This window comes from Bombina bombina, chromosome 2, assembly GCF_027579735.1.
Source record: "Bombina bombina isolate aBomBom1 chromosome 2, aBomBom1.pri, whole genome shotgun sequence".
Classification (NCBI taxonomy): domain Eukaryota; kingdom Metazoa; phylum Chordata; class Amphibia; order Anura; family Bombinatoridae; genus Bombina; species Bombina bombina.
The window spans coordinates 229522824-229594912 of record NC_069500.1 but is presented as its reverse complement, the minus strand read 5'-3'; the positions used below and the strand labels follow the sequence as shown (position 1 = coordinate 229594912).

At 39.0% G+C, this 72089-nt stretch overlaps 2 protein-coding genes across 2 annotated transcripts in view; one reads left to right on the top strand and one right to left on the bottom strand.

The window, feature by feature from the left end:
* The window catches only part of ADGRV1 (adhesion G protein-coupled receptor V1), a 1190013-nt gene extending 1188135 nt beyond the window's left edge, over positions 1-1878 (bottom strand). The window contains 2 exon segments of the mRNA XM_053699719.1: positions 1086-1215; positions 1583-1878. Coding sequence (XP_053555694.1) covers positions 1086-1134 — 49 coding nt within the window. The 5' untranslated portion in view covers positions 1135-1215; positions 1583-1878.
* A 32813-nt stretch (positions 1879-34691) lies between these two features.
* LYSMD3 (LysM domain containing 3) lies at positions 34692-69843 on the top strand. Its single transcript, XM_053701487.1, has 3 exons — positions 34692-34889; positions 59573-59853; positions 68343-69843. Exons 2-3 carry the CDS (start codon positions 59584-59586, stop codon positions 68832-68834), a joined length of 762 nt encoding a protein of 253 aa, XP_053557462.1. The 5' UTR covers positions 34692-34889; positions 59573-59583; the 3' UTR covers positions 68835-69843.
* Positions 69844-72089: the final 2246 nt, after the last annotated feature.

Here is a 72089-nt window from a genome sequence, read left to right as displayed (position 1 = left end):
TCACAAACTATAGGGTCTATTAGATTGGCAATGAAAACATATTATGGCTTCTTTTTAACAAAAACGCTTGGTGCTGGCTTCTTTCAGTACTAAAGTTTTTTTTTTTTATTTGTTAGTAAAAGTATCGCTAGGGACCTTAAGAACCCTGCTGGACCTCACTGCTGCTGATCCAAACACGACTCTGTGTTACTAGTGATTCTGCTTGGATCAGTGTGCTATGCAGGTCCAGAGCGGTACTTCTATCTGTTGAGCCCCTTTGTGGGTATTAAATACATAGAGATGCAGGGTCGTTACTCTTAAAATTACATGCTCTAACGAATTAGGGCATATCATTTGTCAACTATAATGGCTCTTTAAGATAACTTCCTGGTTAAAAAAAATAGAAATAAAATATAGGTCTCACCACACTAAGAATTCTACATACAACTAAAATACCATCATCAATATGTTTGTTTATGATTAAAGAAAATATTTTTCTATTGAAAGCTGCAGCACTACAAAGGGATCAAAAAGCTATAAAAAAAGAAGACAAAAAAAAAATCAACCAAACTTCAGTACTACCCTTTAGCATTGCTGTCAGCAGTATATTGGTGCAATATTGATTGTTACTGGCAAGCTGTGGTGCCATGTTTTATTGTATTGATAACACAATATGGCATAGCACAAGGTATCTGAGAAGTCTCTCACTGCAGAATAAGTACATTCTAGTCCACTTAGTGCTTGGTGTTAATTTACATAGTCTGATTTCTGTTTTTGTTTTAGTGTTGCAACTTGATTTATGATTTTATCCATAGTGTTAAATATTTGTCACTTGGATATGGCAGAAAACTGATTTGAAATATATTTCAGTATTATGCTTAATTTAAATATTTTATATGCTTTCCATTTTGATGCAATATTACAAAAACATGGCCCTAACACATGAATGCTCCTTCTTGCTGGATTTAAGGTTTAATTAGTTACTATTTTACAAGCTTTAATGTATTATTCATAGCACACATTGTTATACTCATTATTATTAATAAATAACTAAACACCATCAATATTTTAACAAGCACAAAGAGGAAAAAGTACAAAAAAGTCACCTGCACCAACTAGAAAGACCGGCTGCACGTCTCTGCTCATCTTTTTCATTCTTCTTGCAGTAGAAAGCTCTCAATGTCAGATGTGATATAAACCTTAAACTCTTCAATCAGCTGTCTACATTCTGTACCACTGAAATAAAAACAGACAAGCTGTGCATAATACCAAACTTTAATATAATAACTGATTATCATATTATTGCTATAATTACATTTTAAAGAATATTTTGCTTTATAAAATAGTAAAAGTGGCAAATAAACCCAAATGCATATAAATTATACTTAATATTTAATTATATGACTATTTGCACTGTAATTTTTTTTTATTAAAAGCCTTCAGCAGGAAACAGATTCTAGCCATCAGTTAAGGATTTTGACATAAAACTGATCTAGCTATCTCACTATTTGTCTATCCACACAAAGTAAAAGCAAACACATTTATCAGACATGCTCAGAAAAACTAGTCATATATTACCAAACAGAACATACATAATTCTTACCTTATGTAGGAGCTAATTTTTTATGTAACAGTATGACAGACGTGTCTTAAAAACGCTCTACTTGTTACTTTCTCTCAGTTCCCCTTCTGGATCCAATGACACATTCAATGGTGGCTGTAGCTTTATATCTGTGCATGACAAAATGTATATATCCACCAAAAGATAATGCGTGCACCAATATCCTTCTCTTCGCTCCCTTTCAAATAGTTGTAATATAAATCAAAAAGGGTCTCTGTGTGAAATAATGCTTCCTTCAGACGAGCCAGCTTGATCTTTTAAAGTTGCTCTGGGATGATGCTCACCATGTGTGGCAGGGTCTCCTGTGGTTTGTTATTTTACTTTAGAGGAGGGGGAGGATTCCAACAAAGCGCAGTGACCACACTGCATATCCAAATGTAACCATGGAAGCAATTGTCCACTTTTCTGAGCCTTAACAAAATCATGCAGACATTCACTATGTTTAATTGATGTTGACGATTTTAAGATTGGAATTTAACTCTTTTAGTAGATTCACATGTATAATTATCCAATGTTTCATTGAAATCTTTATTTATGTTACCTTTTCTCGTTATGTTTTATTCTGATTAAATGTAGTAATAGTAACACATTTACTGTAGTATAGAATCACTATTAAGGGGGTCTTCACTCATACACCTTTTTTGGCACATATTTACTAAGCTTTGTAGCGATATATCAGACTTCAGTAAATTTGCTCTCTCCAATAACATAGAAAATGGATAATGGGGCAGCTTTGCTAGAAGTTTGATACAGTCTCTACAACGTTTGACCAAGTGTCTTAATGCTGAGCCCTCAAATAAAGCAATGATGTATATATATATTTAAATGGCATGAAATGCCATGCCTTTTCTTTAACACTTAAAGGGATATGTTCTTTTATGATTCAGACAGGGCATACCGCTTTTAAGTTTCCAATTTACTTCTATTATCAATTTTGCTTTGTTCCATGGAAGAAAACAGTGCTGCCATCTAGTGCTCTTGCAAATGGATAACATTCTTGCAAAACTGCTGCCATATAGTGCTCCAGACATGTGCATGCTCATTGCTTTTCAACAAAACATACAGAAAGAACAAAGAAAACTTGATCATAGAAGTAAATTAGAAAGTTGTTTAAAATTGCATGCTCTATATAAATCATTTAAGAAAAAAATTGGGTTTCACATCCCTTTAAAGGGACAGGCTAGTCCAAAATAAACTATAATGATTCAGATAGGGCATATAATTTTAAACAACTTTCCAATTTACTTTTATCACCAATTTCCTTTGTTCTCTTGGTATTCTTAGTTGAAAGCTAAATTTAGGAGGTTCATATGCAGATTTCTTAGATCTTAGAAGGCCGTCTTTTATATGAAAGCATATTGACAGTTTTCACCACTAGAGGGTGTTAGTTCATGTGTGTCATGTAGATAACACTGTGCTCACAAACGTGGAGTTACCTGGTAGTCAGCACTGATTGGCTAAAGTGCAAGTCTGTCAAAAGAACTGAAATAAAGGGGCAGTTTGCAGAGGTTTAGATACAAGGTAATTACAGAGGTAAACCATGTATTATTATAACTGTGTTGGTTATGCAAAACTAGGGAATGGGTAATAAAGGGATTATCTATCTTTTAAAACAATAACAATTCTGGTGTAGACTGTCCCTTTAATGCATGAAAATCTGTGTTTCTCAGTGATTGTCACATTTCAGCAGTATGTTAATGGACATTTAACTCCGATTGGAGAATTATTTAATGAAAGTACTGCAAACATTGCCTGTAACAGTCACAGGAGAGTATTCTTCTAGATAAGTCAGCAAAAAATGGTAGTTACGCTTCAGTGGACTTCAGCTTCAATGAGCGGGAAATATACTACAAAATATAATCTCAAGTATACGTTTCTGTAGGCTTTCAAGGGATGTTTATAAGGACAATGGGGTAGATTTATCATACCCCGGGCGGACATGATACACTATAGCGAATCATGTCCGCCCTGCATCGCTGAATGCCGACAGCAATGCCGCCCTCAGCAGATTTGAGGCCAATCGGCCGCTAGCAGGGGCTTTCAATCAACCCGATCATATGAGATCGGGCGGATTGATGTCCACAGCCTCAGAGGTGGTGGAAGAGTTAAGGAGCAGCAGTCTTAAGACCGCTGCTTCTACCGCTGCTTCTTAACTCCTGTTTCTGGGGAGCCTCAAGGCTCGCGCGGAAAAAGCTGCATATAGCAGCATCTGGGGGTTAGTTAAACAGGCCCAATGTATCAAGAATCAGAAAGCCTGGTGAGTGAGAAATGAAGTACTCTAGATAGTCTTAAAGTGACAGTAAAGTCAAAAATATACTATTATGATTTAAGATTTAAATTGGTTGAACTCGAAAGACTTCTGTCTTTTTTCAACCTCATCATTTACTATGTATGATTAAGATGGGCTTGGAATGTTAAACAATGTCTCAATTTACTTATAGTATCCAATTTGCTGTTTTCTTGGTATCAATTGTTGAAAACCAGACCTATGCTCAGGAGCACCAGTGCACTACTGTGCGGTAGCTGGTAATTGGTGGCTGCACACATATGCCTCTTGTCATTGTCTCACCAGATGTGTTCAGCTAGGTCACAGTAATGCATTACAGCTGCTTCAACAAAAGGTACATAGAGAATGAAGCAACTTTGATGATACAAATAAATTGGCAAGTTATTTAAAATTGTATGCTTTATCTGAAGCTCAAACTATTGACATGTTAAACATACATGTTTTTATGAGTATGATGTATTATCATCCAAGCAACGTGTGTGTGGGGGGGGGGAATAAAATAAAAAAAATAAAAAAACAGAGCACTCTGAAGAAATGACAAATATGGCTGCAGGTCAGTCTGAGGAAGATTACACCACAATGTCATCAAGGAACATAGAACCATTGCCTGCAGAAAAAATAATATACAAAGTCAAAACAGGTGAATGACATACTTTCTCATATGTAAGTCAGAGGCCTCCCAATTTAATTTTGAATATGACCTTCCTGTATATTACAATTCACAGAAGTCTGCCACATAAGAAAACACTGGCAAACAAAGGCATATGTGACATTGAAGGAAATATAGTTATCATTAGAACCATGTAATGAAGTACTAAAAAATAATAGCACCCTTTTAAACAGGGTAGCCAGGAGATAGTTTTGGATTTACAGAGTGTAGGAAAATGTGGGTTACCTGTGTTGCACTGAATTATAACAGAAAAAAGAGTGCATATAATTAACTTGCAATAGACATGTGGGAGAAATGAGAGGATACAGCAGAAAATTATGCATAGGAATAATAATCTGGCCAATCCTGCTAGACTGTGCTCAGGATCTTTGTCATAGCTAAGTGCAAAGCAAGACAAAAACTCCTGATTGATTGTCACGTTTATTTGGAACACTCCCTAAAAATGTGGAAATAAAAGGTACAAATAAAACTGTGAAAATTGTAAGGCTAGAAACGAGCTAGGCCATATACTTAAAGGGACAGTCTAGTCAAAATTAAACTTTTATGATTCAGATAGGGAATGCAATTTTAAACAACTTTCCAATTCACTTTTATCATCAAATTTAATTTGTTCTCTTGGTATTCTTTATTGAAAGCTAACCCTAGGTAGGCTCATATGCTAATTTCTAAGCCCTTGAGGCCGCCCCTTATTTTAATGCATTTGGCAGTATTTCACAGCTAGAGGGCGTTATTTCATGTGTGCCATAAAGATAACATTGTGACCACATCTGTGGAGTTACAAATGAGAGGTCACTGATTGGCTAAATAGAAGTTTGTCAAAAGAACTGAAATAAGAGGGCAGTCTGCAAAGGCTTAGATACAAGGTAATCACAGAGGTTAAAAGTATATTAATATAACTGTGTTGTTTATGCAAAACTGGGAAATTGGTAAAAAATCTATCTTTTAAAACAAAAAACATTATGGTGTAGACTGTCCCTTTAATACCAGCCGTGCTTTCAAACAGATGTACAAGGAATTTAGTTTCTGACTGTATGTTTGTAAAGACCCAATGTTAATTGAAACTACAGAATGTCCTAAAGTGTGAAAACTGATATAACCCTCTTGGTCATAGCACAAAAGCCTATGAAGTACAGACTGTTGTGTGTTCACTAATTAAAAAATAACACATTTTTTTATCACCAGCATTGGCACAAACAATCACACTTAGGGCCTGGTCTGGCAAGATGATCGAAGACAGTCAAAGTCCCTCAAACAATTTTTTAAAGGCAACTTTTATCTTGACAGCTGTGTATCTTACTATGCAGGGATCTGAAGGAGAGACACATACATTATAATATAATGCTTAAAAAAGCCCCCAAAGATTTTGTGAGATTTCTCTCCAGAGATCATTGGGAAAGAATTATGAACAAATAATTACTGTAACACGTTCATTTACCCAATAATCAACCTTGAATGAACTTATCTGCCTCCTTCAAAGAAGGGAATTGTGACAGAGGATATATGATTCATGAGTACTTCCCGGGAATGCTGCATAAACACTTATTATGAACATGGAATTGCAGCATTCCATAAGGGGTGGATCACAATCCTTTGGAAAAACGTATCAAATTATTTATCTACAAAAAAACCCATAAACTATAATGGTATTTTCCTGTTGAAAAACATTAGATACATCGTTCTGAAGGATTGTGATCAATCCCTTAATGAGCCTGGGGTGCCCTAAATGCCACATGGGTGCAATTTATGGTTACCAGGACATTGAGCATTCATCCCTGTGAATAAATGGGAACTAAGAAGAAACATGAAATTTTACACAATATGTGGACGTAAAACATCAAGATTACCAAAGTTTATATTTCATTAATGTAACCATGAATAATTTAAAATCTATTACCTTAGGCCTCATCTGAGGGACTCCCCCGAGTATATAAAGATACTCTGGTCATGGGCCACTGATATAAAGATGATCAAATGGATATATGAACAAAGTCTGTTATGTGATATTCCAAAATCTTCGATATTGAAGAGATTGATCTTGGAAAAAAGAATTTCAAATACTGTATAGTGAAGTATTGTTTGTGATGTCAAACTAAGAAAAATAATAAACTGCGTACTCACACTAAATAGAGCTATCGAAAGCTCAAGTTATACACGGTCCTGAGTTCACAAAGCTTTTTAAAACATACGTTGGGTTTTTGCGGCTATCAGTGATGTCACAGTGAGGGGGCGGACTTTGGTAACTTTCTGGCATTAAGATATGAGGTTTATTTACATGTTTCAATCCAACAACATCCTGATGATGGTATCACACTATCTGCCTTCTTTTTGAGCCTATAATGCTCGATGGTTGCTTTATCGAGGAGAGAGCTGTACCTGACAGCTTTGTGAACCCAGGACCGCTTATAACTTGAGCTTTCAATAGCTTTATTTAGTGTGAGTACACACTTTATTAATTTTCTTACTTTGGAATCAAAAACAATTCATCACTATATTTGAAATTCTTTTTGCCAAGAACAATTTCTTCAATATCGAAGATTTTGAAATATCACATAACAGACTTTGTTCATATATCCTTTTGATCACATTTATTTCACGTTTATTATTATTTTTTGTGATTTTTCTGTGTTATTTATTACTATTCACTGATATAAAGACCCATGAATTTCTTTGGAGGGAGAGCAAGAAAATGCATGGTGTTGGTTAAACAATTGACAATAAATGCCATAAAAGTGCTTACTACCTGTATCAAAAACCTTCAGTCATCATTATTGTAGTGTAACTTCCTCCACAGTTGCCCTCCATGCTGATGAGGTTAAAACTAACAGCATGCCTCCTGACTGTCCTGCAAACCTAAATTACGACACTACTATGGAAAGGGGCATTCTTTCTTAAAGGGACATAGTACTCATATGCTAAATCACTTGAAACTGATGCAGTATAACTGTAAAAAGCTGACAGGAAAATATCACCTGAGCATCTCTATGTAAAAAAGGAAGATATTTTACCTTACAATTTCCTCAGCTCAGCAGAGTAAGTTCCATGTAAAAAAGTTATACTCAGCTGCTCCCAACTGCAGGTAAAAATAAAAAAATGAAGAAATGAACAGCAGCCAATCAGCATCAGCAGTGCTGAGGTCATGAACTCTTTTACTGTGATCTCATGAGATTTGACTTAACTCTCATGAGATTTCATATTAAACGTCCTTACACTAAATAGGGAAATAACATGAGAGTTCACAAGGCTCAATCCCTTAGCTGTCCGGGGACACACATACTGATTTGCTGCTTAGAAGTCCTTTACAATGGGATGTGGCTACTTAGGGACTTTTGAGGTAAAATATCTTTCTTTTTTACATAGAAATGTTCAGGTGATATTTTCTAGTCAGCTTTTTACAGCTATGCTGCATCACTTTCAAGTGTTTAAACATTTGGGAATTATGGCCCTTTAAATGTTATGTTATTGTAAACAAAATACCTTTATTTAGTATGTGGACAAGGCACATCAGTAATCCTCCCGTGCACAGTACATTGCACCTCCATAAAGGTGAGCTAATCAGAAGCAGCATACTTATTTGTCCATAATGAACCAGCCTTGTCCTGCTCAGAATTAGGTTTGCAGGGGTTAAACACGCAGTGTAAGAAATAGAGCATGTTATTGCATTTAACGTGTAAAAGGAAAAATAATGTTTAAGAAAAAGACACTGTTTATCAAGTGGGGCCTGCTAATGTATTACAGACAAATCATTTCACTTGCTGGAAGACTCAAATTAAAGGGACTAGTATTTACATTTTTTCTATCATGTATATGAAAAAGCAGCAGTTATGCATGTTAACATCTTAATGTGGATGTTTAGCCTTTAAGGACGGTGGTGTCCTGGGTAGAGATGGGAAGGCCTGGAAATGACCCCCAGAAAAATGTAAAGTCTCAAATCATTGCAAGTTCTCTCAGCTGAAGACAATCGAATCTTGGAATACAATTCAAGAACACCGTACTTCTCAATGCAATTCTCAAATAAGAGAAATATGCATTTCTGCCTCTAGGGGCACTGCAGAGGAAAGGCTTCAGTTTAGTTTGCTTGTGGGCTCCATCTTGTACCTCCTACAGTGGGTGATTGTTGGTGTATGATAGTTTGTCCTGACAGGTAAGAGGTTAAATTGTCTGACCAATTAGTTTATCTTTATAACCTTTATCTAAATGATTTATATTAATGTTTTCCCCCATCACAGCATAATGTTTACCTATAGTCTTGCCAGTAAATTGTTTGTTTTTCCTCCTCTCAGTAAAATGGTGAAACCAACATCTAAAGTTTGGAAACAATTCCACAGTGCAATTTCTGCTGAGAGCAAAGCTGCAATTTGCAAATACTGTGAGAAGAAATATTGTTTTCCAAATGCTACAAGAATGACAAAACACATCCTTGCATGCCAGAGGTGTCCTAACGACATTAAAAAATACTTTATGGATTAAAATGATGAGGGTCATAATGAAAGTTCAAGTAGCTTTTCACTCCAAAGTTCTCATTCCAGAAACACTCTTTGTTCTGCTTCTGTATCATCACAAAGTGTTAATTCTCCTGCAGCATTTTTAAGTAAGGAAGTTGTTGCAAACCACTGCCTCACAAAAATACACAATACCTTCATGTATAGATAAAATGACACCTGTAAATCTGATCAAGCTCTTAATAAAATCTTTTACTTTACTTTCGTCAGCAGTTATAAACTTGTTTCGATCCATGCTAACCTTACGTTTTTAGAAGTCCATGAGAAAAATGACAAATATGAAGAGGAAGAAGAAACGGAAAATGATAGCAGTAGTTCAGAAAATGAGATAAATTAAATTGCATGTGTATGTTGTGCCTTTGTTTCCTTTTCTCAATTTATTTTTTAAAGCACCACTCCAATGTTAAACCTCGCTATGGAGCTTAAATATTGAGGCGATCCTTACACCCCCCAATGTCCATATCCTACTGGCACAATTAATGCCAGTTACCTTTTTATTTGCAATTGGTGCTAAGGGGCAAATCTGATTTTATATTAAGTTGACGGTTTCTTTCTTTTTTGTTGCCTTTGAGGGAAAGAGGGTGGTCCTGTGCTCATGTATAGTTGAAATGTTCTTAAAGTAAAGGTCAATTTCGATTAAGCGGTGCCCGGTTTTTAATAATCCTATTAAAAACAAGGGCACTTTAATTCATCAAAATTGACATTTCACTGTTATCATCAAATACTTACCTTTTAATCTTCACAGCTGCTCCAGCGATTCCCCCGGCCATCGGAAGCTTCTTCATACGTCAGAAATGACGAATCCGGCTTCCTCCAATCACGGCTTCCCCCCAAGGGAATCATGACCTGAGGCAACGTTGTGATCGGAGGAAGCTGGATTCGTCATTTTGGACCTGCGAAGAGGGCTTGCGACGGGCGGAGGAAACGCTGCAGTGGCTGTCAGGATTAAAAGGTATTTGAAGAAAACGAGTGAAATGTCAATTTTGATTAATTAAAGTGCCCTTGTTTTTAATAGGATTATTAAAAAACGGCCACCGATTCATCTAAATTGACCTTCACTTTAACATATACAGACCTTGTTATTATTCCATTTGTAACAAAAAGTAAAGTTTTAAAAAGCAAGTTTAGTTTATTTACTGACTAAGCTGTACTTTTATTTGAAGCATAATACTTTTACATACACTGCATTTCATGTTCCCAGTGTAATGAAATGACTTTCAATTTGCAAAACTACTCCACGCTGTATTTTTTTAAATTTTTCAGAAAATGTCAATTTTTTCCAGAAAAAACAGGGAAAAAATTGTATTTTCCATGACTTCAAAATTACCGGAACTTTTACATCTCTAGACCTGGGCTGTTAGCGTGCCTGTCCGTACTACTGCACTATTTCTGCACGCATAAACAAGGTGTCACTGTGACCCCAATCACCCCAGGAATGTCAGTGAGTTGCCTGCACATATGAGATACACGCTGTGATCATGCTGTTGGAAGCCTGCATGTGAGGCTAGCCAGCAGCAGTGCAGTAACAGTATTGCCCTTTAATTAAGTGTTTTTATATATATTTTTTAATACATTTTATTTTAATTAAAGGGACAGTCAACACCAGAATTTCTGTTGCTTTTAAATATAGATAATCCCTTTATTACCCATTCCCCAGTTTTGCATAACCAACACAGATATAATAATACACGTTTTACCTCTGTAATTACCTTGTATCTAAGCCTCTGCAGACTGCCCCCTTATTTCTTTTGACAGACTAGCATTTTAGCCAATCAGTGCTCACTCCTCTGTAAATTCACGTGCATGAGCTCAATGTTATCTATATGAAACACATGAACTAACGCCCTGTAGTGGTGAAAAACTGTCAAAATGCATTTAGATTAGATGAGAACAAAGCAAAATTGGTGATAAAAGTAAATTGGAAAGTTGTTTAAAATTACATGCCCTATTTGAATCATGAAAGTTTTTGGACTAGACTGTCCCTTTAAGTTTATTTTTTTAGAATTGTATTTTAATAGTTTTTTAACACTAGATTTTATTTTCTGCTCTTGTTGACAAAAGGGTTAAAAATAATGTGTCAAAACACCTCTAGATAAATACCTTGGGGTGTCTAAATTCTACAAATATACGGCTAGATTACGAGTTTTGCGTTAGAGGCTCTGGCCTCTATTTATCAAGCTGTCTACTTACCTGCATTCGACGGCCCCAATACGCTCGCTTAAAGGGACACTGTACCCAAAAAATTTATTTCATGATTCAGATTGAGCATGACATTTTAAGCAACTTTCTAATTTACTCCTATTATCAAATTTTCTTCATTCTCTTGGTATCTTTATTTAAAATGCAAGAATGTAAGTTTAGATGCCGGCCCATTTTTGGTGAACAACCTGGGTTGTCCTTGCTGATTGGTGGATAAATTCATCCACCAATAAAAAATTGCTGTCCAGGGTACTAAAAGCAAAAAAGCATAGATGCCTTCTTTTTCAAATAAAGATAGCAAGAGAACAAAGAAAAATTGATAAAAGGAGTAAATTAGAAAGTTGCTTAAAATTGCATGCTATTTCTGAATTACAAAACAAAATTTTTGGGTTCAGTGTCCCATTAAGCTCGCCTAACATCGCCGCCGCGGACCTGAATACGTTCGTCAAATTTATCAAGAAAGCTGTCAAAAAGCCGCGCACCAAGTACGGTGCGATGAGCAGCGGACTGTTATTAACTAACAGTCATCGATCTCGCTGCTCATCGGTTTATTCGCAGCTTTCTTGCTACACTGTCACTAAGCACCCACACTATACTATACAGTTTTACCCCCTATACCGCCGTTCAGGGAGTCCCCCGCACCTAAAAAAAGTTATTAACCCCTGAACCGCCGCTCCCGGACTCTGCCACAACTATAATAAATATATTATCCCCTAAACCGCCGCTCCCGGACCCTGCCGCCACCTACATTATACATATTAACCCCTAATCTGCCGCCCCCTATACCGCCGCCACCTACATAAAGTTATTAACCCCTATCCTGCCGATCCCGGACCTCGCCGCAACTAAATACATTTTTTAACCCCTAAATCGCCGCTCCCGGAGTCCACTGCCACCTACATTATGCATATTAAACCCTATCCTGCCCCTCCTACACCGCCGCCACTATAATAAAGTAATTAACCCCTAAACCTAAAGTCTAACCCTAACACCCCCTAACTTAAATATAATTAAAATAAATCTAAATAAATATTACTATTATTAACTAAATAATTCCTATTTAAAACGAAATACTTACCTATAAAATAAACCCAAAGATAGCTACAATATAATTAATAATTACATTGTAGCTATTTTAGGATTTACAGGCAACTTTGTATTTATTTTAACTAAGTACAATAGTTATTAAATAGTTATTAACTATTTAATAACTACATAGCTAAAATAAAGACAAAATTACCTGTAAAATAAAACCTAACCTAAGTTACAATTACACCTAACACTACACTATCATTAAATTAATTACATAAATTAAATACAATTAAATAAAACTAATTACAATTAACTAAAATGAATAAAGTACAAAAAAAAACACTAAATTACAAAGAATAAAAAAAAATTGCAAGAATTTTAAACTAATTACACCTAATCTAAGCCCCCTTATAAAATAAAAATCCTCCCAAATTAATAAAATTCCCTACCCTATACTAAATTACAAATAGCCCTTAAAAGGGCCTTTTGTGGGGCATTGCCCCAAAGTAATCAGCTCTTTTACCTGTAAAAAAAAAAAAGAAATACAACCCCCCCAACATTAAAATCCACCACCCACACACCCAACCCTACTCTAAAACCCACCTAAACCCCCCTTAAAAAAACCTAACACTAACCCCCTGAAGATCACCCTACCTTGAGATGTCTTCACCCAGCCGGGTACAAGTGGACCTCCAGACCGGAAGAAGTCTTTATCCTATCCGGGCAGAAGAGGACATCCAGAACGGCAGAAGGCTTCATCCAGGCGGCATCTTCTATCTTCTTCCATCCGACGAGGAGCGGCTCCATCTTAAAGACATCCGACGCGGAGCATCCATTGATCCCGACGACTAAACAACGAATGACGGTTCCTTTAAATGACGTCATCCAAGATGGCGTCCCTTGAATTCCGATTGGCTGATAGAAATCTATCAGCCAATCAGAATTAAGGTAGAAAGATCCAATCAGCCAATAGGATTGACCTTGCATTCTATTGGCTGATCGGAACAGCCAATATAATGCAAGGTTAATCCTATTGGCTGATTTGATCAGCCAATCGGATTGAACTTCAATCCAATTGGCTGATTGCATCAGCCAATAGGATTTTTCCTACCTTAATTCCAATTGGCTGATAGAATTCTATCAGCCAATCGAAATTCAAGGGACGCCATCTTGGATGACGTCATTTAAAAGGAACCGTCATTCGTTGTTTAGTCGTCGGGATCGATGGATGCTCCACGTTGGATGTCTTCAAGATGGAGCCGCTCCTCGTCGGATGGAAGAAGATAGAAGATGCCACCTGGATGAAGCCTTCTGCCGGTCTGGATGTCCTCTTCTGCCCGGATAGGATGAAGACTTCTGCTGGTCTGGAGGTCCACATGTGCCCGGCTGGGTGAAGACGTCTCAAGGTAGGGTGATCTTCAGGGGGTTAGTGTTAGGTTTTTTTAAGGGGGGTTTGGGTGGGTTTTAGAGTAGGGTTGGGTGTGTGGGTGGTGGGTGGGTTTTAATGTTGGGGGGTTGTATTTCTTTTTTTTTACAGGTAAAAGAGCTGATTACTTTGGGGCAATGCCACGCAAAAAGCCCTTTTAAGGGCTATTTGTAATTTAGTATAGGGTAGGGAATTTTATTATTTTGGGGGGATTTTTTATTTTATTATGGGGCTTAGATTAGGTGTAATTAGTTTAAAATTCTTGTAATTTTTTTTCCCTGTAATTTAGTGTGTTTTTTTTGTACTTTAGTTAATTTTAGTTAATTTTATTTAATTGTAGGTAATTGTATTTAATTTATTTAATTGTAGTATAGTGTTAGGTGTAATTGTAACTTAGGTTAGGATTTATTTTACAGGTAAATTTGTCTTTATTTTAGCTAGGTAGCTATTAAATAGTTAATAACAAAGTTGCCTGTAAATTAAAAATAAACCCTAAAATAGCTACAATGTAATTATTAGTTATATTGTAGCTATCTTAGAGTTTATTTTACAGGTAAGTATTTAGTTTTAAATAGGAATAAATTAGTTAATAATAGTAATTTTATTTAGATTAATTTAAATAATATTTAAGTTAGGGGGGTGTTAGGGTTAGACAGGTTTAGGGGTTAACAACTTTAATATAGTGGTGGCAGTGTAGGGGGGCAGGATAGGGGTTAATAACTTTAATGGAGGTGGCGGCGGTGTAGGGGGGGCAGGATAGGGGTTTATAAGTTTAATGTAAGGGGCGGCGGGGTCCGGGAGCGGCGGTTTAGGGGTTAATACGCATAATGTAGGTGGCGGAGGTGTCAGGGCGGCGGTTTAGTGTTTAATAAGTATAATGTAGGTGGCGGCGGTGTAGGGGGCAGATTAGGGGTTTTTAGACTCGGGGTACATGTTAGGGTGTTAGGTGCAGACACTTCCCATAGGAATCAATGTGATATCGGGCAGTAGCGAACATGAGCTTTCGCTGCTGTCAGACTCCCATTGATTCCTATGGGATCCGCCGCCTCCAGGGATTGAAAACCAGGTACGCTGGGCCGGAATAGTGGCGAGTGTACCTGGTTGTTCTTTGATAACTAGCAAAAGTAGTCAGATTGTGCCGAACTTGCGTTCGGAACATCTGGAGTGACGTAAGCATCGATCTGTGTCGGACTGAGTCCGGCGGATCGTATGTTACGTCACTAAATTCTACTTTTGCCGGTCTGTAGGGCTTGATAACTATGGCGAATCAGCTTCGCCACAAATACGCTGCAGAATTCCAGCGTATTTGCGGTTGACGGCTTGATAAATAGAGGCCTAAGCGTTAAAAGACAAGAAGTGAGCTTTGAGCTAAATTTTGCTCATTACCGCACTCCAATACCAGCGCTGCTTAAGTCAGCGGTGAGCTGGTGTAATGTGTTCGTGCACGATTTCCCCATAGGAATCAACGGGGAGAGCCGGCTGAAAAAAAGTCTAACACCTGTAAAAAAGCAGCGTTTAGCTCCTAACGCAGCCTCATTGATTCCTATGGGGAAATAAAATTTATGTCTACACCAAACACCCTAACATGAACCCCGAGTCTAAACACCACTAATCTTACACTTATTAACCCCTAATCTGCCGTTCCCAACATCGCCGCCACCTACATTATATTTATTAAACCCTAATCTGCCGCCCCCAAATGTCGAAGCAACCTACCTACACTTATTAACCCCTAATCTGCTGCCCCCAACGTCACCCCCACTATAATAAACATATTAACCCCTAAACCTAAGTCTAACCCTAACCCCCCTAAATTAAATATAATTTAAATAAATCTAAATAAAATTACTATAATTAACAATCGCCTAGATTTAGAGTTTTGCGTTAGAAGGGGTGCGTTAGCTACGCGTGTTTTTTTCCCCCCGCACCTTTTAAACAACGCTGGTATTTAGAGTTCTCTGAAGGGCTGCGTTAGGCTCCAAAAAGGGAGCGTAGAGCATATTTACCGCCACTGCAACTCTCAATACCAGCGTTGCTTACGGACACGGCCAGCTTAAAAAATGTGCTTGTGCACGATTTCCCCATAGGAAACAATGGGACAGTTTGAGCTGAAAAAAAACCTAACACTTGCAAAAAAGCAGCGTTCAGCTCCTAACGCAGCCCCATTGTTTCCTATGGGGAAACACTTCCTAAATCTGCACCTAACACTCTAACATGTACCCCGAGTCTAAACACCCCTAACCTTACACTTATTAACCCCTAATCTGCCGACCCCGCTATCGCGGACCCCTGCATTTTATTATTAACCCCTAATCTGCCGCTCCGTACACCGCCGCCACCTACATTATACCTATGTACCCCTAATCTGCTGCCCCTAACAACGCCGACCACTATATTATATTTATTAACCCCTAATCTGCCCCCCCCAACGTCGCCGCTACCTACCTACACTTATTAGGATGAAGACTTCGGAGCCTCTTCTGGACGGATCAGTGATACCCGGCGTGGTGAAGACAAGGTAGGAAGATCTTCAGGGGCTTAGTGTTAGGTTTTTTAAGGGGAGTTTGGGTTAGATTAGGGGTATGTGGGTGGTGGGTTGTAATGTTGGGGGGGTATTGTATGTTTTTTTACAGGCAAAAGAGCTGTTTTCTTTGGGGCATGCCCCGCAAAAGGCCCTTTTAAGGGCTGGTAAGGTAAAAGAGCTGTAAACTTTTTATTTTAGATTAGGGTAGGGCATTTTTTTATTTTGGGGGGCTTTGTTATTTTATTAGGGGGCTTAGAGTAGGTGTAATTAGTTTAAAATTCTTGCAATTTTTTTATTTTTTGTAATTTAGTGGGTTTTTTTTGTAATTTAGTGTTTATTTTTTTTGTAATTTAGTTTAGTTGATTTAATTGTAGATAATTGTAGATAATTGTAGGTAATTTATTTAATTAATTTATTGATAGTGTAGTGTTAAGTTTAATTGTAACTTAGGTTAGGATTTATTTTACAGGTAATTTTGTAATTATTTTAACTAGGTAGCTATTAAATAGTTATTAACTATTTAATAGCTATTGTACCTAGTTAAAATAAATACAAAGTTGCCTGTAAAATAAATATAAATCCTAAAATAGCTACAATATAATTATTTGTTATATTGTAGCTATATTAGGGTTTATTTTACAGGTAAGTATTTAGCTTTAAATAGGAATAATTTATTTAATAAGATTTATTTTATTTCGTTAGATTTAAATTATATTTAATTTAGGGGGGTGTTAGGGTGTAATGTTAAAGATACTATGTTGTAGTATGAAAAAAAATATAAATGAATCACAACTGCTGAGTTAATAGGAATTGTAGCAAGGTTTAGACTAGATAATAACATGGATTACTAAAAGAAGTAATGTCAGAATCCGAGTGTAAACTTTGCAATTTTGTTATATGGATAAATAGCATTAGATATTTCTATAGCTGTATCGAGTAAATGATTACTGGAGGAACAACAGAAAAACCATGACTATAACCAAAGGAAAAAATGAAACAGTGTTAACACAAAAAATAGCTACTGTGAAAGTATATAGCTTTACCACAATATATCAGGAATTATGGGCTAGTATGCGTAGCAGTTATTGCAAAAAAAATAATAGCCTGAAAAATAAGTAAGAGGTTACAGACTGTACCTTGAGGGTAAACAAAGTATTTAGAAAGTTTAAGGAAAAATCTCACAGCTTGAATTGGGGAAGCGGTTGCAGCGCTGATGCCGAAAATGTTGGCGTGTGACGTCACAGCTCCACGATGCAGGGCGGAGGATTAGGATGAATGAATAAAGCTGACAGCAACAGCTTGGATAAAAATGTCAATCTGGTAACAAAAGATGTAGGCTGATTTCAGCAAGAAAAGTTTGGTGAATCCGAAAAGATATAATTTAGGATGAAATCCAAAGAGGTAAATAAGTGCTCAGTTTGAATCACACTATGGTTAGTGGAGAACAATAACAAGCAAAGTGGAGAGGGGGGAGGAGGCTTAAATAGCATAGCAGGTAAATTGATCAGAGAATTAAAGGGATATTCTCAGTACAAGTAACTGGTTGTTATTAAACGATATGTAAACGTGACAGGATGCTCCCCTAAATGATCCACTCCGTGGATCAGGGATGAGGACGATCCGGATTCTGTTGATGGAATTGCGAGATGAGTTTGGGGGCAGATATATTAACAGCTGGCTCCCAAGAGTCATGTTCCGAAGTGTAGCCTTTCCATCTTATCAGATACTGTAAGTTACCCCTATACATTCTAGAGTCAAGTATGGATTTAATCTCATATTCAATGTTGGGATCAATGGAGATAGGAGGAATACTTTGGCGTGAAGTGGCATCACGTACAGAACGGTAGGGTTTTAGTAGGGAAACATGGAAGGTAGGGTGTATTTTCAGAGTGCTAGGTAATTGTAACCGAACTGCATTCTCATTTATGATTTTGATTATCTGAAAAGGTCCAATGAATAAAGGTGAAAGTTTCTTGCTAGGAGTATTAAGATGTAAGTTTTTGGTTGACAGCCAAACTAAATCTCCAAGGGAGTACCGTGGTGGAGCCATCCTTCTTAAGTCGTAATAAAGTTTCTGTTTGGTTTTAGCTTGTTCAATAGCGGTCCTGACTTTTGCAAAATTAGAAGTGATGGAATTTGTTAAATCAGAGATATATGGTAGTGAACTGATTTGGGGTAGTAGTTGAAATGTTGGATGGAATCCATAGTTAATGAAGAATGGAGTCTGGTTGGTTGTGGAATGTACTGTGTTGTTGAAGGTAAATTCAGCATAGGGCAGATGTTGAGACCAAGAGTGTTGGTCGAAATGACAATAAGACCTTAGGAATTGTTCAATGCTTTGGTTAGACCTTTCAGTCTGACCATTAGTCTGAGGATGATAAGAGGTTGAAAGTCTTTTGTCAATATTGAAAATCTTGCAAAATTCAGTCCAGAGAGAACTAGTAAACTGGGAGCCACGGTCTGTTAAAATGCGTCGAGGGAGACCGTGAAGTCTGAAGACGTGTAGTAAGAGCAAATGTATAGTTTCGGCAGCGGTAGGTAGCTTGTGGTTCGGTATAAGATGTATCATCTTACTGAATAAGTCCACCACGACAAGGATAGTAGTATTATTGGAGGATCTGGGGAGATCAACGACATAATCCAAGGCTATGTCGGCCCAAGGTCGTGATGGAGTAGGTAAAGGCATGAGTAACCCATAGGGCCTATGTTTTGATCTTTTAGTGGTAGCACAAACTGAACAGGTGTTAATGTACTTCATTATGTCGGTATTCATATCAGGCCACCAGTAACTCCTTTTAATAAGCTCTTGCGTCTTGTGGATTCCGGTATGTCCCGCAAGTAAGGATTCATGAGCTGAATGTAATATCAAATCTCTGATAGAAGGGGGTACATATAACTTCTCATCAAAATAATAAAGGGAATCCTGTTTCATTTGTAACTGTTGAAGAGGCTTAGTTTGATCTTTATGCTGTTCTTCTCTTAGGAATGGAATAGAATCAATGAGAAACAACAGGTATTTATTCTCTGGGATTACAGATTCTTTTGGAAGACAGAGATCGGAGGGAGTAGGCAGTCGTGAGAGAGCGTCTGCCTTCTTGTTCTTACTAGCCGGTCTGTAAGTGATAAGGAAATCAAATCTGGAGAAATACAGATTCCAACGAACATGTCGGGCAGTGAGGGTTTTCGTACTTTTGAGGTACTGTAAATTCCTATGATCAGTATACACTATGGTTGGGTATGTCACACCTTCAAGGAGATGATGCCACTGTTCAAAAGCAACCTTGATAGCCAGTAACTCTTTGTCACCCACGGGGTAATGCAACTCAGGAGCCGTCAAACATCTTGAATAAAAAGCTACGGGATGTAGAGGTTTCTTTAGGTGTTCTCTTTGTGAAAGAACGGCTCCAATAGCATAATCGGAGGCATCGACCTCTAATACATATTGGAGTTGGTTGTTAAGGTAACGTAATATAGGTGCAGAGGTAAATTTTTGTTTTAGGAGATCAAAAGCCTTTTGGGATTCAGCAGTCCAGATGAACTTAGTATTTGATTTTGTGAGGTTGGTAAGTGGTTTGGCAATTGCTGCAAAATTATTTATAAATTTTCGGTAAAAATTTGCAAAGCCAAGGAAGCTTTGTACCTGTTTCTTATTACTTGGCTCTGGCCACTGTCTTATGGTGGTGATTTTTGAGTCATCCATCTGTATGCCAAATTCCGAAATCTGATAACCAAGAAAGGTGATCTGGTTTGTGTGAAATATACATTTCTCGGCTTTAGCATATAAAGAATGTGAGCGTAAGCGTGATAATACCTGTCTGACGTGTTTTATGTGATCTTCTAATGTTTTTGAATAGATCAAAATATCATCAAGATAGATTACAATATAGGTGTCAAGAATATCTTTGAAAATATCGTTAATAAAGTGTTGGAAGGTTGCCGGGGCGTTGCAGAGACCGAATGGCATGACGGTATATTCGTACAAGCCATAACGAGTACGGAATGCCGTCAGCCATTCGTCTCCAGCCCTCATACGAACGAGATTATATGCACCTCGAAGGTCAAGTTTAGTGAAGACCTTGGCACCTTCCAAACGCTCAATTAGCTCTGAAATAAGGGGCAAAGGATACCGATTTTTAACAGTAACCTTGTTCAGCTGCCGGTAGTCCACTATGGGTCTTAAACTGCCATCTTTATTTTTTACAAAAAACATACCGGCCGCAGCGGGGGAAGTAGATGGTCTGATGAACCCCTTCTGTAGATTTTCCTCAATATATGATTTTAAGTGTTCCAGTTCAGGTTTGGACAACGGGAACACATGACCGCAAGGTATGACTGCACCTGGTAATAAATCAATAGGGCAGTCATAAATACGATGCGGCGGTAGATTTTGAGATTCTTTTTTACTGAAAACATCAATAAAGTCAGCATAAACATCAGGTATCTCTATATCAGTGGAGATTTGAGGTGGTTGTAAAAGCAGAGTAGGGTAGCAAGTGGATAAGCAGTAATCAGAATTAAGCTTTACAGTTAGATCTGACCATGAAATCAGAGGGTTATGTAATTTTAACCATTGTAGGCCTAAAATGAGAGGGAAGACGGGGGATGTAATGACATCAAAGGAAATGTACTCCCTATGGTGGTCTGGTGTGGATAGGAGCAATGGTATTGTTTCATACATTACCGGTCCAGAGGACAAAACCTCCCCATCAATACCCCTTAAAGGTACAGGAGCCTTTTTTTTTATAAGTGGAATTTTATTTTTTGTGGCAAAAGACACATCAATGTAAGAGGCAGAAGCACCAGAGTCAATTATCCCTGAAACGTTCACTCGAAGTTGATCCCACTGCAAGAGAAGGCATAGGTTACAGTAGCTTGCAGAGTGTGACACAGCATTTAAGGAATAAAAAGGATGGGAGTTCTTACCCTTATTCTGTTTCTGGAGAATGGGACAGGCCTTGACAGTATGCTCTTCTGATGCACAGTACATGCATAAATTCTGGGAGCGCCTTCTTAACTTTTCTTGATTGCTTAATGGGCCTTTAAGAAACCCAATTTCCATAGGTTCAGTGGTGTTTTTAACATGAGAATGTGTAGGTAAAGAAGGGTTTTGTTTTTTATGTGTTGATTCATGATAACCTTTCTCGTTTTGTCTCTCCCTAAGCCTTCTGTCAATACTGATACTGAGATTAATTAGTTCCTCCAAAGTGTGAGGAATTTCAATGCGAGAAAGTTCGTCTTTAATAGATTCTGACAAACCCAGTCTAAACTGGTTTTTTAGAGACAAATTATTCCATTGGGTGTCAGTAGCTAGCCTCTTAAAATCTGCAATATAATCTTCTACATCTCTTCTTCTCTGTTTAAGAGAGCGCATTGCAGTTTCAGCGGTTAATTGTTTGTAAGGGTCGTCATAAAGCTGACCAAGGGTAGAAAAGAAGGAATCTAGAGAGTTAAGTATATCATCGTTTGTTTCCAGGAAGGAATTAGCCCAGCTTCTGGGTTCTGCTCTTAAATAGGAAATGGTAGTCATCACCTTAACTCTGTCAGTGGGATATGTGTATGGTTTTAGTGCAAACAACAGAAGACAAGAGTTTTTAAAATCTCTAAATTGTTTTCTGTCCCCTGAGAATACATCTGGGAGACTAACTTGTGGTTCCTGGAACCGGGTTCTACTATCTACAAAGTCTTTAATATAAGTTTTCAGTCCCTGGTTTTCTTGTTTGAGGGTATTGAGGCCATCAGTTAAGGCATCCACTTTTTGAGAGAGAGTTTGTATCTGATTAGACATCTCAGCTGGATCCATATTTTATGGCTTGTTATTCTGTAATGTTAAAGATACTATGTTGTAGTATGAAAAAATATATAAATGAATCACAACTGCTGAGTTAATAGGAATTGTAGCAAGGTTTAGACTAGATAATAACATGGATTACTAAAAGAAGTAATGTCAGAATCCGAGTGTAAACTTTGCAATTTTGTTATATGGATAAATAGCATTAGATATTTCTATAGCTGTATCGAGTAAATGATTACTGGAGGAACAACAGAAAAACCATGACTATAACCAAAGGAAAAAATGAAACAGTGTTAACACAAAAAATAGCTACTGTGAAAGTATATAGCTTTACCACAATATATCAGGAATTATGGGCTAGTATGCGTAGCAGTTATTGCAAAAAAAATAATAGCCTGAAAAATAAGTAAGAGGTTACAGACTGTACCTTGAGGGTAAACAAAGTATTTAGAAAGTTTAAGGAAAAATCTCACAGCTTGAATTGGGGAAGCGGTTGCAGCGCTGATGCCGAAAATGTTGGCGTGTGACGTCACAGCTCCACGATGCAGGGCGGAGGATTAGGATGAATGAATAAAGCTGACAGCAACGGCTTGGATAAAAATGTCAATCTGGTAACAAAAGATGTAGGCTGATTTCAGCAAGAAAAGTTTGGTGAATCCGAAAAGATATAATTTAGGATGAAATCCAAAGAGGTAAATAAGTGCTCAGTTTGAATCACACTATGGTTAGTGGAGAACAATAACAAGCAAAGTGGAGAGGGGGGAGGAGGCTTAAATAGCATAGCAGGTAAATTGATCAGAGAATTAAAGGGATATTCTCAGTACAAGTAACTGGTTGTTATTAAACGATATGTAAACGTGACATAGGGTTAGGGTTAGACTTAGCTTTAGGGGTTAATACATTTATTAGAGTAGCGGCGAGGTCCGGTCGGCAGATTAGGGATTAATACTTGAAGTTAGGTGTCAGCGATGTTAGGGAGGGCAGATTAGGGGTTAATACTATTTATTATAGAGTTTTTGAGGCGGGAGAGAGGCGGTTTAGGGGTTAATACATTTATTATAGTAGCGGTGAGGTCCGGTCGGCAGATTAGGGGTTAATAAGTGTAGGTAGGTAGCGGCGACGTTGGGGGGGCAGATTAGGGGGTAATAAATATTATGTAGGTGTCGGCGATGTTAGGGGCAGCAGATTAGGGGTTCATAGGGATAATGTAGGTGGTGGCAGTGTGCGGTCGGCAGATTAGGGGTTAAAATTTTTAACAGAGTGGCGGCGATGTGGGGGGGCCTCGGTTTAGGGGTGCATAGGTAGTTTATGGGTGTTAGTGTACTTTAGAGCACAGTAGTTAGGAGCTTTATGAACCGGCGTTAGCCCATAAAGCTCTTAACTCCTGACTTTTTTCTGCGGCTGGAGTTTTGTCGTTAGAGTTCTAATGCTCACTTCAGCCAAGACTCTAAATACCAGCGTTAGAAAGATCCCATTGAAAAGATAGGATACGCAATTGACGTAAGGGGATCTGCGGCATGGAAAAGTCGCGGCTGAAAAGTGAGCGTTAGACCCTTACCTACAAGACTCTAAATACCAGCGGCAGGCCAAAACCAGCGTTAGGACCCCCTAAATCTAGGCTTAAATTATTCCTATTTAAAACTAAATACTTACCTGTAAAATAAACCCTAAGCTAGCTACAATATAACTAAAAATTACATTGTAGTTAGCTTAAGGTTTATTTTTATTTTACAGGCAAGTTTGTATTTATTTTAGCTAGGTAGAATAGTTACTAAATAGTTATTAACTATTTAATAAACTACCTAGCTAAAATAAAGACAAATTTACCTGTAAAATAAAACCTAACCTAAGTTACACTAACACCTAACACTACACTATAATTAAATTAATTCCCTAAATTAAATAATAATTAAATACAATTAAATAAAATTAGCTAAAATTACAAACCCCCCCCACTAAATTACAGAAAATAATAAACAAATTGCAAGATTTTTAAACTAATTACACCTAATCTAATCCCCCTAACAAAATAAAAAAGCCCCCCAAAATAAAAAAGCCCTACCCTACACTAAATTACAAATAGCCCTTAAAAGGGCCTTTTGCAGGGCATTGCCCCAAAGTAATCAGCTCTTTTACCTGTAAAAAAAAAAATACAAATCCCCCCCCAACACAACCAACCCTACTCTAAAACCCACCCAATACCCCCTTAAAAAAACCTAACACTAACCCCTTGAAGATCACGTTACCGGGAGAAGTCTTCATCCAACCGGGCCGAAGTCCTCAACGAATCTGGCAGAAGTGGTCCTCCAGACGGGAAGAAGTGGTCCTCCAGACGGGCAGAAGTCTTCATCCAGATGGCGCCGGATGGATGAAGATAGAAGATGCCGTCTGGATGAAGATTTCTGCCCGTCTGGAGGACCACTTCGTCCGGCTTGGATGAAGACTTCTCCCGGTAAGGTGATCTTCAAGGGGTTAGTGTTAGGTTTTTTTAAGTGGGTATTGGGTGGGTTTTAGAGTAGGGTTGGTTGTGTGGGTGGTGGGTTTTAATGTTGGGGGGGATTTGTAATTTTTTTTACAGGTAAAAGAGCTGATTACTATGGGGCAATGCCCCGCAAAAGGCCCTTTTAAGGGCTATTTATAATTTAGTGCAAGGTAGGGCTTTTTTTTTGGTAGGGGGGTTAGATTAGGTGTAATTAGTTTAAAAATCTTGTAATTTGTTTATTATTTTCTGTAATTTAGTGTTTTGTTTTTTTTTTGCACTTTAGCTAATTTTATTTAATTGTATATAATTTAGGGAATTAATTTAATTATAGTGTAGTGTTAGTGTAACTTAGGTTAGGTTTTATTTAACAGGTAAATGTATCTTTATTTTAACAAGGTAGTTTATTACATAGTTAATAACTAATAACTATTCTACCTAGTTAAAATAAATAAAAACTTGCCTGTAAAATAAAAATAAACCCTAAGCTAGCTACAATGTAACTATTAGTTAAATTGTAGCTAGCTTAGGGTTTATTTTACAGGTAAGTATTTAGTTTTAAATAGGAATAATTTAGTTAATGACAGTATTTTTATTTAGATTTATTTAAATTATATTTAAGTTAGGGGGGGTTCGGGTTAGACTTAGATTTAGAGGTTAATAACTTTAGTATAGTGGCGGTGACGTTGGGGGCAGCAGATTAGGGGTTAATAAATGTAGGTAGGTGTTGGCGATGTTAGGGACGGCAGATTAGGGGTTAATAATATTTAACTAATGTTTGCAAGGCGGTAGTGCGGCGGGTTAGGGGTTAATATATTTATTATAGTGGTGGCGATGTCCGGTTCGGCAGATTAGGGGTTAAAAATTTTCTTTTAGTGTTTGCGATGCGGGAGGGCCTTGGTTTAGGGGTTAATAGGTAGTTTATGGGTGTTTGTGTACTTTTTAGTACTTTAGTTAAGAGTTTTATGCTACGGCGTTGTAGTGTAAAACTTTTAACTACTGACTTTAAAATGCGGTACCAGTGTTGACAGGAGAGTGCCTACCGCTCACTTTTTGGCAGACTCGTAATACCGGCACTATGCAAGTCCCACTGAAAAAAGAGGATACGCAATTTATGTAAGTGGATTTGCGGTATTTCCAAGTCTGGCCAAAAAGTGAGCGGTACACCTGTATCTTCAAGACTTGTAATACCAGCGGGCGTTAAAAAGCAGCGTTGGGACCGGCCAATGCTGCTTTTTAAACCTAACGCAAAACTCGTAATCTAGGTGATATACTTTTGTGTAGCAGTTTTGAATTGGGTGATTACTAGTTAGCTTACAGTCCAAGCATAGTAAATTTTAGCATTAACCGATTAACGACCGAGGACGTGACAGGTACATCCTCCAAAAAACTACCGGTTTGAAGCGCTGGAAGCGATCGTGATTGCTTCCAGCCGCTTCCAGGGTATTGTAGTGATGCCTTGATATTGAGGCATCACTGCAATACCCTTTTAAAACCACTCTGTGGCCCTCCCTGCATCGGTCGTTGATGGTGCTAATCATTGGTGGGTGGGTGGGAGCAGCAGCAGGGAGGCGGGTGGATGGCCCATCAATGTGTGGTTCCGGTTCCTTTGCACACCGATGTGTGCGCGATGACTCGAGACTGCGGTGTGGGGGGCGCGCACCACATTTACATACAAAAAATAATAAATGTAATATGAAGGAGGGAGAGGGAGGGGGGAATAATAAATATTGGCCAAGGGATCTGGGGGGGGGAGGGTGGGTAGGGTATTGAGGGGGGGGCAGCTACACTACAGAAAATACAGAAAAAAAAAAAAAAAATTTGGGCAAACTGGATACTGGCAGACAAGATAGAAGCAAGAAGGTAGAGGGGGGAAGGTTAGAAAGCTGTATGGGGAGGATCAGGGAGGTTGGGGGCTAAGGGGGATCCAATAGTGCAGAATCAATATAAAAATAGCTTTTTATTTTAGTACCGGCAGACTTTCTGCCAGTACTTAAGATGGCAGGGACAATTGTGGGGTTGGGGAGGGAAGAGAGCTGTTTGGGAGAGATCAGGGGGTGGGATATGTCAGGTGGGAGGTTGATCTCTACACTAAAGCTAAAATTAACCCTACAAGCTACCTTATTAATCACTTCACTGCTGGGTTTGGTCGCATTTGGCGGTGACATGGTGGCATCAAATATACCAAAATGGGCCTAGATCAATACTTTGGGTTGTCTACTACACTACACTAAAGCTAAAATTAACCCCACAAGCTCCCTAATTAACCCCTTCTCTGCTGGGCATAATACACGTGTGGTGGGCAGCGGCATTTAGCAGCCTTCTAATTACCAAAAAGCAATGCCAAAGCCATATATGTCTGCTATTTCTGAACAAAGGGGATCCCAGAAAAGCATTTACAACCATTTGTGCCATAATTGCACAAGCTGTTTGTAAATAATTTCAGTGAGAAACCTAAATTTTGTGAAAACGTTTGAAAATATGAACGTGGCATGAAATATACCAAAATGGGCCTAGATCAATACCTTGGGTTGTCTACTAAAATAATTTATATACATGTCAAGGGATATTCACGGAATCCTGACAGATATCAGTGTTTCAATGTAACTATCGTTAATTTTGAAGCAAAAAAAAAATGGTTTGGAAATAGCAAAGTTCTACTTGTATTTATTGCCCTATAACTTGCAAAAAAAAAAAAGCAAAGAACATGTAAACATTGGGTATTCCTAAACTCAGGACAAAATTTAGAAACTATTTAGCATGGGAGTTTTTTGGTGGTTGTAGATGTGTAAAAGATTTTGGGGGTCAAAGTTAGAAAATTTATTTTTTTCCAGTTTTTTTTCCATCATATTTTATATATTTTTTATAGCAAATTATAAGATATGATGAAAATAATGGTATCTTTAGTAAGTCCATTTAATTGCGAGAAAAACAGTATATAATATGTGTGGGTACAGTAAATTAGTAAGAGGAAAATTACAGCTAAACACAAACACAGCAGAAATGTAAAAATAGCCCTGGTCCCAAACAGTCAGAAAATTGAAAAGTGCTCAGGTCACTAAGAGGTAAAAGGGATAACTAAACCCAAATTTTTTCTTTCATGAATCAAATAAGCATGCAAATTTAAGCAACTTTCTAATTTACTCCTATTATCAATTTGTCTTCGTTCTCTTGGTATCTTTATTTGAAAACCAGGAATGAAAGGTTAGGAGCTGGACATTTTAGGTTCAGCACCTGGGTAGCGCTTGCTGATTGGTGGCTAAATGTATTAAGGTGCATCAAAAATCGTAACAATATTGTTCATCAAAAAACTTATTTTATCAAAAACTTACAAATTTGTATGTAAATTAGCAAGAAATTTGAGCTTAAAAGTACAAAATACAAAGCATAACTTTTCTCTTTTTCGTAAAATGGGCTTCACATGGGCTTATATTATATTTTCTCTCAAATCCCAGAGTAATTCTATAAATATTTTCTCACTACAGTTCTCACCAAAATACTCAAAACTAATTATTCTGAAAAGCAACCCTGTGCATAGGGAAATTACAGCAAATTTACAGCAAATTTAAGGTACAGTGCACTGAAAACAGTGTAATTTGATTTGTATTAAGCATAATATTCAAGTAAAACACGCCAGTTTCCCCCTCTGTACTTCGCCCTTCATTGCAAATTTTTACCTAGCAGAGAGGTCTCTTTATTTGTGTGGGAGACATCTCGCCACTTGCAGGGAAAGCTCCTTTTTTATTTATAGAATTCCATGAGAGCTGCCCCTGCGAATTTTGGCGTGATAAAACACGCCTAGACTTGCATACTTTATAGAATTGTCCCTGTGATGAGAGTGGGAAGTGACGTCTCCGGATGGGGGCGTGGTTTAGGGGATTGATTGTCTATGTCGCAGTTAGCAATTTAGATGTGTTGTACAAGCTGTATACTTCTATGCTCTGCAATAAATAGTGTTGTACCTTCTATGCTGTGTCCTGCATCTCATGACATGTTGTCAGAAGTACTTGCCTGTGCTTCTGTTTCCTGATTAATGACGATATCGAAAGTTTACCCCACCTGAGCCTTTTGATTTCTCTCAGCCTGCAGTTTAGCCCACATGGCGTCAGCGGTTTCAACGCTTCAGGATTGCTTCCAAGCTGGACAAGGAGAGTGGTGAAGTACAAGTTAATTCTCTTTTATACTCTATGGGGAAAGATGTGGAGCCAGTGTTCAATGCCTTTACTTTCCAAGAAGGGGAAGAATTTGACTTTGAAATAGTTATGAACAAACTTAGTGCTCACTTTGTGCCCAAAAGAAATGTGATTCATAAGAGGGCTTGTTTTCACAAACGTGCTCAGCATATAGGAGAATCTGGAGTCATTTGTGCGCAGCCTGTATGAACTAGCTTAATTCTGTGAGTTAAGTGTTGCTAAAGAGGAGTAAATCAGAGACAGAATAGTCATAGGAATTGCAGATACTGAAGTCTCACTGAAGTTACAGTTGGACATTTAACATTGGATGAGGCTATTAGGAGTGAACTGGTGAAAAAGCAAAGTGCTGATCTGAGGTCCGAGAGTATTGTGGATGAAGTGCAGCAGTTCAGGAGAGCTGCTAATGAAAGGCACAGTGTGAGCAGTAGACCAAGGGCAACAGATAGGCCCAGAAGCGGATGGGTGCAGCATGCTCGCTGCACGCGGTGTAATCGTACCCATTATCAGAGTGTCGTATGCCCTGTTAAAGACAAAAGATGTAGAAAATGTAACCAAATGGGCCATTTTGAAGTGGAGTGTAAAACGGAGTACATTAAGGAGATGCAGGTGGATAGTGACCAGGAGGGTCAAGAAGTGTCCTTTGTAGGGTCTGTTGTTGAATGGTCTGATTCAGATGAAGATTGGCGGGTTACTCTTACTGTAATGGGAGCCAAAGTTGCCTTTAAGATTGACAAAGGAGCAGACATCACTGTTATGTCCCTTGCAGCATTTATAAAACTGCCTCGACAGACTCAGCTGGCGAAAGTTACAACAAAAGTTCATAGTCCTGGTGGCCGCATCGATTGTACGGGGACATTTCTTGCCAGCTGCGAGTACAAGCAGAGGAAATTCACCATGTGGGTACATGTGATTAGAGGTCAGTGTGTTAACAACCTATTGAGCAGAAAAGCAGCCTGTGGTTTGGGCCTGGTCGCCAGAGTGAATGAGATTTCAGAAGACATGTTTGGTGAATTGGGCCTACTGAATTGCAACCCAGTCCGAATATCACTTAAAGGTGACGCAGTACAATACAGCATTACCACTCCTCACAGAATTCCGTTCCCGTTCATGCCTCAAGTGGAGAAGGAACTTCTGCGTATGAAGAATATGGGAGCTATTGAAGAGGTTGTTGAAGCACCTGACTGGTGTGCCCCCATTGTGCCTGTTGCAAAGAAAAACGGGAAGGTACGCATCTGCGTAGCCTTGAAAAGGCTGAATGAGGCAGTAAAGAGAGAGAGAGAGATGTGCTGCCGACACTTGAAGACATAGCTCTGAAATTGGCTGGGGTGAAGTTCTTCTCTACACTGGATGCTTCCAGCGGCTTCTGGCAGATACCTCTAGATCCAAAGTGCCGCAAACTGACTACCTTCATTACACCGGTAGGTCGGTTATGTTTCTGCAGACCCCACTTCGGGATATCCTCTGCTCCTGAAATCTTTCAAAGAGAGATAAGTTCTCTCCTAAGGGAACACAAGGGCATGGCAGTCGTCATGGATGACATTTTGGTGTATGGGTCTACATTGGAAGAACATGATCAGCGATTGAGCTGTGTGCTGCAGACCATTAGAGAGTATGGGCTGAAATTAAATAAGGAGAAATGTCATTTTAGGAAGGCTGAGTTATGTTACTTTGGGCATTTTATCAATGGGGATGGCATCAAGCTGGACCCTGCTAAAATCCTTGCTATTGAACAGATGAAAAGTCCTTCTGATGTACATGAGCTGAGACAAATATTGGGCCTTGTGAATTATGTGGGCAGGTTCCTTCCAGATTTATCCACATCACAGAGTTGTTAAAGAAAGATGTTGCCTAGGTCTAGGGACCTTCACAGGAAGAATCTTTTGTGCAGGTCAAGTCCCTGCTGGGGTCTGCCCCAGTGTGGGGTTCTACGACCCTTCTAAAAAAACTGTGGTTAGTGCTGATGCAAGCAGTTATGGGTTAGGGGCCGCCCTCCTGCAGTTGAATGAGAACAAACTACAGCCCATCGCCTACTGTTCCCGTACACTGATGGCTGCTGAGTCGAAATATGCCCAAATTGAGAAAGAGTGCCTGGCTGCAGTTTGGGCCTGTGAGCGCTTCCAGCGTTACCTAGTGGGTTTAGAGAAATTTAGTCTGGAGACTGACCATAAACCGCTAGTCCCTCTTATCACCCTTAAGATGCCAGAGACTTCTGATGAGGCTGCTCAGGTTCAACGTTCAGGCAGTGCATGTGCCGGGGAAACAACTGGTAGTGACAGATACACTTTCCAGGCTCCCGCTGGCTGCTGCTGAAGAATCTTCAACGGATTGACTACTATTCCAGGTATTTGGAGATTGCACCCTTGAATGAGATCACAAGTCAATCCGTTATCACTTGTCTCAAGAGCTTGTTCGCCCGGTGGGGCATACCAATGAAGTTAGTGAATGATAATGGAATGCAGTTTGCTTCCACGGAGTTCAGTTCTTTCAGCAGTGAATATGATTTTGTCCATTCTACGTCGAGTCCACATTACCCGCAGGCCAATGGAATGGCTGAAAGGGCAGTTCAAACAACAAAGTTCATTTTGAAGCAATCTGAGCCGTACATAGCCCTCTTGGCCTATATGGCGACTCCCATTCAAGCCACGGGTTTTAGCCCGGCACAGCTGATGCTAGGACGTCAGATTCGCACCACTTTACCCTCTGTGGGTGTCTTTCAGCCAACTAGCTCTGTTCCTCGGGACAAGGTCCTTAGGAGGGATGAAGAGGCTAAAAGGGGCTATTGATTCTTCTACAACAGGAAACACTCTGTGAGGCCCTTGCAGGAGCTGAATGTGGGGCAAATGGTCAGAGTTAAACTGGATGATGAGAAGAAATGGAAGACGCCTGCTACAGTAATTGGACACTCTCTAGAACCAAGGTCTTATGTAGTCCTTACTGATAGAGGGACAGTCACACGTCGAAATCTAAAACATCTTCAGCCAGTAACTGAGAGTTTGGGACTGGATGCTTCAGTACCACTGCCAGTGGGATCCACTGTTTTAAGAGGGGTGCCTTCCCCTCAGCAAGATCACAGCGGGGATATGGGCAGAATAATCCCATGGTCACTGTGGACTAGGGTAGTCTTCCCCGATGTTCAAGTCAGGATTGTATTTCATGTTGTTTATGTATATCCTCTTTAACTTATTATTTGTTGTATACTAAACAAAACTATTTCTGTATGCTTCTTGTATACCTTGTTATTTGATGTATTCAAAAAGAAAAAAAAATGTATGCTTTGTCCTTTGAAAAGGGGGAAGATGTGATGAGAGTCGGAAGTGACGTCACCTGATGGGGGCGTGGTTTAGGGGATTGATTGTCTATGTCGCAGGTACCAAGTTAGATGTGTTGTACAAGCTGTATACTTCTAGGCTCTGCAATAAAATAGCGTTGTACCTTCTATGCTGTGTCCTGCATCCCTTAGCGAGACACCCTGTTTTCAGGGTAAAAAGTGGCTTTATATAATTCCACCAGGGAAATAAGACTGGTGAGCATTCTTTATTAAGAATACTACAATTTACAAAAAATATATATATGCATATGACCTAATGCAGACATCCCAACTCTCCCTGAAGTTCAGGGAGTCTCCCTGATTGTAATAGCGCCTTCCTGATGCCAGCAAATGGAATGCAATCTCCCTGAAACTCCAAGTACCATAATCCAATGTGGCCCAAATATGGAAAAGTGCTTCTTTAAAGGGACACTGAACCCAAATTTTTTCTTTTGTGATTCAGATAGAGCATGACATTTTTAGCAACTTTCTAATTTACTACTATTATAAATTTTTCTTCATTCCCTTGGTATCTTTATTTGAAATGCAAGAATGTAAGTTTAGATGCCGGCCCATTTTTGGTGAACAACCTGGGTTGTCCTTGCTGATTGGTGGATAAATTCATCCACCAATAAAAAAGTGCTGTCCAGAGTTTCGAACCCAAAAAAAAGCTTAGATGTCTTTTTCAAATAAAGATAGCAAGAGAATGAAGAAAAAATTGATAATAGGAGTAAATTAGAAAGTTGCTTAAAATTGCATGCTCTATCTGAATCATGAAAGAAAAAAATTGGGTTCAGTGTCCCTTTAAGGAATGCCTTTAGTTGCTGGGACGTTAAAAGCATGCATCAGTAACCAAAAAGCCCCCACTGATTTTAATAAAACACAAATACTACCTTATTTACTGCACGTAATTAAACTTCGTATTCTAAAATATTTAAGCATTCAACAAGCGTACGATCACTGGAAAATAGGTTTGTTGTATGTGGTTGTGCAATAAAGCTTCTTTTTTTTAATGCGCCTTTAGTGGGAAGCTACTTATGATAAGTCTCTATCTTATTTAGGGTTTCAAGGTGTCCAATATATAACTGGGGGAGGCAGCGCAGTAGCGGGTGAAGCCACCTCCCTGAAATTAGTTTTTGCAGGTTGTGATGTCTGCCTAATGTCTCTTTACAACAGTCAGGAGACCATGTCAAGCATACACAAGACAATTATACATAAACTGTCCCTAGAAAATGCTTCTTGGCAAGTATGGGACAAAACGTCTATTCAAGATGGAGTCAGCTGGGTATATAAACAATAAAACAAAAATAATAATAATAATCATAATAATTTAAGATATATAAAAAAACAATAATAATCATAATAATTTAAGATATACAAATGCTGGGCTGATGAACGTCTATGAGAAAAACAGGGCTTTTGCACCCCTAAATATGACTCTTTCCTGGAGACACAATAGTACAATATTGTTGTTATCCCTCATTTTGAAATAAAATAATGATATACAGGTGGCCCTCGTTTTACAACGGTTCAATTTACACCGTTTCAGAATAACAACCTTTTTTTCCAGTCATGCTGCTATTGAAAAGCATTGAGAAGCAGTGCATTTATTAAAATAGCCAGTAGATGGAGCTGTCCGCTTGTGTTGCAGCAAAGCCAAGCAAGCTGAAATTAATCAGTTTAACCAGACCTGAGCTATCGAGCAGATTTCAAAGGAACAAGATCTTCCTGTCTATAACTCAGTCCATATTGGAATGCATAGAAAGAACTGTTTGCAGAAAAATGCAAGTGAAGTCTGTGTTGTGTGATTATTTTATTAGGTTTATAATGCTGTTTAGCAAATGTTTTTGTTCATTTAACTTAATTTAATTATATATTCTGTGTTGTATGATTATTTTATTAGGTTTATAATGCTGTCTATCATTTAAATTCTTCATTTCAAAGCTTTTAAAATAATGTATTACTTGTGACAATTTTGAGAGGGGCCTGGAACCTAACTCCCCCACTTCCCATTGACTTACATTATAAACTGGGTTTCAATTTACAACAGTTTTGATTTACAACCATTCCTTCTGGAACCTAACCCCAGCGTAAACTGAGGGCTACCTGTACTGTATTGCCAAAAAAAATAGCACAACAAACTCAGATTTTAGTAACATAAAGAATATTTTGATGAATAAATTACAAAATAATAAGTAAATAAAAAAACTATTTGACCAAAATCTAATTGCTGTTATTGAAAATAGAACTATGTAAACAGAAATTAGTTCTTAAATATAATATGAAACAAATTATGTTTACACTTTCATACTTTAAAACTAAAATAGTAAACAAAAAAAGATGATATTCGAGAAAGACAAGTAGTAGTACCAGCCTTCCTGCTGTATTTTTTGATATACGAGAAAGACAAGAGAAAGACAAGTAGTAGTACCAGCCTTCCTGCTGTATTTTTTGATATACGAGAAAGACAAGAGAAAGACAAGTAGTAGTACCAGCCTTCCTGCTGTATTTTTTGATATACCAGAAAGACAAGTACCAGCCGTCCTGCTGTATTTTTTCTAACAGAACGCGCTTGTACAACACTACCTGCCATCTAGTGGCGATACCACGCAGTTACAGTATTGCTACGTAATGACGTTGACGCACCAAGCGAAATGAGAGGTTGTGGGCGTGTTTTTGTTACGTGTGGACGTGGCTAGAGTGAAGTGCAAAAAACACCGGTTGGTACCTTTAACACCTGCTACGTAAGTGCGCACGGAACTTTCACGGATAGTGTCCGCGATGGCCAAAAAGATGAGGGCAGCAAAAACTGCATGAAACTGAGTCCTAACTCGGGTTTACGTTATGGTGGACAGATTAAAGTTGGCGACACACTGGCTCTGGTAAGATCATATGATTAAAAAGTCTGCTAATGTTATGAAGTAAGATAAGTGGCGCTTGTGTGTGAGCTGGGCGAGGCTTTTAGTATTCTCGGATATGATATTTCTAGTTCTGTCATTCTTGCCAGGGGTGACAGCTCATTACTCTGTCAGAGTTTGTGTTATACTTAAAGGGCTATCCGAACCTATTTTTAGTATAGCTACAGATGGATAGTATATACCATCAGAAACTGGTGTAAAAGACATATATAGACAATACATGTTATTTAAAATAAAATAAAAATGAGTTGGAAACCTTATTGAAAGCTCTGATGTGTTCTCTTTTTGCCCTCAAAATTTTTCTTTCATGATTCAGAGCATGTGATTTTAAACAACTTTCTAATTTACTATTATCAAATTTTCTTTTTTCTCTTGGTATCTTTTTTTGAAAAGCAGGGGCGTAAGCTTAGAAGCCGATGTTCTGTTGGATTCTGTGACCCATCAGATTTTGCGCCCACGCCATCTGTGCATGGGCGAAGATGATGTAATTGCATTCCGGACATATTTCTGTATCCATTTAACTGGATGCAAAATCCAACAGAATTTCTGCCCATCAGATTTTGCAACTGCTAAGTGTGTATGCATGTGCCCCAGTTATACAGTTTCAAGAGGTGTATGTAGCGGTGTAACAGGAGAATGGGGACAGAAACTTTCTGAGTTGGCGGTTAAATGACAGAGTGGTCTTCTGCTTAAAGGGAGAGAAGAACTTATAAGTATTGCAGGGCTGTATAACCCAACTGCAAAGTGCGCATTACACACACAATTCTGCTCCAATAATTGCATATGTGAGTGCACATGACACATCAGATTTTGCGACCCATAAGTGTGCATGCCAGCGCATATATCATTGCATCTGGTCTTTACATTTTGCAACCTTGTATTTCTTAAAATTTGTTATTCTAATAAAGAAACATTGTACTAAAAATGTATTGTTTGCAAATATAAGGGGGGACAGTTTAAAGAAAGTAAATTCTAACGTTTTACAAATGCTAGGATTGATTTTGAAACAAATAAAGGGCACTTAAATTCATGAAGTATAAGATACTTCATGTAGAAAGCTCCTTTATTTGTTTTAACCGATCGCCGTTTTTAGCTGCTACAGCAGGCCATGGCTAAAAAATTTTTTGCTAAGAGGTGACATTTTCACCTCTTAGCCAATAGCCGTGCGGTAAATCCGGCTTGGCACCCATGGGAGCCGGATTTACTGCACGGCTATTGGCTAAGAAGTGAAAACGTCGCCTCTTAACAAAAATTTTTTTAGCCGTGGGCTGCTGTAGCAGCTATAAACGGCGATCGGTTAAAACAAATAAAGGAGCTTTCTATATGAAGTATCGTATACTTCATGAATGAAAGTCCCCTTTATTTGTTTCAAAAGTCAATCCTAGCGTTTGTAAAACGCTAGGATTTACTTTCACTTTAAGGTGAATCCAATAATGCATTGCTATTTTTCTTACTACCTCTGGAACTGTGGGAATAATATGTTGGTTTAATTAGGACAGGAAAATCCATGTACTATGTACGGAGCATGCCTATCAGTGAGCTCCTGGGTAAATACCCAGAACAGCATGCAGAGTGTGCTTATGGTGCCAGGCTAAATCAGCAGTTACTACACAATAGTTTTGCATGAGTTATACAGCCCCACTAATGGGGCGGTGTTCTGTCGTATTTTGCCATCAGTAACGTATGCTTAAAAATATCTTCGCAGATGGCATGGTTGAAAATTCTGAAGGGTCACAGAATCTGACAGAACACCGGCCATTTCTGGAGCGTTATATGGCAGCAGTTTTGCAAAAATGTTATCCATTTACAAGAGCAGTAGAGGGCAGCACTATTTCCTGCCATGTTATCTAGATGCCTACCTAGGTATCTCCTCAACAAAGAATATCATGAAAACAAAGCAAATTTGATAATAGAAGTAAATTTAAAACATTTTTTAAAACTGCTCTGCCTGAACCGCAAAATATTTTTATTTTTTTATTTTATTATCCCTTTTATTTTGAGCAATAATGTACCTGGATTTAGTGCAGTAATTTGAAGGAAACCCAGGTTACGGAATTTTGCTTTTTCAGTCTCTCTAGGGAGCATGGGACTAGCACATTTTATATTATAACCCAAAGCTTTTTTGTGTGCCTTTTAAAGGAATTATATCCATAATGCAGTGTATTAATAAGTGTTTAATGGTTAAACTGCCCTGAAATATATATGTTACGGGTAAAGTAAGAAATCCGGGTAATCCTAGGATTACCCAGTTAAAATGGACATTACCCAAGTTCCTGTGGGTAAAGCCAGATGTACTGTAATTCCCCCATCTATACTATTTATTTTGCCTCTGCCTGGGGGTTCAAGGAAGAAACCCCGCCGATCCTCTGGCATCCACCCCAAGTGAACCTTGGGGAATGAGGTTTAGAAGGGGGCCTTCACCCCCCCCTGAACCCCCCAGATGGAGGCAAAAAAAATATAGTGAAGATGGGAGAATTACAGTGCATGCTATATTTGTTTTATGCAGTGACTCCACATTCTGAGGCGATTTATCATCATACATTGGGCTTTACCCACAGCCGCTTTGGTAATGTCCGTTTTACCAGGGTAACCCAATATCCAACTTTACCTGCAACACATATATATATATATATATCACTCACTGGTTGGATTAAGACTTAGCTTTTAATAAATATTTAGATTAAAAATGCATAACGTTTTGGAGGCATTCCATCTCCTTTTTCAAATGCATGATACAGACATTTTGGAAAGTACAAAAAGCAGTATATAGAGTACATTACCCCTCCACCTTAAATAACCAAATGGCTTCTGATAACGCTGAGCGGCTCGGCTGAGTCACAGGATGTGTACCTGATCCGGTCTTGGAGTGCAGTTCCCTTCCATGTTTTGTATTTTCTATGGGTGATTACATCCACCTGTGCACCCCTTCTTTGTTCTCAGTTTGTTTGGCTTTGTGAGCTTGCATGATGGTGTGGCTGTGTTAGGGACTCAGGCAATGGAAAGGACCTTGACGTGGTGCCTGAGCTTTCCCATTTGGCCAGATGCGGTAACTAACCTTTCCAGTTGTGATTTTATCTTAGCTGTGAGCTAGCTGGTGAGTGCTGGGTGTTTCTATGTGTTGTATTACTTTTTATTTGTAATACCCCTTGTTTCTTGCACCCATTCCGGACTTAGGTTAACTGCCTGTGGCTCTGGTGACATCACAGCTTTTTGGGAGTGGTATTTAGCACCCAGGGCTGGATGTTGCTGAGTCACAGGATGTGTACCTGATCCGGTCTTGGAGTGCAGTTCCCTTCCATGTTTTTTATATATATATATATATATATATATATATATATATATATATATATATATATATATAATGTGTGTGTGTATATGTATGTATGTGTATGTATGTGTGTGTGTATATATATATATATATATATATATATATATATATATATATATATATTCTATCCTGCTGAAAGAAACAGAAATAACTTTTAATAGAAGCATTTTTGTTAGTGAAAGTATATTGCAAAAATCTTTCTCATGCTCATTTCAATTTTGATACAACTAGAAATGAGAGGGGTCGCTCTCTGACAAAAAACAGAACAGTGGACTAAAGCCCGTACAATAAGCAAGCTGTAATAAAGGATAAGTTAGATATATAGCATCATAATATCATATATAATGCAATCGGATACAAAATTGATAATAGTAGGGTTATAAAAAGTCCCAAAAAGGTGGGGTAGTGCTATGCACTGTCCACAAACGTGTGTGATATCCAAACAGAAGGCACAGGATGGACAGCTGCTCTCCTCTTTGATCAATCCAAATCAGGCACTATAAATAAAGACAAAACAGAGGGGTGCCTCATGTTGTAGATCATAAATGCCACCAGCAAGAAAACATTGATAGATGCCAAATGGGTACTCACATGTATCAATAGCACCCTTATGTGCTTGCAGTCGCAGGCTGATAACTCGGGGTGTATCAGCTAACCCTTGTCCTGACTTTAGACTGGAAAACAGGATGCAAGTTCCAAGAACAGTAGGCCCCAGGATGCAATTCCAGCAGATAAGGTGCTTGCACTTAGCTTTTGTTAAACATGGTTTATTTAAAAATCTTGGCATACAGGGGGCTATATGTCTATGCCCCCTTCACTTATTGCTTCATGTTTTTAATAAGCTTTTGTTAAAACTGGTTTATTTAAAAATCAAAGTGCAAGCACCTTATCTGTTGGAACTACATTCTGGGGGCAGACTGTTTTCCAGTCTGAAGCCAGGACAAGGGTTAGCTGATACACCCTGAGTTATCAGCCTGTGACTACTAGAACATAAGAGTTCTATTGATACATGTGAGTACCCATTTGGCATCTATGGACGTTTTCTTGCTGGTGGCCTTTTTGATCTACACATGAGGTGTTCATTTGAATTTTAACCTTTCTATACATTTTTTTTTTTTTTTTTTTTATTATTATTTTTTTTTTTTTTTTTTTTTAGTTAAAAAGAATAAAACGGTACAGAATAGTCCTTTACATAAACCCTCAACCTGTAAGGGTAAATAATAATAATACACAGTACTGTACATAGATCAGGCATTACCACAATATTGTACAACATAAATGAAAACTTGCAATTCAATACCTAAAGAAAGCAAAAAGTACTAAGAGTCAAATAAAATTCTAGTATTGAAGTGCTGCCTATGTGGCTTGTAAAAACTAAAAATTAACCTCAAGTTTTTAAAGTAACCTATAGGACCACTTTTGAGCCCTTGTATCTATGTATTCCTACATACATATAGGGTCATCCTGTTTGTAACAATAGTTCTTTATAGTACAGCAAGTCAAAAGAGCAGGACAAACCTTAAACATTACATTTTGGTCTGGAATATAGGGCCACCTTTGGACCCTTGGACTAGACAATGAATGAAAAAAAAAGAACAAAAACACAAATATAAAATACTTATACACATCATTATAGACAATACCAATATATAACCAGACTATTAACTTAATTCAATATAAACATTGCTGTATATAGTACATTATAAATGAGTAACATTTGGAGCAGCTCTAATAAGTCAGTATATACCTTTTTTAAGACCTATATGTGCATAAAATATAGTTTCACAAATAGTCTATCCAGATTATGTGTAAGAACAAACTAGAAAATTCTTTTATAGCAAAGGGAATATTATAGGCCGCTATTTCATATCGAACATCTGATAAAAGGTGGGAGAATGCGATGGAATCGACGTTCCTTAGTTTACATTAGTAAACTGAACCTAAGGGGAAAACCCTTAGGGGGGGGGATACGGAGCCAGACAAAATATAAAGAAAAATCAAACAGTACCTTCTCGTAACATGGGGATGATGTGTTCTCAGCTTCATGCAAGTAATAATTAAGCAGATATAAATAAGACCTCGCTTTATTATAGCATAGAGCAACTGAGGTACATCATATATGATATAAGCGCATTTGAGCTCTCTTGTGAATAAGTATTCAACGTTATAGCGCTGACCCAGGAGCATGGGCCCTATACCCCTGGGCCTAAAGCATGATGTATAGCCCCCCAGGTTAAGATATAAGAATAAGGCCGATGTATAAAGAATCAGGGCTTGGGGGTTATATATACAGAGTACATCTTTACAACTTATATCTTAAGGTATCTATGGTAATGCGCATTAAGCCAAATTTGGGTCTTGCAATTAAACTAATAGAGACTAGGATATTGCCCGGTATATCTTCTCAGATAATATGCATGCCTAATGTCAGGCAAGACTAGAGTGAAATTACAAAAATCATTATATACAATCTAGTGTAGGGCCAACACACCACATAATAAACACTATCTATATAATGCTTTATCCCAAAACTAGAATTGTGGATATGTACATGTAAAGGGAGCAATGTATAATGAAACGCATAGACTGAATCATATTATAGGCACCAGTGAGGAATATACATGAAATGGTAGTATACAGGTAAACAAATTGACTAAAATAAACTAATGCTAAGATCATCTCTCATCTAAAATAAAACCTTGATTAGAGTTCTATAAAGGGCTTTAAAGCATTAGAATTATCCCTGCTCAACCAATTCTAGTTACAATTTTAGAGCGTGGTGGGGAGAGAGACATAGAAAATAGCAAGGTTAGTAAAGAGCGAAAACATATGAAGTAAACAGTTATATCCGTCCGGATCTGCATAAAGCTATTCAAACAAGTGATATATAAAAGGGTATAAAATAGAGCAACCCCCTATCAATGAGTAGAGATCCCCTATATGATAATTATAAAGAACACCATCAAAAGGGCGTAACAACATGATATCGATACTAGAGTTAGGTGGAACAGTTCAATAGTGTATCAATCAACAACAGGTCTGCTATCACATAACCCTGTGCCTAATGTAATATGCACAAAATGCAATCTAAATTAACCATGTCAAGCTGGATATCCCTAAAATTGACATCACTGAAGGAAGGCTTGTCTATATTTAACCGTTTAACAGTTTGGTACATTAGTTTGAGTACTTTAAAAGAATGCTCATAACAGATTATTTAGCCGGTAAGTTGAGTGGTATGCACAGAGTTAATAACTTGAGAGTTCTCATTTATGTGTCCAGGAGAAATAACAATGAAGGCTCCTCTTCCTAAAGGCCTAGCTGTTGCCTTTATGTTTAACCCACTCCACATTTGAAAGGTTCATGGATCTTGCCTGTTATAAGCTTTCCTCCTGGAAGCTGGCCCCAATGGCATAGTGCAGAGGCATAGTATTAGAAAGCTCCATATCAACTCCGGCAGTCTCTTTAATCCCCTGGAACGATTCTCTGGCTCCGGTGCCAAAGACAAAGCCGGTCATTGTTGCAGCGCTTAAGTGTGCCGCCAAACGACCAGTCTCCGCATACAGCTGACATTTCTTGAGGGAATGAGGCTCCTGGACCGCCCGGATGTCTCCGATCACAACACAAGTAGGAGAGTTCAGGGTGTCCATGATTGCGCTACCGGGTGATGCATTAAGAGCTAGAGTCACACAGATCTGTTGCGCCCAGACATCATCCCAATTGTCATAAAAATCTGAAGCTCGTATTGGGGCGAAAGGAGACTTAGCTATGTGAACAAGATGTGGTTGTAAGGGAGATGTAAAGCCTCCTCTCGCACTCACCACTATTGTCTCCTGCTCCCCTTCAAGAGTATTGCCAAGTTCCATTTGTGACTGTCTCCTTTTCCATCAGCAGAAGAATAGGCTGTTTCAATGTTCCCTCGTTCCATTATGGATACTTGTTGAGGGGAGTCATATCCATTAAGTAAGAGGCTAAGCTCCTTCTCCATGTTGTGCAGCGCTGCATCTATTTTGCTATAAAGAGCCTCCATGATAGCCGGCTATACTGCGCCACCCGGGAAAAAAGATGGCCGCTCTCCACTGCCCTCGGTGCTTCAAACTGGGTAGCTTAATAAAGATCTCTCCTCGGTTAGGCAAATTTCTTTTAAGTAGTATAGAGATGTTAACTCGCAATAAAAATGATCAATGATACCTTTCTTTAGCCTGAAAGGGCTGCTTTATGCCGTTTTGGCTACAGAGCTCCTTCACCATACATCTGCTCCAGTCCGTAGCTAGCTCCGCCCCCAACCTTTCTATTCATTTTTAACATAGTCTAACTCACTGGTTTTCAAACCTGTCCTCAGGCCTCCCTTACAGGCCAGATTTTGTGGATAGAATATAGGTATTTTTTGGCGCTCTAATTTTTAAATGCTCTATTTAAATCACAATGTTGGTGATATTTAGATTAAGCATGAATAAGGGCTGAGTGTAAGCCCGAAGCGTTGCTTTGTCTATTGGACCCTGCACTATTGTGAGAAATAAATGTCTTTTAAAGATACAAGCAGCTGGATGATTTCTTTACAGATGTTGTGTATATCTGAACTGGAGCACAGGTGAAACAATCAGCTGATTAGTAAACATGGTTATTTTACCTGCTCTCGCCCAAGGTAAACCTGAAAATCTGGTCTGTTGGGGAGGCCTGAGAACAGGTTTGAAACCAGTGGTCTAACTTTATGCTGTATTGAACAGAGGGCAAAGTCAAGAATCGGTTAAAATGTATCAAAAAGCTAAGTATAAGAGAGTGGACTGTTTTAAAAGTTAAAGGGACAGTCTAGTCCAAAATAAACTTTCATGATTCAGATAGAGAATATAATTTTAAACGATTTTCCAATTTACTTTTATCACCAATTTTGCTTTGTTCTCTCGAAGGCCTCTGATTGATTTAAATGGATGCCTGTCAAAAGAACAGATATTAGGGGGTAGTTTGTAGAGGCTTAGATACAAGATAATCACAGAGGTAAAAAGTGTATTCATATAACTGTGTTGGTTGTGCAAAACTAGGGAATGGGTAATAAAGGGATTATCTATTTTTTAAACAATAAAAATTCTGGTGTCTACTGTCCATTTAAAGATGTAGATTTAGTGTCACTGATACAAAAAAAGTTAAAGGTTTTGTTGTATTACATGTTTCTTAGTAATGTCTTAAAAGTGTAACTTCTATTGATTGCTGTATGTTGGAAAAAAATCCTTTAATTGTCGTGCAGTTTCAGAGGAGTTAATTAGTGCAACACAAAATATATGTGCAAATACACCTTTTTACTAGACATGTGCGATTCGTTTTTGGATTTATTCGTAAATTCGGTAAATTCGGAGATTCGTATCGATTTGAATTTCTGAATTAAAATACTTCTGAATCTACCGAATTAATCCGAAATAGCTGCCGTATCTCCGAATAAATCCGAATTAGCTCGGTAAAATTCGGCATTCCCCCATAGGAAACAATGGGGCAGTTTCGGCAAAAAAGCAGCGTTCAGCTCTTAACGCAGCCCCATTGTTTCCTATGGGGAAACACTAAGTCTGCACCTAACACCCTAACATGAACCCCGAATATAAACACCCCTAATCTAACACTTATTAACCCCTAATCTGCCGCCCCCGCTATCGCTGACACCTGCATTATCTTATTAACCCCTAATCTGCCGCTCCTGACACTGCCGCCACCTACATTATACCTATGTACCCCTAATCTGCTGCCCCTAACGTCGCCGCAACCTAACTACATTTATTAACTCCTAATCTGCCGACCGGACCTCGCCGCTACTATAATAAATGTATTAACCCCTAAACCGCCACACTCCCGCCTTGCAAACCCTATAATAAATTTTATTAACCCTTAATCTGCCCCCCCACGTCACTGCAACCTAACTACAAGAATTAACCCCTAATCTGCCGACCAGATATCGCCGCCACTATAATAAATGTATTAACCCCTAAACTGCCGCACTCCCGCCTCGCAAACACTATATAATAAATTTCATTAACCCCTAATCTGCCCCCCCACGTCGCCGCAACCTAACTACGAGTATTAACCCCTAATCTGCCAACCGGAGATCACCGCCACTATAATAGAAGATAGAAAATGCCGCCTGGATGAAGACTTCTGATGGATGGAAGACCTCTTCTTGCCCCGCTTGGATGAAGACTTCTGCCGGTCTGGATGTCCTCTTCTGCCCCATCGGATGAAGACTTCGGCCCGGCTGAGTGAACACGACTCAAGGTAGGGAGATCTTCAGGGGGGTAGTGTTTAGGTTTATTTAAGGGGGGTTTGGGTTAGAGTAGGGGTATGTGGGTTGTAATGTTGGGGGTGGTATTGTGTTTTTTTTTTTACAGGCAAAAGAGCTGTTTTCTTTGGGGCATGCCCCGCAAAAGGCTCTTTTAAGGGCTGGTAAGGTAATAGAGCTGTTAACTTTTGTAATTTAGTATAGGGTAGGGCATTTTTTTATTTTGGGGGGCTTTGTTATTTTATTAGGGGGCTTAGATTAGGTGTAATTAGTTTAAAATTCTTGTAATATTTTTTTATTTTTTGTAATTTAGTGGGTTTTTTTTTTGTAATTTAGTTTATTTAATTGTAGGTACTTGTAGTTAATTTATTTAATTATTTAATGATAGTGTAGTGTTAGGTTTAATTGTAACCTAGGTTAGGATTTATTTTACAGGTAATTTTGTAATTATTTTAACTAGGTAGCTATTAAACAGTAAATAACTATTTAATAGCTATTTTACCTAGTTAAAATAAATACAAAGTTGCCTGTAAAATTAATATAAATCCTAAAATAGCTACAATGTAACTATTAGTTATATTGTAGCTATATTAGGGTTTATTTTACAGGTAAGTATTTAGTTTTAAATATGATTAATTTATTTAATTATAGTAAATTTATTTTGTTTTATTTAAATTATATTTAAGTTAGGGGGTGTTAGGGTTAGACTTAGGTTTAGGGGTTAATAACTTTATTATAGTAGCGGCGACGTTAGGGGCGGGAGATTAAGGGTTAATAATTGTAGGTAGGTGGCGGCGATGTTAGGGAGGGCAGATTAGGGGTTAATAAAATTTATTATAGTGTTTGCGAGGCGGGAGTGCGGCGGTTTAGGGGTTAATACATTTATTATAGTGGCGGCGATGTCCGGTCGGCAGATTAGGGGTTAATTCTTGTAGATAGGTTGTGGCAACGTGGGGGGGGGGGGCAGATTAACTATAATGTAGGGTCGGCGATGTTAGGGACAGCAGATTAGGGGTTAATAGCTATAATGTAGGTGGCGGCGATGTCCGGTCGGCAGATTAGGGGTTAAATAATTTTATTATAGTGTTTGCGATGTGGGGGGTCCTCGGTTTAGTGGTTCATAGGTAGTTTATGGGTGTTAGTGTACTTTAGCACTGTAGTTAAGAGCTTTATATTCCGGTGTTAGCCCATAAAGCTCTTAACTACTGACTTTATTCGGTAGATTCGGATGGCCGTGTATTACACTAGTATTTACACCTAATATACAGTACATATAATACTAGTCTAATACACAGCATATCCCACCTAAAACATAACGAATTTCGGAACCGAATAGAACCGATTTCAGCCGAATTTATTCGAATCCGAAACGAATTCATTAGAATCCGAATAAATCCGAAACAAATTCATTCAAATTTTGCCGAATTCCAATCGATCTGAAACGAAATTCGAAAAGTCCGAATCGATCCGAACCAAATTTTTTTAGCCATGCACATATCTACTTTTTACTACATGAGAGAACAGGTGTTTTAGCACAAGAGCAACACTGCATCATTTTTTTCAAATCACAAGATTTTTAGAACACTTGTCAAAGTATATACCAAACCCATTTTTAATTTTTTTAAATGCAAATGTGCTTGAGATATGGGCAATTTAGGTTTCTCACCTTTTGGCCAGCCAATTCCTGGACACTTTTTAAAATGGGAGTGACAGAGGTGTGTGCAGTGTGAAGGGGTGTGGCTTGTGGGCGTGGCTTCACACAATCTCACTAAACTATCACATTGAGACATTTTTGATCTGCAGGTGGCATGGCAGTAAGCATGGGCAGCGGGCTGGCCTAGCTCTGGCTGGCACAGCACAGGCACTAACTAGGGCATTCAGGTCTCCAACCATGATGGCAGTGGTACTATTTTGTGATTCCGTCTGTCCTGGGTTGATTTGGGGATGGGTTCTTGGTGGACAAACTACTGTCAGTATTGTCTGACTGAGTGTGCCCGACATGGCAGACAGTGTGTGGGTCAGGTGGCCCTACTAGCCCAACAGTACCAATGAATTCAGAGTTGTCCAGGTAATAAATATATCTGAAATTAATAGAGGTCTGGGCTCAAACTGATGATTTTGGTAAATTGTGAATTTTCAATGGTGTTAAACCAATAAGAGTCAACCAGATGTTAAGTAAATGGAGACATCAAAATGGCATAACAAGGAACAGATTAAAGTGTTATTAAACATGGCTCAAGCTTACAAGCACTTATGTCACACAAGTAGCATAAAAAGATAACCACTCTAGGCTATATTTATTAAGTAGTGGAGGTGATGACAATAAATCATCCTGATTGGTCAAACAAGAGCAGGGGCGGCACTTCAGCCGCCTTGTGCAAAAATACATGCAGGACAACTGAGGTACAGTGCCCGCTGCCTGCTCGCTGTAAACACGGGCTGACAGATTCCCTAGCTGGTAAAATTGTCCGCCCGGCCTCTTATTTATTTGTATAGCGCCGCCAAATTCTGTAGTGCTGGGTACAATGATAGTAGTATACGATGGCAAGGATTTAACAAAACTAAACAAATATAGTACAGGAAGAGGAGGGCCCTGCTCCTCCAGCCTATGTCATTATGTTGGCCTAATCAATGCAAAGGATACCCATACAGCAATACTACAGAACTGTGTCAGTCAATATTGTCTGTTAAAGAAATATCCTTGCTGTATTTGCTTTATTAAATAAAGTAAGATACACAAAACCTCTGCAATAGCACATGTACAAAGTGTATTAAAAAAAAAATATGCCCTCAGTCGTAAATTCTGTACAATCTGAATAGCACAAATACACATAAGAAATAATAACATATCAAGAAAAAAATCATCATGTTGTAAAAAAAAATGTCTACCTAGGCATCCCCAGGGAAAACTAAAACAGCACTAGGACTGTGCCCAGAGGCAGAACTTTTTTCATTTTCTGCTATGAGAATTTTTTAGTGAAAATTTTTCTGCAGTGTCTCTAAGGAGCTGGTGTTGCTGTGTTTGGTGCCCTTACTTGGTGTGCATGAGGACAGGTTCATGTACAGCCTCGCTGATGTCTGCTGTACGTTCCCACAGTGTCAGTCTGCCTAGGAACCTGCTCCACTGTACTGCTGGGGTCTATATGCTTATTTTAGAGGGGCTGCTGCTCCATGCTTATACTGCTGATGTATAATATATAATTCCTAAAGGATGGCACTTAGTGTGTATGTGTGTGTATATATGTGTGTATGTATGTGTATATATATATATATATATATATATATATATATATATATATATATATATATATATATATATATGTGTGTATATATATATATATGTGTGTGTGTGTATATATATATATATATATATATATATATATATATATATATATATATATATATATATATATATATATATATATATATATATATATATATATATATATATATATATATATATATACAGGGAGTGCAGAATTATTAGGCAAGTTGTATTTTTGAGGATTAATTTTATTATTGAACAACAACCATGTTCTCAATGAACCCAAAAAACTCATTAATATCAAAGCTGAATAGTTTTGGAAGTAGTTTTTAGTTTGTTTTTAGTTATAGCTATTTTAGGGGGATATCTGTGTGTGCAAGTGACTATTACTGTGCATAATTATTAGGCAACTTAACAAAAAACAAATATATACCCATTTCAATTATTTATTTTTACCAGTGAAACCAATATAAAATCTCAACATTCACAAATATACATTTCTGACATTCAAAAACAAAACAAATACAAATCAGTGACCAATATAGCCACCTTTCTTTGCAAGGACACTCAAAAGCCTGCCATCCATGGATTCTGTCAGTGTTTTGATCTGTTCACCATCAACATTGCGTGCAGCAGCAACCACAGCCTCCCAGACACTGTTCAGAGAGGTGTACTGTTTTCCCTCCTTGTAAATCTCACATTTGATGATGGACCACAGGTTCTCAATGGGGTTCAGATCAGGTGAACAAGGAGGCCATGTCATTAGATTTTCTTCTTTTATACCCTTTCTTGCCAGCCACGCTGTGGAGTACTTGGACGCGTGTGATGGAGCATTGTCCTGCATGAAAATCATGTTTTTCTTGAAGGATGCAGACTTCTTCCTGTACCACTGCTTGAAGAAGGTGTCTTCCAGAAACTGGCAGTAGGACTGGGAGTTGAGCTTGACTCCATCCTCAACCCGAAAAGGCCCCACAAGCTCATCTTTGATGATACCAGCCCAAACCAGTACTCCACCTCCACCTTGCTGGCGTCTGAGTCGGACTGGAGCTCTCTGCCCTTTACCAATCCAGCCACGGGCCCATCCATCTGGCCCATCAAGACTCACTCTCATTTCATCAGTCCATAAAACCTTAGAAAAATCAGTCTTGAGATATTTCTTGGCCCAGTCTTGACGTTTTAGCTTGTGTGTCTTGTTCAGTGGTGGTCGTCTTTCAGTCTTTCTTACCTTGGCCATGTCTCTGAGTATTGCACACCTTGTGCTTTTGGGCACTTCAGTGATGTTGCAGCTCTGAAATATGGCCAAACTGGTGGCAAGTGGCATCTTGGCAGCTGTACGCTTGACTTTTCTCAGTTCATGGGCAGTTATTTTGCGCCTTGGTTTTTCCACACGCTTCTTGCGACCCTGTTGACTATTTTGAATGAAACGCTTGATTGTTCGATGATCACGCTTCAGAAGCTTTGCAATTTTAAGAGTGCTGCATCCCTCTGCAAGATATCTCACTATTTTTGACTTTTCTGAGCCTGTCAAGTCCTTCTTTTGACCCATTTTGCCAAAGGAAAGGAAGTTGCCTAATAATTATGCACACCTGATATAGGGTGTTGATGTCATTAGACCACACCCCTTCTCATTACAGAGATGCACATCACCTAATATGCTTAATTGGTAGTAGGCTTTCGAGCCTATACAGCTTGGAGTAAGACAACATGCATAAAGAGGATGATGTGGTCAAAATACTCATTTGCCTAATAATTCTGCACACAGTGTATATATACACATACTAGTCCTAAAGCCCGTTCACACGGGCCGTGTTGTGTTATATTCATTCATTCATCCTCCACTTGCCGGTCCTCGCGCTGCTTTGTTTTTGCGATCAGCTGTGCTGCCGGGTCCTCGCGCTGCTGTCGGGTGGGTGCGCGTGCGATCAGCTGCAAGAGTTTGTCTGAACTGCGCATGACGGCTTCAGACAAACTCTTGTCTTTTATAATATAGGATATATATATATATATATATATATATATATCTCTATCTATATCGTTCGTGGGAAACGGCAATCGCCAGCTAATCATCCACCAGGTGCTCGGCAGAGTAAATACATATAGTAAAGAAGAACTGGATCCAACGGACGGCCTCCGTTGTTAGATGCGATCCAAGAACAGCCGGCACACAGGAAATTTTTCAAACTCCGATTTATTCACAAAAAAGAGAAACCAGACGTTTCGGCTCTATCGTGAGCCTTTTTCAATGGTATACAGACCGGAGCTCAATGGTCTGTATACCATTGAAAAAGGCTCACGATAGAGCCGAAACGTCTGGTTTCTCTTTTTTGTGAATAAATCGGAGTTTGAAAAATTTCCTGTGTGCCGGCTGTTCTTGGATCGCATCTAACAACGGAGGCCGTCCTTTGGATCCAGTTCTTCTTTAATATATATATATATCTCGATTGACATCGTTTCAGAATAACAACCTTTTTTCCCAGTCATGTGACTGCTATTGAGAAGCAGTGCATTTATTAAAATAGCCAGTAGGTGGAGCTCTCCGCTTGTGCTGCAGCAAAGCCAAGCAATCTGAAATTAATCTGTTTAACCAGACCTGAGCTATCGAGCAGATTTCAAAGGAACAAGCTCTTCCTGTCTATAAATCAGTCCAGTTTGGAATGCATAGAAAGAACGGTTTGCAGAAAAATGCAAGTGAAGTCTGTGTTGTGTGATTATTTTATTAGGTTCATAATGCTGTTTAGCATTTAAAGTCTTCATTTCAAAGCTTTAAAAATAATGTATTAGGTTCCAGGCCCTCTCAAAATTGTCATAAGTAACACCTAACTCCCTCACTTCCCATTGACTTGCATTATAAACTGGGTTTCAATTTACAACGGTTTTGATTTACAACCATTCCTTCTGGATCCTAACCCTGGCGTAAACTGAGGGCTACCTGTGTGTGTGTGTGTGTGTGTGTATATATATATATATATAGCACACCAATAGCACAATATAATATGGATATGGTACTATAAGTGGATAATATTTTAATGGACAATTGGACATAAAACCCTTGTTTTAATTTTCTTTCATGATTTAGATAGAAGTTGAACATACTATTTTAAACAACTTTCCAATGTATTTCTATTATTTAATTTGTTTGGTTTTCTTGGTATCCATTGTTGAAAAGGATACCTAGGTAGGCTTAGGAGCTGCTGATTGCTTGGTGACCTGTGGTAAGGTAGATATGAGCAATTTAGTTAGAAAGTTAATCAATGAGAAGTTTCTTTAAAGTGCTTCTAAGTAAATCAAGCACATATGCTCATGTAAAGCAATATGCAGTTCTGTGATTTTCCACCTTAATTACTTTTTCAAATTTATATGCAAAAACAGCCTCATTTCAAATACAAGATGTGCCATATATAATCAGCGACGTGATATGTACAACAATATTCTCTATCTGTGCAGCGCACATAACAGATGTTGAGAAAATACTTTTTTTTTTTTTTTTGTATATAGAGAAGTATCATATAAACGGCCATATACAGACACCTGGTCCACTGAACTTTCACACTTCTATGTATATTTATGAAGCAGCGGATGCTGCTTATTCCTTGCGAGCCTCTTGGAAATGTAAGTTAAGAAGCAGGGGTCTTTAGACCACTGCTCCTTAACTTGTTTGCCACCTCTGAGATGGCAGACAGCAATCATCCAGATCAGATACGATCAGGATGATTGACACCCCCTGCTAGTGGCAGACTGGCCGCGAATGTGCAGGGGGCGGCATTGCACAAGCATTTCACTAGAAATTCTTGTGCATTGTTAAATGCCGACAGCGTATGCTGTCGGCATTTAGTGATGTCGGGCGGACATGATCCGCTACAGCAGATTATGTCCGTCCGACATTTTGTTAAATCATCCCCTTCATCTGAAGTTGTAATATCCCATCTGACAGATGTACTGCCCTTAGGACATATTTTGCATGCAGCTGCAATAGGCTCACTTTCACTTAGGAGGTAGTAACAATGCCACTCTTAGCGTGATGGGCGCGAGTCCTCTGTCAACGCTTGTTTCGGTTCCCGCCTTTGACAAATGGACAAAAAGGTCCCACTCCCACACAGACTCCCCACCCCTTTTTACCCTTACCTGGCCAGGCCAATATTAAAAGTTTTTCTTTTACAAGATATGACAAGTCCACGGATTTCATCCTTGTGGGATATCGCCTGGTCCTGGTCAGCAGGAAGTGGCAAAGAGCTCCACAGCAGAGCTGCCTATATAGCCCCTCCTTTCCCTCCCCCCCAGTCATTCTCTTTGCCTGTGTTAGTGATAGGAAGAGCTAAAGTGAGGTGTTTAGATTCTTCAATTAATAGTTTTTTTGTTTTTAAATGGTGCAAAATTGTACTATTTTATTTCAGAGCAGCTTCAAGTAGTCTTTTTAGACTATGGGAACTGGTGGATTTTTGTCTCCACTGTGCCTCCCAGGATTGTGCTGCGTTTGATGTACATAGTCTTAGAAAATCTTAACTAAGACTTCTCTGTTTCACAGGACCTCAGGAGGATAGGTGACACCTCTTGACACTGTGAAGTTATCATGAAGGTAAGTGCAGTTCTTTTATTCTGGGACACAGAACAGACTCTCAGATGGACTGTATTTTTACTATGCTTTGTATGGTATGTATATACAAGTAAAGCAGTGACAGAACCAGACACTCTAGCAGGCTATTACCTAGAAGCGCTGGTATGCATGTAAGGAGGACATAATGTACCTAGTTCTCTGACAAAGTTTATTAAAGAAAGCTAGGGATTATTGTGTTATATGTTACTACTAGACATGCAGGCGTGTGTGCCTTGAAGTGCTGGGAAGTTGTGTGGGGGCTGTTTTTTTCATGAGGCTGGCTGACGCAAGGGGTTAGAGAAAACGGTGTTTAGCCTATTTCGGAGTGCATATGATGTTTTGATCTCAGATTAATGGCGGATATGGGCTGTCTGAATAGAGCGTGTTGATTTAAGTCCACGAGGGCGGAGCTAGACTTTGCACACTTTCATAGCGCAGTCAGTGTATTAGTTTGGTCGTCTCAGCCTCTAGCCTGCTTTCCGGATTGCGCATTTGATTATTATTGTTCCGGTCACAGGTGCAGGTAGGAGCTGCAGCAGAGCTGCGGCAAGGTATTGAGGCTCTTTCAAATTTAGAAGCAATCTATTTTTTTATAGTTGTGGGTTATTGCCAAATCATATATACACGGTGTAAAAGGGGAAGGTGAACTTTGAGAATTTTCTCCTTTACAATACAGTAGTAATTTTTTTTTTTTTTTTTAATTTTCAATTCAAAAATAAAAAACTGATATATTTGTGATTTGAGTCCTTAAAGAAACAGTACTCAATATTTTTATTTTGCAATAGAATTCTGTGAGTGAGTAATTTTTTTGCTATGTGTTCACTTTATTAAGATGGATGAGCATAGTGCATGCCTTATGTGTTTAAATGCCATTGTGGAACCCCCTGTTACACTTTGTCCCACATGTATTACTAGGGCATTACAGTGTAAAGAGCAAATTTTCTTATCTTATGATAATAATGATTGTACTCAGAATGATGAGGTTCAGGATAAAGTTCAATCCCAAGCGTCTCAGCCCATAACGCCCACACAGGCGACGCCATGTTCTTCATCGGTGTCTGCATCATTCACTCTGCAGGATATGGCTACTGTTATGTCCTCAACCCTGACTGAGGTGTTATCTAAGTTACCAGTACTTCAGGGTAAACGTAATAGAATAGAAACCCAGGTAGTCCAGGCGACTTCTGATTCCTTGATGGCGATCTCCAATCTTCCCTCCCAGGACTCTGAAAGGGGGGGGGGGGTAGGAAGGTTTTATCAGAAGGAGAATTGTCTGACTCCTGACTCAGGTAGTGCATTATCCAAGGCAGATTCGGACGTGATATCCTTCAGATTTAAACTTGAACACCTTTGCCTGTTAATGCGGGAGGTTTTGTTAACTCTGGACAACTGTGACTCTATTGTAGTTCCTGCAGAGAAATTGTGTAAGATAGACAGACAGATATTTGGAGGTTCCTACTTACGCTGATGGTTTTTATCTGATTCTTAAAATAATTTCGGAAATTATTAACAAGGAATGTGAAAGGCCAGGTATACATTTTTCTCCTTCCCCTATATTTAAGAAAATGTATCCTTTACCTGACACCGTTAGGGATGTTTGGCAAACGATTCCTAAGGTGGAGGGAGCTATTTCTACTCTAGCTAAGCGTACGACTATTCCTTCAAGGACAGTATGGATAAAAATTTGGAGGGTCTTCTAAAGAAGCTGTTTGTTCATCAGGGGTTTCTATTGCAACCAACGGTCTGCATTGTACCTGTTACAACTGTGGCTGCCTTTTGGTTTGATGCCCTAGAAGAGTCTGTTAAGACTGAGACTCATTTGGAGGAATAATTGGATAGAATCAAGGCCCTTAAACTAGCCAAATCCTTTGTTATGGACGCCGCCTTTCAGATTGCCAAGTTGGCGGCTAAGAATGCAGGTTTGGCCATTGTAGCACGCAGAGCATTATGGTTGAAATCTTGGTCTGCGGATGTATCCTCTGAAAGGAATAGCTAATAGCTTAGATTTAAAGGAAAGACTTTATTTGGGCCTGAATTGAAAGAGATTATCTCTGACATTACAGGAGGTAAGGGTCATCTCCTCCCTCAGGACAAGACGTCCAAACAAAGGAGACAGAGTAATTTTCGTTTCTTTCGAAATTTCAAAGGTGTCCCTTCCTCTTCCTCTAAACAGGAAGGGAACTTCGCACAGTCCAAGCCCGTCTGGAGACCCAATCAGACTTGGAACAAGAATAAACAACCCAAGAAGCCTGCTGCTGCTCCCAAGACAGCATGAAGGGACGGCCCCCGGTCCCGGACCGGACCTAGTAGGGGGCAGACTTTCTCTCTTTGTCCAGGCTTGGATAAGAGATGTTCAGGATCCCTGGACACTAGAAATAGTGTCTCAGGGGTACCAACTGGAGTTCAAAAATTCCCTTTCGAGGGGAAGGTTTCTTCTTTCACGATTGTCTGTAGACCAGATAAAAAAAGAGGCGTTCTTACGTTGTGGAAAAGACCTCTCTACCATGGGAGTAATTTGTCCCGTTCCAATACAGGGACAGGGGTTTTACTCAAATCTTTTCGTGGTCCCCAAAAAAAGAGGGAACGTTCAGACCCATTTTAGATCTCAAGAGTCTAAACAAGTTTCTCAGACTCCCATCCTTCAAGATGGAGACAATTCGGACAATTCTTCCATTGATCCAGGAGGGTCAATATATTACTACCGTGGATTTAAAGGATGCATATCTTCACATTCCTATCCACAGAGATCATCACAAGTTTCTAAAGTTTGCCTTCCTGGACAAACATTTTCAGTTTGTGGCACTTCCTTTCGGGTTGGCCACGGCACCCAGAATTTTCACGAAAGTTCTAGGGTCCTTACTAGCGGGTCTCAGACCGCGGGGCATTGCAGTGGCGCCTTATCTAGACGATATTCTAATCCAGGCGTCGTTGTTTCAACTGACAAAGTCCCATACAGACATGGTTCTGTCCTTTCTAAGGACTCATGGGTGGAAGGTGAATCTAGAAAAGAGTTCACTAATTCCACAGACAAAGGTTCCTTTCCTGGGAACTCTAATAGATTCCGTATCCATGAAAATCTTTTTGACGGAAGTCAGAATGTTAAAGATTCTGGAGACATGCCGAACCCTTCAGACCACTCCTTGGCCATCAGTGGCTCAGTGCATGGAGGTAATTGGATTGATGGTGGCAGCAATGGACGACATTCCGTTTGCGCGTTTTCTTCTCAGACCTCTACAACTGAGCATGCTCAGATAGTGGAATGGAGATTATGCAAATTTGTCTCCTCAGATAGATCTGGATCAGGAGACAAGAGACTCTCTTCTTTGGTGGTTGTCGCCGGATCATCTGTCCCAAGGGACGTGCTTCCGCAGACCCACATGGGTGATAGTGACAACGGATGCCAGTCTACTAGGATGGGGGGCTGTTTGGAGTTCCCTGAAGGCTCAGGGAGTGTGGACTCGAGCGGAGTCTCTACTTCCCATAAAAATTCTGGAATTGAGAGCGATATTCAATGCGCTTCAAGCTTGGCCTCAATTGGCATCGGCCAAATTCATCCGATTTCAGTTGGACAACATCACGACTGTGGCTTACATCAATCATCAGGGAGGAACAAGGAGTTCCTTGGCGATGACAGAAGTATCCAAGATAATTCGGTGGGCGGAGGCTCACTCTTGTTATCTGTCAGCAATTTACATCCCAGGAGTCGACAACTGGGAAGCGGATTTTTTGAGCAGACAGACGTTTCATCCGGGGGGAATGGGAACTTTACCCGAAGGTCTTTGCTACCCTGATTCTCAGGTGGGGCAGACCGGAATTGGATCTGATGGCATCTCGACAGAATGCCAAGCTTCCAAGGTACGGATCCAGGTCCAGGGATCCTCAGGCCGAACTGATAGATGCCTTGGCAGTGCCTTGGTCTTTCAACCTAGCTTTTGTGTTCCAGCCGTTTGCTCTCCTTTCCCGGTTGATTGCTCAAATCAAACAGGAGAGGGCATCAGTGATTCTCATCGCTCCTCCGTGGCCTCGCAGGACTTGGTATACTGATCTGGTGGACATGTCCTCTCTGCCGCCATGGAAGCTTCCATTGCGGCAGGACCTTCTCATTCAGGGACCCTTCCTTCATCTGAATCTGGTTTCTCTGCAGCTGACTGCTTGGAGATTGAACGCTTGATTTTATCTAAGCGAGGGTTCTCTGATTCTGTCATTGATACCTTAATCCAGGCACGTAAGCCTGTTACTAGAAAGAGTTAACATAAGATATGGTGTAAATATCTTTATTGGTGCGAATCCAAGGGCTGCTCATGGAGTAGAGTTAGGATTCCCAGGATTTTATCTTTTCTCCAAGAAGGATTGGAGAAAGGGTTGTCAGCAAGTTCCTTAAAGGGACAGATTTCTGCTTTGTCCATTTTGCTACACAAACGTCTGGCAGATGTTCCAGATGTTCAATCTTTTTGTCAGGCTCTGACTAGAATCAGGCCTGTGTTTAGACCAATTGCTCCTCCTTGGAGTTTGAATTTAGTTCTTAAAGTTCTTCAAGGGGTTCCGTTTGAACCCATGCATTCAATAGATATTAAGTTATTATCTTGGAAAGTTTTATTTTTGGTTGCCATTTCTTCTGCTCGCAGAGTTTCTGAGCTTTCGGCTTTACAATGTGATCCACCTTACCTTATATTCCATGCGGATAAGGTGGTGTTAAGTACCAAACCTGGTTTTCTTCCTAAGGTTATTTCTAACAAGAATATTAATCAGGAAATTGTTGTTCCTTCTTCTAAGAAGTTTGTGCCTTAAATTTTATTTGCAGGCGACTAAGGATTTTCGTCAAACATCTTCTTTGTTTGTGGTTTTTCCTGGGAAACGTAGGGGTCAGAAAGCTACGGCTGCCTCTTTCTTTTTGGCTGAAGAGTATCATCCGTTTGGCATACGAGACTGCTGGACAGTAGCCTCCTGAAAGAATTACGGCTCATTCTACTAGGGCTGTGGCTTCCTCATTGGCATTTAAAAATGATGCTTCTGTTGAACAGATTTGCAAGGCTGCAACTTGGTCGTCTCTTCATACTTTTACAAATTTGATACATTTGCTTCTTCTGAGGCTGTTTTTGGGAGAAAGGTTCTTCAAGCAGTGGTGCCTTCCGTTTAGGTTCCTGTCTTGTCCCTCCCTTTCATCCGTGTCCTATAGCTTTGGTATTGTATCCCACAAGTAAGGATGAAATCCTTGGACTCGTCATATCTTGTAAAAGAAAAGGAAATTTATGCCTACCTGATAAATTGAATTCTTTTACAATATGACGAGTCCACGGCCCACCCTGTTATTTTCATTTACCTTCAGTCACCTCTGCTCCTTGGCCTTTCCTTTCTCTTCCTAACTTCGGTCGAATGACTGGAGGGGGAGGGAAGGGAGGGGCTATATATGCAACTCTGCTGTGGAGCTTTTTGCCACTTCCTGCTGACCAGGAGGCGATATACCACAAGTAAGGATGAAATCCGTGGACTCGTCATATCGTAAAAGAAATAAAATTATCAGGTAAGCATAAATTTCCTTTTTTTAAAGCTGAGTGAGTCTAGAGAATGGAGGAGTCCAGGACACTGGGAGTGTTTAATATGAGACATACAACTTTGGGGCAGCCCCACTCAAACAGGACGGGTGGCAACCCTTAGGCCGTTACATGGCCCTTTTTCTAATTTCTTACACAAGTGTCATTATGTTGCAGTAACCTGATATTTTACAGAGCCATATAAACATACAGTTTCTTCCACCTACGTCTTTATGCCACTGGTTTTCAAACCTGTCCTCAAGCCTCCCTAACATGCCAGATTTTCAGGATTTCCTTGGGTGAGAGCAGGCAAAATATTTGTTTACTAATCAGCTGTTTATTTAACCTGTGCTCTAGTTCAGATATCCTCAAAATCTGGCCTGTTAGGGAGGCCCAAGGACAAGTTTGAAAACCAGTTATTTATGCCATAACATTATCTGTATTGCTACTATGTAGTTCCTGCTTTGAAAGTAACATTTGTTTTTCCATATGCAATAAATAGTAAGCATCCAGATCACATTTGTACGGCAAAATCGACTATATTATAGGCAATCCTTTTTAAATTGTTTAATTAAACCAAATTGTACAGCTTTGGGAAAACTATTGCTAGGCAATTTGGAATAAAAAAGGGAGTTAAAAAGGAAGCTTTAACAGTTGGTCCCTTTAATAATCCTAATTGCAGTTTTTAACAGTACTATAGTCATTGTTCTGCTTCTAACTTCATAGGCTTACTCAAGAAGTTTGGCTTCAGTTCTACTAATTGGACAGCCACCTTGTATATATGTGCAGCTTTGCAAGCCAAGGTCAGCTGCTGCATAAGCAGTCAGGAACCAGGTGTCAATATCAGAGCAGTGTGCAGGAGTTTAGTCAGGGTTTAGGCCAGGTTCTGGAGCCAGTAAATCAGTCTGGAGCCAGGTTTTAAAGTACTGTACAGGGAAGAACCAGAAGAATACTGGTGCCTTTACATAACTGAGAATTTGTAAAATAAGAATTAAAAAATACAGAAATGTACAAATTACTTTTGCGCTTTATAGTACTGTTTAAAACGGATGTTCAACTTTGTTTCAAAGTGTTTGATAGCCAGTTTCACAGAACATAGTTCTATTTATTTTCTATTTTGTTTATGAAAGAGTAGCAGTTGAAGGGGTAATTATAGTCAAAAAATGACATGCTCTAATTTGTTAGAGGTTATAAATGTAATACTAGAAAACCTGCACCTCTGTGTTTAACCTCTGCAAAAGGGTTAAATAAATTATTGCAGTACAGCTCAGGACCTTCAGATCACTGCAGACCCAATCGGCAGCACTAGTTGCACAGTAGTGTTGTGTTACTATCGCTACTGAGTGGATAAGAAGCAGTTTCTCTGAAGGTCCCAAGCTGTACTTAAGACTAGCAACCCTGCACATGGATAAATATTGAAGGAAAAAAGTTTGTGTGCAACGTCCCTTTTAAATAACATATTAAGAAGAACTATGTTAGTGTTAATTTGGTTTAGCCCAAATAGTAATATGCCATGCCACGCCACATATGTTTAACAGTATACATTTAAATTATTTAGAAAGCAAACATTGTTTGAACCTTTATATATTTTGTCAAGACAAGAAGAAAATGTATTATGCAATTTCAAGAGCTTTTTATGTTATGTTAATGTATACTGCCTACTTTGTCTCTAGGTGTTCTGAAAATGGCTGGCAGTATTCCGACTCGAAGTTACATGAAGCCAACATCTGTCTCCTCTAGTGCAAGTGGACACAACTACCACTTTGCAAATATGTCAAATTCAGAAAATGATATATTGGAAGATGATATTGACGAGTATGAACTGCGGCCTCGCGGGAGAGAGAAAACGAGAAGAAGCACGTCAAAAGAACGTCTTGATGATATTGTTTTTATTAGCAAGGACATAAACGAGGGGGATACATTAAATTTCATAGCACTTCAGTACTGCTGTACGGTAAGTAGTGATTTTTTTTGTATAGATATTAAAGCTCAGTTTGCTTAGGAATATTGCTGTACCTCTCTGGCGAGGCTCAGTGAAGGCCGAAGCGATCGTCTCGGGTTGCCATATTCCTTGTTCAGAGGGGAATTGCCTGGTATTTTGGCACTGGACTGACCTTAATAGGCGGGATCAGACTGATACTACAGGAAAGTTCTACTCTATGAAAAACATTACTGGGCTAAAACGAAGCTGCACCGAGGTGGTAACTCGCCATAGAACAAGTTATTAAGCTGGTTGTTCATTCCTGAGTGTGTGCTTCTCTCTGTGTGTATTATATCTTGCAACATAAGAGGCAGTGGTTATCAATCCGCTGCTTCCTACACTCTTGGTGGCGGATTTAAATCACCCTGAATGCGCTCGTTGGGGATGATTGACAGGCCCTTGTGTAATGGTACGTACAGGCTTCGCTGCCCTTTCATTGTGAACCTATGCAGACAGATTCTCTTATTGAGAACCTTGTCCGCATGGCCTTTAAAACATTGGGCCAAAAAACGTCACTTTCCTCTATACCCACCACTCTTTCACCTCTGTTACAAAATTCATACTTTCCTGTGGGCTACAATGTCATGATATAAAAAGACCTAATGCTGTCCATGAATTAATTCTTTCCCCAATCTATTCTCACATGCGATAAAATAAACTGGAAATTTAACAACTAGGACTGGTGGAGATTAGCCATCAATTTAGGTATCATCAATAGTGATTTTCATCTTGGGACAAATGAAAGCTAAAAGAGACCTCTTTCTTTAAAGCCCTATGTAATTTCAGCCATGTAACAAGAGGCATACTTTCCTAATATCATAAGTTTCTGTTAAAACATAAGTATTGTAATCCTTCATCATATGTTAGAGCATGGTAAGTAGAAATGAATATCCACATGTCTCTTAAGGGAAGTTTTATTTTGCCATAGCTCCTCTGACTGGCTCCCAAGTATGATGTTTCATGCTCCAACATATGACTGCATGTTAAACAATTATTTTAACTGGCGCAACAAATATCGGTCTTATGATTGTAAAAGGTTGTGTTCTGTTAATAGCTGCAGGGTTTTGTATACAAACCCTTGCAGTTTCAGGATTTTGTGAAGTGAAAAATCTAAATGTTGACTTTATTTAAAGTTTGCATATATAATTGGGGCTTGATAAATATGCTCACAATTTAAGAGCCCCTCAAATTGAGACCTATATTAGAACTTATATCCACGATTAACTTTTTTTAGTTGTCAGTATCACACAGTGATTTAATATCTCTGTGTTTACTATCCCAGAATACTGATTTAACCCCATTATATTTACAATATACAGAGTAGTCACTTATTAACCCTCACAAAAGTTTTTTTTTTTTTTTAGTTTTACTTTCCCTCTTAATATTTGTAATAAATTATTTTAACACACTTTGCATTGTTAACAACATTAAAGAAACATTAAAATTTAATTTTTATTTTGCATCCAAGAAATACTCTACTTACTTAGAAATATTGCAATTATTTAGAGATGATACAATTCTGAATCATTTGACATTTTAAGTAATATTGCACAGGGGTCGTGTACTCACTGCTGTTGTATACTATACATACATATATTATTAGTATTAGTCCAGTAGTTTAATATCAAAGTAACGAGCATTGTAGTATGCAGTAATTATTTTCTATTAGAAGAGAGATTTTCCTCTCTTCCTCAGGTCTGAAGCAATACTGATTAAAATTATAGAATTGTTCAATTATGTCTTTAGAAAGAAGGGGGGGATAGCAGTTGGAAGAGATCTGGGAGAGGAGTTTCAGGGTGTCGTACAATAAACAAAAAAAATGAATTAAAGCACAACACTGACTCCTTTTAGTAGTTGCATACAACCCTGTTCTGGAGAACATAAGCAAAATCATAAAATATCTACAGCCACTGCTTAAAGAGGACAGACCAACCCCCCATCATTGTTTTAAAAGGATCTGACCTTTAAATCCTTTATTAACTTAATTTCTGCAGTGTCCTTTACTTCCTGTCCAAGCCCCTCAAGGAGGGGAGGAGGCCTCAACAGGAAGGCAAAGGTATAGTGTTTATTTCTCTTGTTAAGTGTATCCAGTCCACGGATCATCCATTACTTGTGGGATATTCTCCTTCCCAACAGGAAGTTGCAAGAGGATCACCCACAGCAGAGCTGCTATATAGCTCCTCCCCTAACTGTCATATCCAGTCATTCTCTTGCAAGCCTCAACCAAGATGGAGGTCGTAAGAGGAGTGTGGTGTTTTATACTTAGTTTATTCTTCAATCAAAAGTTTGTTATTTTTAAATGGTGCCGGAGTGTACTGTTTATCTCAGGCAGTATTTAGAAGAAGAATCTGCCTGCGTTTTCTATGATCTTAGCAGAAGTAACTAAGATCCATGGCTGTTATCACATATTCTGAGGAGTGAGGTAACTTCAGAGAGGGAATGGCGTGCAGGTTTTCCTGCAATAAGGTATGTGCAGTTAATATTTTTCTAGGGATGGAATTTGCTAGAAAATGCTGCTGATACCGAACTAATGTAAGTAAAGCCTTAAATGCAGTGATAGCGACTGGTATCAGGCTTATTAATAGAGATACATACTCTTATAAAAATGTAATATAAAACGTTTGCTGGCATGTTTAATCGTTTTTATATGTATTTGGTGATAAAACTTATTGGGGCCTAGTTTTTTTTCCACATGGCTGGCTTGAATTTTGCCTAGTAACAGTTTCCTTAGGCTTTCCACTGTTGCAATATGAGTGGGAAGGGCCTATTTTAGTGCTTTTCTGTGCAGATAAAATTACTGACACAGAAATCCAGCTTCTTCCTGCATGATCCAGGACATCTCTGGAGGGCTCAAAAGGCTTCAAAGTCGTTTTTGAGGGAGGTAAAAAGCCACAGTAGAGCTGTGGCAGTTGTTGTGACTGTTTGAAAAAAGAAAAAAAAAAGTTTGTCTTATTATTCAGTTTTGGGTATTAAGGGGTTAATCATCCATTTGCAAGTGGGTGCAATGCTCTGCTAACTTGTTACATACACTGTAAAAATTTCGTTAGTGTAACTGCCTTTTTTCACTGTTATTTCAAATTTTGACAAAATTTGTGTTTCTTAAAGGTGCAGTAACGTTTTTTTATATTGTTTGTAAACTTGTTTAAAGTGTTTTCCAAGCTTGCTAGTCTCATTGCTAGTCTGTTTAAACATGTCTGACACAGAGGAAACTACTTGTTCATTATGTTTGAAAGCCATGGTGGAGCCCCATAGGAGAATGTGTACTAAATGTATTGCTTTCACCTTAAACAGTAAAGATCAGTCTTTAACTATAAAAGAATTATCACCAGAGGGTTCTGTCGAGGGGGAAGTTATGCCGACTAACTCTCCCCACGTGTCAGACCCTTCGCCTCCCGCTCAGGGGATGCACGTTAATATGGCGCCAATTACATCAGGGACGCCCATAGCGATTACCTTGCAGGACATGGCTGCAATCATGAATAATACCCTGTCAGAGGTATTATCCAGGTTGCCTGAATTAAGAGGCAAGCGTGATTGCTCTGGGGTTAGAAATACAGAGCGCGCAGATGCTGTAAGGGCCATGTCTGATACTGCGTCACAATATGCAGATCATGAGGACGGAGAGCTTCAGTCTGTGGGTGACATCTCTGATTCGGGGAAACCTGATTCAGAGATTTCTAATTTTAAATTTAAGCTTGAGAACCTCAGTGTGTTGCTTGGGGAGGTATTAGCTGCTCTGAATGACTGTAACACAGTTGCAGTACCAGAGAAATTGTGTAGGGTGGATAAATACTATGCGGTACCGGTGTGTACTGATGTTTTTCCTATACCTAAAAGGCTTACAGAAATTATTAGCAAGGAGTGGGATAGACCGGGTGTGCCTTTTTCCCCACCTCCTATATTTAGAAAAATGTTTCCAATAGACGCCACTACACGGGACTTATGGCAGACGGTCCCTAAGGTGGAGGGAGCAGTTTCTACTTTAGCAAAGCGTACTACTATCCCGGTTGAGGACAGTTGTGCTTTTTCAGATCCAATGGATAAAAAATTGGAGGGTTACCTTAAGAAAATGTTTATTCAACAAGGTTTTATTTTACAGCCCCTTGCATGCATTGCGCCTGTCACGGCCGCGGCGGCATTCTGGTTTGAGGCCCTGGAAGAGGCCATCCATACAGCTCCAATGACTGAAATTATTGACAAGCTTAGAACACTTAAGCTAGCTAACTCATTTGTTTCTGATGCCATTGTTCATTTGTCTAAACTAACGGCTAAGAATTCCGGATTCGCCATCCAAGCGCGTAGGGCGCTATGGCTTAAATCCTGGTCAGCTGACGTGACTTCGAAGTCTAAATTACTCAACATTCCTTTCAAGGGGCAGACCTTATTCGGGCCTGGTTTGAAGGAAATTATTGCTGACATTACTGGTGGTAAGGGTCACACCCTTCCTCAGGACAGGGCCAAAGCAAAGGCCAAACAGTCTAATTTTCGTGCCTTTCGAAATTTCAAGGCAGGTGCAGCATCAACTTCCTCCGCCTCAAAACAAGAGGGAACTGTTGCTCAATCTAAGCAGGCCTGGAAACCTAACCAGTCCTGGAACAAAGGCAAGCAGGCCAGAAAGCCTGCTGCTGCCTCTAAGACAGCATGAAGGAACGGCCCCCCTATCCGGCGACGGATCTAGTAGGGGGCAGACTTTCTCTCTTCGCCCAGGCATGGGCAAGAGATGTTCAGGATCCCTGGGCGTTGGAGATCATATCTCAGGGATATCTTCTGGACTTCAAAGCTTCCCCTCCACAAGGGAGATTTCATCTTTCAAGGCTATCTGCAAATCAGATAAAAAAAGAGGCATTCCTACTCTGTGTGCAAGACCTCCTAGTTATGGGAGTGATCCATCCAGTTCCGCGGACGGAACAAGGACAGGGTTTTTATTCGAATCTGTTTGTGGTTCCCAAAAAAGAGGGAACCTTCAGACCAATTTTGGATCTAAAGATCTTAAACAAATTCCTCAGAGTTCATCTTTCAAAATGGAAACTATTCGGACCATCCTACCCATGATCCAAGAAGGTCAGTACATGACCACAGTGGACTTAAAGGATGCCTACCTTCACATACCGATTCACAAAGATCATCATCAGTTTCTAAGGTTTGCCTTTCTAGACAGGCATTACTAATTTGTAGCTATTCCCTTCGGGTTGGCTACAGCCCCGAGAATCTTTACAAAGGTTCTGGGCTCACTTCTGGCGGTTCTAAGACCGCGAGGCATAGCGGTGGCTCCGTATCTAGACGACATCCTGATACAGGCGTCAAGCTTTCAAGTTGCCAAGTCTCATACAGAGATAGTTCTGGCATTTCTGAGGTCGCACGGGTGGAAAGTGAACGAGGAAAAGAGTTCTCTATCCCCACTCACAAGAGTATCCTTCTTAGGGACTCTTATAGATTCTGTAGAAATGAAAATGTACCTGACGGAGTCCAGGTTATCAAAACTTCTAAATGCTTGCTGTGTTCTTCACTCCATTCCGCGCCCTTCGGTAGCTCAGTGTATGGAGGTAATCGGCTTAATGGTAGCGGCAATGGACATAGTGCCATTTGCGCGCCTTCATCTCAGACCGCTGCAATTATGCATGCTGAGTCAGTGGAATGGGGATTACACAGATTTGTCCCCTCTGCTAAATCTGGATCAAGAGACCAGAGATTCTCTTCTCTGGTGGTTGTCTCGGGTACACCTGTCCAAGGGTATGACCTTTCGCAGGCCAGAGTGGACAATTGTAACAACAGATGCCAGCCTTCTAGGTTGGGGTGCAGTGTGGAATTCCCTGAAGGCACAGGGATTGTGGACTCAGGAGGAGAAACTCCTTCCAATAAATATTCTGGAACTGAGAGCGATATTCAATGCTCTTCTGGCTTGGCCTCAGTTAGCAACACTGAGGCTCATCAGATTTCAGTCGGACAACATCACAACTGTGGCTTACATCAACCATCAAGGGGGCACCAGGAGTTCCCTAGCGATGTTAGAAGTATCAAAAATAATTCGCTGGGCAGAGTAACACTCTTGCCACCTGTCAGCAATCCATATCCCAGGCGTGGAGAACTGGGAAGCGGATTTTCTAAGTCGTCAGACTTTCCATCCGGGGGAGTGGGAACTCCATCCGGAGGTGTTTGCTCAGTTGATTCATCGTTGGGGCAAACCAGAGTTGGATCTCATGGCGTCTCGCCAGAAAGCCAAGCTTCCTTGTTACGGATCCAGGTCCAGGGACCCAGAAGCGACGCTGATAGATGCTCTAGCAGCGCCTTGGTTCTTCAACCTGGCTTATGTGTTTCCACCGTTTCCTCTGCTCCCTCAACTGATTGCCAAAATCAAACAGGAGAGAGCATCAGTGATTCTGATAGCACCTGCGTGGCCACGCAGGACTTGGTATGCAGACCTAGTGGACATGTCATCCTTTCCACCATGGACTGTGCCTCTAAGACAGGACCTTCTGATACAAGGTTTTTTCAATCATCCAAATCTAATTTCTCTGAGACTGACTGCATGGAGATTGAACGCTTGATTCTATCAAAGCGTGGCTTCTCCGAGTCAGTCATTGATACTTTAATACAGGCACGAAAGCCTGTTACCAGGAAAATCTACCACAAGATATGGAGTAAATATCTTTATTGGTGTGAATCCAAGAATTACTCATGGAGTAAGGTTAGGATTCCTAGAATATTGTCTTTTCTCCAAGAGGGCTTGGACAAAGGATTATCAGCTAGTTCCTTAAAGGGACAGATTTCTGCTCTGTCTATTCTTTTGCACAAGCGTCTGGCAGAGGTTCCAGACGTCCAGGCATTTTGCCAGGTTTTGGTTAGAATTAAGCCTGTGTTTAAACCTGTTGCTCCCCCGTGGAGCTTAAACTTGGTTCTTAAGGTTCTTCAAGGAGTTCCGTTTGAACCCCTTCATTCCATTGATATCAAACTTTTATCTTGGAAAGTTCTGTTTTTGATGGCTATTTCCTCGGCTCGGAGAGTCTCTGAGCTATCTGCCTTACAATGTGATTCTCCTTATCTGATTTTTCATGCAGATAAGGTAGTTCTGCGTACCAAACCTGGGTTTTTACCTAAGGTAGTTTCTAACAAGAATATCAATCAAGAGATTGTTGTTCCATCGTTGTGCCCTAATCCTTCTTCAAAGAAGGAACGTCTTTTACATAATCTGGACGTAGTCCGTGCCTTGAAGTTTTACTTGCAAGCTACTAAGGATTTTCGTCAAACATCTTTCCTGTTTGTCGTTTACTCTGGACAGAGGAGAGGTCAAAAAGCTTCGGCAACCTCTCTTTCCTTTTGGCTTCGGAGCGTAATACGCCTAGCCTATGAGACTTGCTGGACAGCAGCCCCCTGAAAGGATTACAGCTCATTCTACTAGAGCTGTGGCTTCCACCTGGGCCTTCAAAAATGAGGCCTCTGTTGAACAGATTTGCAAGGCTGCGACTTGGTCTTCGCTTCACACTTTTGCAAAGTTTTACAAATTTGATACTTTGCTTCTTCGGAGGCTGTGTTTGGGAGAAAGGTTCTTCAGGCAGTGGTTCCTTCCGCTTAATCCTGCCTTGTCCCTCCCATCATCCGTGTACTTTAGCTTTGGTATTGGTATCCCACAAGTAATGGATGATCCGTGGACTGGATACACTTAACAAGAGAAAACATAATTTATGCTTACCTGATAAATTTATTTCTCTTGTAGTGTATCCAGTCCACGGCCCGCCCTGTCCTTTTAAGGCAGGTCTAAATTTTAATTAAACTACAGTCACCACGGCACCCTATGGTTTCTCCTTTCTCTGTTTGTTTTCGGTCGAATGACTGGATATGACAGTTAGGGGAGGAGCTATATAGCAGCTCTGCTGTGGATGATCCTCTTGCAACTTCCTGTTGGGAAGGAGAATATCCCACAAGTAATGGATGATCTGTGGACTGGATACACTACAAGAGAAATAAATTTATCAGGTAAGCATAAATTATGTTTTTCAAGCGTTGCGAGGAGACACCATAAAATTGCTCTGGTCAGTTCATTGCCCATGATCAAAATAGGAGTTCTGCTGCAAAAAATGATGTAACCTAAAATGTCATTGATTAGCTGTGGACAGGGGCTAGACTGAGAATTTCTAATTGTTCAATTTGCAAGAAAAAAAGTTTTTTTTTTTGTTTTAACAGTCTTTCTTTTTATGTTTACTTAAAAGTAAAGTAATAATTGTTGTTACTAAAGACGAACTGTTTTATATACCTTGTGATATATGTTTATAGAGTGTGTCAAGATTGATATAGCACCCTTGTTTAGAGTCCCCAAGACACTCCTTGATGCCCCTAAATTGATGGGCTCCTAGGTTCTGAACAAATGTGTTGACCTACAATATGTTACACAGAGTTAGCCATTAAAATAAATAAAAAATATATTTATAAATATATTACAATTTAAAATCTATGTATATTTTCTACAGGTTGCGGATCTCAAGAGGTACAACAACTTCATTAACGATCAGGACTTCTTTGCATTGAGGTCTATAAAAATTCCAGTGAAGAGATTTAGTGTTTTGACTGAGACTCATTTATCGCCAAAGGGAAAAACTTCAAGAACTATGTCATTCCAGCCTTCACCAGGACTCCAAGACAGTATTTCTGCTGTTGATCCACTCTCTTCAGTGAGTGCAGATAGTTTTCTACAAGAGGTAGACAGAGACATTGAGCAAGTAGTGAGGTGCACAAATACCAAAAAAGACAATTTACAGGAAGTTGTTTCTGCCTTAGATCAAGAGCTACATTTTGAACCTGAGCACAAACCAGTTAAACCAAAAGATCCGTATTATGGTGCAGACTGGGGAATTGGCTGGTGGACCGCTGTTGTTATAATGGTGTTAGTGGGAATAGTCACACCTTTGCTCTATTTTCTGTATTATGAGGTTTTGATGAAACGGAATTACACATTACACTAAAATCTGTCCTCAGAATCAGGAGCGCTCTTACACATTTATTACAAGAAAAAGGACTAATATAAATATTGGAGTGTAATTTCCTTGCAGTGCAAGGGTTACATGATGCAAAGCAATCTGCATATCTGTGCCTACCATTAACATTGTCAGCAGTGAATGTATTTTAACATGGCAGCCATATTTTAAACTGTTTGTCACTGTCCTTGTGATTTTATGTAGCACACTATGAGCTTTTTTTAAATTGTTCTGTTCAAGAACACTTAAGTTGTAACATGGGAGACTATTGCAATTCATTCAGTCTGCATATTGCAGACTTTTGCACATGATGCGTAAATCTTTGACCACTTGGTTGCTAGAGAGAGAGATTTAATTAAATAGTAATTAAAACACTGGTTGCTAGAGAGAGAGATTTAATTAAATAGTAATTAAAACACAATTTTCTCTGATAACCAAGGGGTTAAGGTTTACTTTATTACAGGGAGAACTGTAGATTGGGGTCATCTTTGCTAGTTTCTGTGCAATTTACAGTTCCAAATAGTCCGTAAGACTTTTAGTATCGTCAAACTGTTTTGAATGCTTTTATCATGCATTTTGATAATCATGTAATTGATGCAATGAATGCAAAAAACACTAAGTATTACTTTTAAAAAACAAATATTGGATAAATAGGAAGTTGTATAACAGTGTTATTGTTCTAGTTATTAATAACCACACACACAACTTTTGTTGTACTTTTTTTTTAAATATATCCATGTTAGGCAAGACGGTGTCATCTATATTCAATACATCTGTATGTATATAACTTGAATAATGTGTTTATCATTTAGACAAAGGTGACTTTCACTATGACCGCAATAATAGTGTTTTCAGAATAATTATGCTGCTGTGTGTGAAATAGAAATATATACACTTACATACATAATATGTTGTCATGCTAGTGAATAAGAATTTTTTTTGTGCTACTTTTGTAGCCAAAGTAAACTTGAATCAATTTACTTAGTATTGTATTGAACTCACAAGTTGCATTCTATCATTTTAAGGTATTGGTAGTTCAATACATTCTTGGCCACCTAGTGGTATTAGCTTAATTATGGCTGTATGTTAAAGGGACAGTAAACCTTGTGTAAAATGGTACATAGTTCTGCACTTTGTTCAGAATTATATATCATAGGGATAGTGTTTAATTTTAAAAATATTTATGTCCTCTTCTACGCAACAGTTTATTTCATTATTATTAACAATCACGTCACAGGCTTGCTCTCTTATCACACTGCACAAGATCACATTGTTCAACTAAATGTAGTGCGCTTCCCACACTAGATAAAGCAATGACAGCTGAATATGCCACTTGTTCTGTGTCCGATCATGGTGATCATGTTAAACTGCATACATTGCCACATCTTACTAGCTAGCAGTTTGTCTAATTGCCCTTATGAGAAAAGCGAGGCTTAAAGGGACATAATACTCATATGCAAAATCACTTGAAACTAATGCAGTATAACTGTAAAAAGCTGACAGGAAAATATCACCTGAGCATCTCTATGTAAAAAAGGAAGATATTTTACCTCACAATTTCCTCAGCTCAGCAGAGTAAGTTCTATGTAAAAAGTTATACTCAACTGCTCCCAGCTGCAGGTAAAAAAATGAAGAAATAAACAGCAGCCAATCAGCATCAGCAGTGCTGAGGTCATGAACTTTTACTTTGATCTCATGAGATTTGACTTGACTCTCATGAGATTTCATTGTAAACTTCCTTTACCTGATTGGTGAAATAAGATGATAGTGCACGATGCTCATCCCTTCAGATGTCCCAGGACAGACACACTAAAATGCTGCTTAGAAATCCTTTACAATGGGAGGTGGCTACTGAGGAACTTTTGAGGTAAAATATCTTTCTTTTTTACATAGAGATGTTCAGGTGATATTTTCTGGTCAGCTTTTTACAGCTATGCTGCATCACTTTCAAGTGTTTAAACATTTGGGTATTATGGCCCTTTAAGATGCAGCAAACTCCTCTGAACCTGTTCCATCTCTCTCTTAGCTATTTACTCTCTAAAGCTGCTTAGACATGACTGGGGAAGAGGTGTTTTTTGCACATTCATATAGGGATCTGTGTTCACAATATAGTTGCACTAAAGATGTGCATTGCTTGTTCCTGACCTGCACTGCCTTTTTTAAGAAAATTCCTCTAAGATAAGTCAGTCACTTCTCCTGTATGGGAAGAAATTCCACAATCTCCTACTAGAGACTAGCAATATGAATGTTGCTACCTACAAAGATCTGGCAAACTCCGAAAAATAACCCTTAGTGGGGTCTGGAATATATCTAAAAGAGCTTAATCATGGTCAGATAACACACATGGTAAGATACATAACCAATCAATCTTATCTCCGTTCCAAGCATCACCAAAGAAGTATTCTAACCGAAAATATATGTGAGGTCAGGAATAAAATTATGTAATCCTGGGCCAGGGGGTGAAGAGCTTGCCAGACATCAAAAAAGATAGAGGAAATATTCACAAATCTTCTTAACAAATTATAATTTGGCTATATAGGAAAATACACTAAAATATAACCACTAACTAAACAAAATACAATTCTAAAATAAATACATTTTTAGTTTACCGCTAAAGTATGTTATATTAAGATATTTTATTTTAATTGTATGAAAACACATTTATTTATGGAAACTTAAAGGGACACTGTACCCAAATTTTTTCTTCTGTGATTCAGATAGAGCATGCAATTTTAAGCAACTTTCGAATTTACTTCTATTATCAATTTTTCTTCGTTCTCTTGATATCTTTATTTGAAAAGAAGGCATCTAAGCTCAGGAGCCAGCAAATTTGTGGTTCATAACCATGGACAGCAATTGTTTATTGTTGCTGCCCAATCAGCAAGGACAACCCAGGTTGTTCACCAAAAATGGGCCGGCATCTAAACTTAAATTCTTGCTTTTCAAATAAACATACCAAGAGAATGAAGAAAATTTTATAATAGGAGTACATTAGAAAGTTGCTTCAAATTGCATGCTCTATCTGAATCACAAAAGAAAAAATTTGGGTACAGTGTCCCTTTAACAAATTAGATTTTTTTTTTTATATACATAAAGTGTATTTTTATACGTTTAGGTATATTTTATATTGGGAATAACAAATACAGTTATTTATATAATTGCCTGTAAAATTGTATCTCATATCAAGGAAAATATAGCCAGCTTTCAGCCTTAAAATGTGTTATCGCTACCATATAGAAAGCC

Coding starts and splice junctions, on each gene's coding strand:
- LYSMD3 (XM_053701487.1), top strand. CDS start 59,584: ATGGCTGGCAGTATTCCGACTCGAAGTTACATGAAGCCAACATCTGTC. Junction 59,854..68,342: donor CACTTCAGTACTGCTGTACG/GTAAGTAGTGAT, acceptor TATTTTCTACAG/GTTGCGGATCTCAAGAGGTA.